The sequence below is a fragment of the Talpa occidentalis genome, unplaced genomic scaffold (genome assembly GCF_014898055.3).
Source record: "Talpa occidentalis isolate TD23 unplaced genomic scaffold, MPIMG_talOcc4v2.1 talOcc4.14, whole genome shotgun sequence".
NCBI classification, from domain to species: Eukaryota; Metazoa; Chordata; class Mammalia; order Eulipotyphla; family Talpidae; genus Talpa; species Talpa occidentalis.
In genome coordinates this window covers 24,588,482-24,660,570 of record NW_023601433.1, presented here as the reverse complement: position 1 = coordinate 24,660,570, position 72,089 = coordinate 24,588,482, and the positions used below count along the sequence as shown (strand labels likewise).

General features: G+C 41.8%; 1 protein-coding gene and 1 pseudogene across 1 annotated transcript; both read right to left on the bottom strand.

Annotated features, from left to right (window-relative positions):
• Nucleotides 1-38,100: 38,100 nt before the first annotated feature.
• Nucleotides 38,101-71,188, bottom strand: LOC119244444 (ankyrin repeat domain-containing protein 26-like). The gene is made up of 10 exons (XM_037510218.2): nucleotides 71,016-71,188; nucleotides 70,307-70,459; nucleotides 69,641-69,671; nucleotides 69,217-69,349; nucleotides 63,007-63,220; nucleotides 61,356-61,476; nucleotides 56,966-57,634; nucleotides 48,087-48,289; nucleotides 46,753-47,006; nucleotides 38,101-38,139 (listed from the first exon to the last, which is right to left on the bottom strand). Exons 2-9 carry the CDS (start codon nucleotides 70,411-70,413, stop codon nucleotides 46,784-46,786), a joined length of 1,701 nt encoding a protein of 566 aa, XP_037366115.2. The 5' UTR covers nucleotides 70,414-70,459; nucleotides 71,016-71,188; the 3' UTR covers nucleotides 38,101-38,139; nucleotides 46,753-46,783.
• On the bottom strand, nucleotides 40,385-41,357 carry LOC119244445 (Fanconi anemia core complex-associated protein 24-like; annotated as a pseudogene).
• Nucleotides 71,189-72,089: the final 901 nt, after the last annotated feature.

The following is a 72,089-nucleotide window of genomic DNA, read 5'->3' as shown; positions in this document are numbered from 1 at the left end:
CGACCCTCCCCCTCGGAGACCAGCAATGAGGCGTCGCTGGTCCCCCGCGCCGGCCGCGCCGCCTCTCCCCCTGGTGAGACGGGGCAGGAGTCCCGGGGCCAGGAGCAAAGCTGCGTCCTCCTCCACCCGCCCTTCCGGCGGGGCTTCCCAGCGGCCCGCCCCAGCGCGCTCCTCGCCTGTGCCCTGGCCTGGGCCTCCAGCCGCAGAAGGCTCCAGAACCTTCTCCGCAGGCCCCGCGGCCCCTGAACCCTGCGCCCAGGAACCACAGCGCACATGCGCAGAAGGCCTGAGCAGCTCCGGAGTTGGCACCAAAATGCTCACGGGACGTTTCCCATAAGCCCGCGCGCCTCTCCCGGAATAGGGTCTTCAAGCCTTTTTTTTTTTTTTTAATTTTGACAGAAGAAAAATTAAATCATCCTTAGTCCTACCGCAGAAATATAAACATTGTTAAGACTTTTTTCTTCTTCCTATGCACAAACATTTCTAAATATACGAATATTTTGCACTTTGCTTTCCTCATTCACATTTCCAACATCATTCAGAAGCAATACATATGTGCCTATATATCATTTTGAATTACTATAGCATATTGCATTGCATGGATTAACATAATTAAATGGTGCTGGGAAAACTGGGTCGCTACATGCAAAAGAATGAAGCTTGACCACTACCTCACACCATGCACAAAAACCAACTCAAAATGGATGAAAGAACTAGACATAAGGCCTGAAACCATAAAATATATAGAAGGAAATACAGGCAAAACACTACACGACATGCACCTCAAAGACATCTTTACAGACACAGCACCCAAAGCCGTGATAGTGAAGGCAAAGATAAACAGCTGGGGCTACATCAAAGCCTGGGAGCTTGAGCAATTCAAAAGAGACCAGAGCGGGGAGCAGAGCAGCAGACCGACGAAGTACACTGCTGACACAACAGTGGGATAAAGGACTGATCATAAAAATCTACAAAGAGCTGATGAGACTCAACAAAAACAAAAAAAAATAATCCAGTAAAAAAAATGGGCAGAAGAGCTAAAAAGAAACTTCTCCAAACAGGAAATGCAAATGGCCAACAGGCATATGCAAAAATGTTCAACATCACTTGTCATCAGGGAAATGCAAATCAAAACTACCATGAGATACCATCTTACAAGTGAGAATGGCACATATTAAAAAAAAACTACCAACAACAAATGTTGGTGAGGGTGTGGAGAGAACTCTCCTGCACTTGGTGGGACTGCAAACGGTCCAACACAATGGAGAGCAAGTGGAAAATTTCACCTACTAAAGGTAGAGTATTGCCAGCAATTCCACTCCTATGTACAATCCTTAGCTACATGGAATTAAGTCCTCCACCCCTAGTTTATAGCAACTATGTACAATGGTAAGCTATGGAAAAAAACTGCCCAAAAATGACTGGTCAAGAAGACTGTTGAAACTGGAGGGGATCTACCTCTATCCAAATAACCAATTAGTACAACAAAAAACTGGAATCTAATTCAATCCAGGATTTAGAAAACATAGTGGATAGGACAGAATAATCAAGCAGAATTTCTAAAGTTCTCTTGGACCTTTCCATAACTTGCATTGAGCTCTCAACACTCAGCCTGCGCTGGTTTTGGGAGCAAGGCCTCAGGGTGGTGTCATCAGACCTTTAGGGAGATTTCGTCTTCTCTAGGCTCCCAAGGCTTTTCTCTCTGGGATCTCCAGGACTTCCAGTGGACGTAAGTTTCCCTCCTCTACTGGGTGGCCTCTGGAACCCTGGCAGCAGGAGCTTTTCTTTTTGGCTCTGCTCAATCTCAACATCCAGAAGATCACACTGTGACATTCTAATCAAAATCTAGATAATTTAGTCATACTTCCAGTTCTCACATATACACATGTTCCAAACCAAGCTATTAAATTCCAAATCAGTTTTCTTAACCACAGATTATCCACGAACCACACTACCTGGAAGCACCTAAACCAGTTCCCACTGTATTTTTGAGCTCATAATTAATATAGGCACCGTCTTGATATCCTCTGGAGGCCAGAACAATTAGACTCGACTGGAAAGACTGCAGGCATGTACATACGGACACAGCTCCCTTAGGTTTTTATCTAACCCAAATGAAATGTCTTGTGTAACTGCATTTTTGCTCTTGACAGTCATGAGACACAGAGCTTTCCTCTCTGAATCCTTATAGAGGAACAAACACATAGTTTTCTAAAGTTAGATTCTTTTCACCACTGCCTGCCTGATGGAAAGGCATTTTTATTCTCATTGAAATAGTCTGTTCGCCAAATCTACCTGCAAAAGCATAGAGACAAAAGATTCACTTAAATTGAATATTAAAGCCAAAATAAAAAATGTCCCCCCATGGAATCAAAACCAAATTCCAAATTGGGGAGAGTTGTGAGCAGAGGAAATGTGGTTTCAGATGCTATCCTGGACACCCTTACCTAGACTTTGGAAGGAGAAAAAGAGTTTGGTTGCAGCAATTACCAAGAAAAGTTCATAACTGTGTGCGTTGTCTCAGGGTCCAATGTTCACCACAAAGTTAATCTTGGGGTGCCATAGAAGCTGAAATTTTAAAATACAATTTCTGTCTTTTTCTTAAGTATCTAGATCTTCAGTGGGCTCACAAGACTGGGGTTTCTTCATCCTAGAGTGATGTTCCCAGGTTTTTATGACCACAAGTATTAAGGAAATGTGAGTAGCTAGCAAAACTTCATAAGGGCCATACTATTTATCTGAAACATCTCCATTCTACCAGGTCTTGAGTAAGTCCTGATCACGAGATCTGAAAGGAGGCCATGGTTCACTGGGAGGCATAGACATCCTAGTGTGTATAGAGTGACGAGTTCCAGCTGAAACCTCCTGGGTTATGTGTTACACGTTGTTTGATGCTATATACTTGCTATGTGTCTGGCACAATCTTCAAAATTGAAGTTTGGAATGGTGCTCCAAAGGACAATTGCAAAGGGGCTTAACCCCAGCCCACTTCTGGGAGCCACTCTTACCCAAAGAGGGCTCTGCACAATACCTAACCCTGACACAAATGTGTTCCTGCATGGATTTTTCCAAAGGTCTTTTTCAAGGTTTGGTTCATGGTGGATTTTGCCATATTCTGCTCTCCACTGGGTCCCCAAACTTCCTAAAAGTTTTCAATACGCACACAGTTGGGTTCTGTTATTATGATTAATTTTCCCATAAGCGTTGGCAATGCCCTAGTGTGATATAGTCGCCACCATGAGGCAAGGCCTCAGGAGCCTCGCGGGCAGCAGCATTGGGAGCAGAGCGAGACGGGGGAAAGACAACTCAAAGTCCAAGTAGAGAGAGAGAGAGAGAGACCTAGAGGGCGCACACCCGGAGCAGAGCAGGCCTGGAGGGACAGCCCCTCATGACGTGCTGCGCCTTGTACAGTGCAGTCTCACCCTTATCGAGGAGCAGGCTCATGGAAGGCGGGTGAGTATGTGGTGGGGTGTCCTGGTGGACATGTGCATTTGGGGATGCATCATTGTCTGGCACAAGCTCAGGGGGAGAGAATAGGAGCTGTGCCAGGGGACTCCATTTTTTTCCCCATGATCAAAGCATCCGAACTCTAGTTTCTGTTCTCATTTACCTTCCTGTCAAGGTTGGTGTAGCAGGTTCTGCTAATCTGGCCATGAAGTCTGCGGCTGTTTTCAGCAGATACTGGATTCCCAGGAGAGAGTCATGGAAAGTCTGAGTGTTGCTGCTACTCTAGCCATAACACCTGTTGCTGTCTCTGCACTTGCTGTTTTCAGCATGTTTAGATCCTCCCACCAGGACTTTTGCCCTGAGAGGTTCCCTATCTCAAACTTTCCCTGTTTCTGCACACTGAGAGGCACAGACTAGTGAAAGCAAAGAAATATCTAGGCAAAGACACAGCATAGTCGAGGCACACAATAATACACGCTCCACAGTGCCTGAAGCTGGAGGAACATCAGCTGGACAGGGAACCGAGCTGCTGCCTGACCCATGTCCCTGCCCACACCCCGGTGTCCATGGCACATGACCCAATCTGAACGAATGATGAGGCGCTAACTAATCAACTAATGATGACTCACTATTCAGTGAAACAGCCATCATTGTTATCTCCTATGAGACCCAGATTCTCCCAACTATGCAATTACACCCAGGTCCAAGGAGACTTGCCCTGTGTTACCCAAACCAGAGAGTCCCCTCCTGGCTTGCAGGACAGTTTTAGTAGAGATGAGGAGAGTGATGGGGTTCACTCATCCTGAAAGCATGGGTTCAGTATCAGGGACCCCTCACTGTGGAGGGTTGTTGTGTGGGTGTGATGTCTGGGAGCCAGACACAAATGATCCTCTCTGGGAAGTCAGCCTGACACACCAATTTGCTTGTTTGTCCTGTATGTCCCCTCAGACAGCGTCAGCCCCCTGAGCCTGGGCAAGGGCCCCTCTTGTCCACACTGTGTGTTGAGCCCCTAGACCAAATCTGGCACATGCTGGGTGTTCAGTACGTGTGTGGAGGCACCCCACCTGGGAGTCAGCTCCCCCATGTCACAGGTGGACTCTGTGTCCCTGGTGCTGCCCGATGCCTTTGATATCAATGACTGTGTCCCCTCAGTGTGGACTGTGGATCCCTGAACCCTAGTATCACTGCATTTGCGACGAGGCATGGAAGGAGGTGATTCAGATAAAGATGGTCATGAGGGTGATGCCCTCATCGAGAAGAGCAGGTGACTTTATAAGAAGAGAAGAGAACCAGGGGTGAGCCCCACAGAAAAGCCCATGTGGGGGCACCATGAGACACAGCCATTGAAATCCAGAAGAGAGATTGCAGGAGAATCCAAACCTGCCGACTCCTGATTTTGGGCCTCCAGACTCCAGCAGCGGGAGCATGAACTCCAGTTTGCTTGTTGGCTAAACCTTGGTTGTAAGGGGCTCCAGCCAACCAACTCACCCCTCACCCCTGGAACTGTCCCCAGGTCACCCATCCCCATGAAGAATTTGTGCTCAAAACTGGCGCAACCACTATGGAAAGCTGTGTGGAGATTCCTCAACCTGCTAAAGATGCAGCTTCCATATGATCCAGCAATTCCAGTCCCAGGTATTTACCCAGAGGACACAGAATCATTAATTCAAAAGGGCACCTGCACCCTATGTTTACAGCAGCACTGTTTACAATAGCTAAGCTTTGGAAACAACCCAAATGCCCAAAAACAGACGACTGGATCAGGAAGATGTGGTACATATACACCATGGAATATTACTCAGCATTCAAAAAGATAAACACATGCAATTTGCAGCAACATGGATGGCGCTGGAAGGGATCATGCTCAGTGAAATAAGCCAGAAAGACCAGATGGTCTCACTCATAGCGGGAATTTAGGAAACCTAAATAAGAGACCAGGAAAAAGACTAATTATAATAAAATCAAAATCAATAAGCAACTATAAACCAGAAACACACCACGGGGGGGGGGGCGGGGAGGAAGAGGAGGAGGATTAGGATCAAAATAAGAGGGGTGGGAATTGTATGGGGAATATAACCAAGATGAAAAGGTATATATTGTACAAAATTGAAAAATGATGTAAAAAGGCATAAAATTAAAAAAAATAAATATAAAATAAAAAAAAACTAATCTGTGCTCAATTTGAACAATCAGACAATTTGTTATCACCAAAGACAAGCTGTCTGGTCAGCTTTTGTGAGGATGAGGACTTGATTTTACCAAATTCACTGGGTCTCACACTGCAATTTTTTTTTTTTTAAAGATTTATTTATTTATTTATACAAGCACTGGGTACAGTCAGAAGCACGGGAGGGTGAGAGAATTCTCCAGAGCCAGTGGGGAGCAGAGCAGGCAGAAGGACCGAAGTACACTGCTGAGGGGGCAGCGGGCAGCAGGAGAGGTCTGTGCACCATGTGGGACCCTCCTCCGGTGGCCGGGGAGCAGAAGGGGATCGAACCGGCACTGCAGAGGCTGCGGGCAGCTTCGCAACCCAGCGCTCAACTGCTGCGCCACTGGGGAGGCCCTCACACTGCAATTTTTGACCAAACAAACAGGGAGCAGCTGTACTGTTAGAGGGAGTACAGAATGAATCCCCTCCGAGGGGTTCCTGCCTCACTTCCCCACAGGCCTGGAGCACAGTGTGCCACCCCACCTGCTGCTTTGTGACTGGCAGTGGTACTCAGCCTCGTCCTCAGGCTGTAGCCCAGTGATGGTCAGCGAGCCCGAGGTGCCAGATTTGGAGCCTGAGAATTGATCAGGGAACCCTGAGGGCCTATTGCTGTTATCATGTATCAGGAGTTTGGGGGTTGTTCCTGGGAGCTGTTGGTACCATTGCACATTATAACCCCCGATGTTGGAGCTGCTTCCAGCACAGGTGATGACGATGCTCCGGCCCAGTGCCCCAGACACTGAAGACAGCTGAGTCATCTCAGACTGGGCCCAGGATCCTGGAAGTGGGAAAGATGCACAGAGGGTGATGCTGGGGTCTAGAGTCAGGAGGAAAAGTTAGGTCCTATGGATCCTCACCTGTGCAGTGAGAGATGATCATGAGGAGGAGAGGCATCCAGGCCACGGTGCTCACAGCCTCTGAGCCCCACAAAGGGCTGGGCTGCCCCAGGCTCCTTTTCTTCCCTACCTTCTGCCACAGGAGGGGATGTGCATGCAAATGAGTTTTCATCCAGGGACTTCCCAGCCCTCCCTGATCCCTGATGCTGCAGCCCAGCTCACAACCCTCACTTGAGGATTGTGGATGTTTCCTTCACCCCTTGGGAGAGCCTGGGAGGAAGCACCTCCTGCCACACATGGGTGGCTCAGGGACTGTGCCAGGCCAAGAGGACACAGCAGCTGATTGCACATCAGGGAACATAAGCACCAGCCCTAAGCCCACGCTGCTCTGAGTGAATCATCATCACTGAGCAGCTGTGTAGCTCAAACAGGCAGCCCCGCAGTGCCCCCTGCTGGTCGCAGGGCTCACACACACCATGGCCCAGAGCCCTGGGAGCCCAGCTATTAAATGTTTGCTGCCACCAGGTCACTGTCTCTGGCACACCCAGCTCTGCTCCAGGTGCTGGTCTCTGGTCTGGCACCCCCACTCCAGGTCTCATCCAGGGCTGACCTGAGGGTGGAGTTCCAGGACACGTGGGGCTCTCTCTCTGGTCGCGATCGCTCGCTCCTGGCTTCTCCTGGCTCCAACAGAGCGCCATTTTTCCTGATCGGTGGATGGTAGGACGCATTTAAAACTTTGTCTCCCACTTTTCTCCCAGAGCTGTACATTTCCTCATTTCCCTTTCCGTTGTAAATAAATATTAATTGTGCCTGCAGTAGAGCATTGATAAGTCCTTTTAAGCGCGCGGGTGAGGACCCACAGTCAGGCATGTATCCAAATCCACACTGTCGGTTCAGACAACACAGAATAAGGGAGAGAGAGCTGGTTGGAAGAACTTGAGAGGAAGTGCAGATAAGTGGCACAGAATAGAAATTCCCAAGAATAAACAAATGGCATAGTCAAAAGAGGACAATTCAGCAAATATTTCTAAAAATTATCTAATTTTGGGTACAGATTAGATTTTTTCTCAGTGATTGGTGACAATAAAGGCTTTGGAAGACTTCACACATGAGTGTGGATACATATCACTCTTTTAAACTTTGTGCATTAACCTTTATATTTGTAATTCTCCGGTTTCTGCGGATCTGTGTCATATATTTCTACCAGGATTCTGATTAATTCACTTATAATTTATTTGTATTTTAAATATTTCCCTTCCTTTTATTTATATACTTACTATCTTAGCTTAATAGCAAATAAACAGAAGATTTTATGTTCCCACTGTCTGGATAGTTGAATGCAGAACCCTGGCGTCCTCACCACACCCTGTTCTGCTCTGCTTTCACTTTGCGATGGTCCCCAGACTTCTAGACTCCGGGGTCTTGGGAAAATACCTGTGATCTCATATCCTCTCCTCAGTTATTCAAAGGATCCTCCTCCTTCATCTCAGGCAGGTCAGTAAATGCTCACACCCTTCAGGACCCTCACTGCTCTGGGCATGAACCCCACCCCTGGCCTTCCCTCAGGAGCCTGCAGGGTCTGCCCTGTGCCCTCACACACCTCACACCCTTCCTTGTTCTCAGACCTCCAGCCTCCCTCACACTCATGACTTCACCACCTGACCCCTTTCCCTTGCACGGTCCCCAGAGTGAAGCCTCCTCTGTGTGGGGGAGAGGAGGGCTGGCACTTGTCATCACAGTGAAGACATACAGGGTGTCAAGTCTGAGGGACATGGTTCTTCACAGCAGGATGTACCCCCATCATCACAAACAGGATTAGAGAAAACTAATTTATATTGTGGGCAACTTTGAAGTTAACAAAGTATAGAGAGTTGTCCCCTTAGTCCACATCAACAAGGATCAATGAAACTCATCTTCTTTCATCTTCTTCTTTATCCTTCTTTTTCTGAATTGAAAACAATCCTAAATACCATATCACTTCAGGGCCTCCCTGGTGATGTAGGGGTTAAAGACATAGCTACCAAGTTGTCACCAGCCACTGCAGCATGAGTTCTCTCCCTGGCCGGCAAGGGAGCTACCCACATGGTGCGATAGACATGTCCAGTCTTACCTGCTGCTCCCCTCAGCAGTGTATTTCAGTAGATCTGCTACCCACTCTCTCTGGTGAATCCTCTCAACCCTGCAACTCCAGCTTACACCCCGGTTGTTGTATGCATAAATAAATAAAGCTTGAAAAAAAACCATATCACTTCATTGGCCATATATCGCAATCTGGCATATATTTACATTTTTATTGACCTCAAACTACTGTGCATTAATGTAACATATTCCATGTGCTCTCTCATAACTTGTTTTGTTGAAATCTCCCAAGTGTGTGTCTAATTGGGTGGCGGGACAGATGGGAAATTGCAGGGAGTGCAGGGCCCATGTCTGGGGCAGGTGGTCCATGGAGGACACACTGGGGTAGAACAAGGCCCAGACCGGCACGTGTCCTCACACACCATGTGCTGGTTTCCTTCACCCACGGGCCCTGGGAGGGGTCATGTCTTCTCTGGACACAGATTTAAAACTTGTCTATCATCCTTCATGAGTTTTCCCACCAGCTCCTTTGGGCAGATTGGGTTATAGTGTTGATTATTAAAGTTCTTTGACCCTGTGGTATATTTTGAGCTGCTTACTTTGTGTGAGTGAAAATTATCTTACAGGCTCTTAGTGCAGTGGAAGGAGGGCAGAAGTTCTAGCAACAACCTCCTCATGGCAGCTGATGTGCTCACGGGTATGTCTGCTATCTAAGAATATGCTCCCACTCCTGTCTTTGGCTCCTGTCTCCTGTGGGCCAACCACACTGGTGTGCAAATTCCCTGAAGTCTACGAGACTACATGTGTTCTTATTCACTTGGTTTCACATGTGTGTAAAACACTTGCTAAGAGGACATACAAAGGTATCCATTATATTTTCATGTGATTTATTAAATATTGAAGCTCACGCATTAGCCAAAACTTGCCTCCACCTTCTGGCTGAGAGGCATATCCATGTGACAGGGTCATGATGCTCCGACCTCACTGGGGTTCTGTGTCACTGTCTGTCTAATAGAGGGGGACAGAGCACAGAGATGACACACACCCCTCTTCACAGCTGAATGTCACAAACTGAAGGCAAAGTCAAAGGGGCCTAAAGGTGTTAAAAGTGTCCTTGTGACCCAGTGGATCTCAAATGGAGTGATTCTCTGCCAGTCAGAGGATTCTGGAATGTCTTGAGCTGTTTTTATGGAGAAGGATGTACCAGCCTGTGAAGTGTGGCTTGCAGGATGGTTGAATACCTCCTCCCTGCACAGAGCAGCCCCCCACAGGCAATGACTCCACACTGTCTTGAGGAGTACAGAACTTGTTTCAGAATAAATCACCTTCATGAAGTGATCACAAAGGAAATACAGAATCATCCATCAAGACACGGGTGTCAGGGAAGAGGAAAGCTAGCAGAAGGATTCATACAGTCTCCACACAGACACTGGAGCAGGAGGCACAGGGAAGAACAACCTCCCTGGAGGGTCTGGTTGGGGGCAGACCCAGGCTGGGGAGGCTCTGGGAGTTTTGGTCTCACTTCCCTGTAAGTCTGGAGTGCTGTAGCTATAGCTACCATAAGAGAGGCAGTAGTAGTCGGCCTCGTCCTCTTGCTGCACCCCAGAGATGGTCAGGGAGGCAGCACTGGACGAGGTGTCCTTGGAACCAGGGAACCGATCAGGAATCCCTGAGGGTCTTTGGTCATCACCGTAGATCAGCATGGTGGGGGCTTTGCCTGGGTGCTTCTGGTACCAGAGAATTTATTGGCTTCCAAAGTTGCCACTGCAGACCCCGACACTGAGCCAGGTTGAGTCAGCTCAAACTGGACCCAACAACCTGCAGGAGACCAGAACACAGAGGTCAGTGAGGACAGAAATGACCTCTATCCCAGGGAGGGAGGAGAGGTCATTATCTGAGGTGACATCCAGGTGTCCTCCCAGAATTCCCTTCAGGCAGCACCTGTGCAGAGGGCAAGGAGGGTGAGGATAGGATGAGCCCATGGTGTGATGCCTCTTGGCTCTATTTGCTGAGCCTCACAGCCCCTACTGAGGCCACCAATCCTTATGTGTCACCCTATTCACAGGTGGGAGGTCTCCATGCAAATCTTCCCCTCTCAGGAACCGGATCAAGCCCCTCCTGCAAGATAGGCTTGGGCACCAAATGAGTAAAAAAGATGGTAAGACTGGGGAGGGCTAACCTCCAGGGATACACAGGAAAACGTGCAAGAGGCCACAGAGAGCAGAGCTCACAGCTCAGGAACTGGGGAGCACCTGCACCCTCTGGAGGATGCAGGCGATATGGCGCCCCTCCAAGGAGACCAGCTCAGTGTCCAGCCCTCTGGACATCTCACTGGTCACGATTTGCTTATCAGATTCGTTTCCTTACACGAAAGTATAATGGAAGCCTCCTTGTGTCTTTCTGTGGCTTTCTGGCTCCGTTTTAAAATCCCCTCATATGGGTAAAGCAGGGACATTTATTCATCACCTATTGCAGCACATTTTCACAGACATGAAGAAAGCAGCATTAAACAATTATGTGCTTATCTTGTGACACAAATACTGATTTCAGAAATACCTAGGAGTGGGATTTCAAATTTGTATCATATTAGAGTGACTTTTCCTTTGTAAGAAACTGTCATAGTGTCGTCTCAATTTGTCATGACTTTTTGCATTCCCAGCAACAAGTGAGGATTCCTGCCCCCTCCCTGCAGGGCAGGATCTAAAGACGTCATTCATTCTTTTTAAACCATTCTGACAAGTGACATTTCATTATGGACACGTGCATTTCCTCAGGAACTTACAATGTGGACTCATTCTATACTCATTCACCATTCGCTCCTCTTCCTATGTGAGGGGCCTGCTCATCTGTTCAATTGGGGGAGGGTGTTGCCCTCCACAGGGGATGCAGGTATCTAACCTCACATATCCAACCTCTGCGGTGCAGGGAGGCTGTGCAGCCCCACAAAGCTTCCTACGGGTGATATTTCAACTGTATGAAAAATAATATGAGAGAACCGGTACTGTATTTTCTACAAAGACAAAATTAGCTGCAGTGGAAATAAAGTGAGGAAATAGATTAAAAGTTCAGAGAACAAATGAAAAGTTCAATTGTAGAACTAACCCAGAGAATTGCTTACAATACAATTTCAGAGGAAATTTCAGACAAAATCAAGAGAAAAAGGGATTCCACTTCATTTGCATACTATTAGTATTATATCAGTACATATTACTACTATTCTTATTAGTATTTATTACTATGATGCCATAACATATGAAAGAGTGGAAATCTTCCTCACTCTTTTAGCAAGAACTTATGGCATGATGCATATGCAGTCAAATTACACAAGAAGAAAAATACAGACCAATAACATTACATATTAATATAGATGTTTTAAATAAAGTATTAACAAAGAGATCCCATGACCAGATGAATACATTGATGCATCCTTGCCAAATAGGATTTCATCCAATGCTATGAGTTGTGTTCCGTATTATACAATATTTTAATAGGATATTGTATTAACACATCACTAAATTTGATCATTGTCCCAAGTGAAGCTGAAAGAGCCTTTTACCCCATCTAATGTGAATTCCTAATAGAAGCCACATAAATTACAAGCCGGCAGCTACATCTCTGATGAGGTAACAGCACTCTCATGCACACTGCATGTCACGGTCCTGCCACATCTCAGTGAGTGGGGAGGTGAAGGGGCGTTCCCAGGAACAGGCCAAGGCGCCCTTTCCTCCATCACTGCTCAACATTGCCCTGCAGGTGACGGGAATGCAGTAAAGAAGTGAATTCAGTGTATTCACTTAGCACTGATGGAAAAGCCAGAAGTCAGCCGGAGATGCAAATGCCGGCGTCACCTGGGAAGGTTGGTGCTGGGGCACAGGTGACAGCAGGGATCTCCTGGGGTGAGGACTCACTGACAGTGACTACTTCTGCCAACAGTGACAGACAGAGGCCTGCTGGTGGGACAAGGGGAGCAGAGAGGATGCCTTGGCCCTGCTGCGCAGGGGGAGAGCAGTTACCTCTGGGCTGAGTCCTAATCGGCCTCCCACTTGGGCTGCACCCCAAGTAGCAAGATGTCACGTGGCCCATAGGGTGATGGTGGCCTCACGGGAGGGGAAGGTCATGCATCAGTGAGGACACAGTGTGCCACCGCCCCTGGGCCAGCTGAAGGGTTACGCACTATCTGTCCAACACCACACACTAAGAAGACACAGTGTGGACCCTGCAGCCACAGGCCACGCCCTCAGCTACTGCGAGGCCTCAGCACATGTGGGAGGCTCTTGTCTGTGGTGTTAGGGCCCAGGGAGTGGGGTGAGGGTGGCCTTTCCAGGACACCATGGGGACAATGAGGCCTCACATTGGGACTTTCATCTCCAGGGAAAACTCCCATTTATCGGAATGTCAATCTCTGTCCCCTCTGTCCCCAGGGCTCCCACCTAAAGTGTGGGAACACTATTAATAGGGTTGCAAGTTCCTACAAATATATCATTTCTTCTCTGCTTCTATGGAAGGATCTCCTTCAGTTGTGTTTCTAAACCCCAAGTCCCCCCACCCTCAGCGACATATAGCCTGAGCCTGAGGTCCCCTGGGTGAGGAAGGAGCTGACTAAGGCAGCAGCTGCCTCTGTGGCCAGAGGGCCTGATGCCGGGTGTCCCAGAGCACACGGGGAGTCACACGCAGTCACCCTTCACTGTGGAGACACCCCATTGTTCAGCACCCCTGACACCACGCAGACTGAGACCCTGTGGGAAAGGCAGCTCCCCAGGACAGGCTAGTGGACGGAGGCTCCTATCTCTTATAGCTGAGCTGAAGACAGACTCGGGGCATATGCACCCCATGACAGGCCAGCAGCTCTCAGGACACCTGCACCTCTGAGCCAGGCCTAGGCCTGGGGGATGAGGGTGGGCTCCACCTCCTGCTTCCTCCTCCTTCACCTCCCTGGTGGGAAACGCAGCCCAAGTCTAACTCGTATCTGTATAGACACGGCCAATGCGAGAAGAAATGAGCTTTTTTTAGATAACGGTAAAGAGAAGATGAGACACATCCCTGTGTCCAAGGAAATCAGACCAAAAAAAGTGACAACAGATGACACCAGACTGAGGCCTGGTACTGAGAGCAGGGGTGACTGCTCCAGGCCGGGGCAGCAATGGGAGGATTTTGTCTCACATCCCCGTGGGTCTGGAGCACTGTGAGGACTTTGAGTCTCCATGATCTGCACTACAGTAGTAGTCGGCCTCGTCCTCAGGCTGCGGCCCAGAGATGAGCAGGAGGCCTGCACTGGCCGAGGCGTCTTTGGCTCCAGAGAAGCGGCTGGGGACCCCGGGGCCCTGGTGATGATCCAAGTCTGATTTTACTTCAAAAGATACCGGGGAGGCCTCCCTGGCTTCTGCTGGTGCCAGCGGATCCTGAAATCACCGACACTGATGTCACTGCTCAGGATGCAGGTGAGTCTGGCTGTTGCTCCAGGAGGAGCTGAAAGGGAGGGCGGCTGAGTCAGACAGGCTGGGAGAGGGAAACTGTTGACAGAAACACACTTAGTCACAGCAGCAGGATCCCGGGTAGATCCTGGGATCTTAAATAGAAGTCAGAGGACAAGCAGGAGAAATATTCTTGTTTGAGGCCTGTCTTTTCCTGTGCAGTGAGAGGAGCATGAGGAGCAGACGCGTCCAAGCCATGGTGCTCACAGCCCACTGAAGTCCACATGGGCTGGGCTGCCCCAGGCCTCCTTTTCTTCCCCACCATCTGCCATAGCAGGTGCTGTGCATGCAAATGGGGTTCACCCAGGGGCTGCCCAGCCCCTCCCTGAGCCCTGGGGTTGGGGCTCATCTTACACCCCACACTGAGGATGGGGGAGGCTTGCTTCACTCCTTCGGAGAATCCTGGGACGAAACACCGGCTGGCCCCCACACAGGATTCTGCTCAGGGACCGTGCCAGGCCAGAGAGGACATGGATCCTGTGTACTCATCAAGGGGCCTGCACCCAGCTCCACAGGCAAGTTCCCCTGAGTGAATATCCCTCACTGAGCAGCTGGGCAGGGAACACAGGCTCCTACCACACCACCCCCTACCGGTAATAGGCCACACAGCACCCTGGTGGAAGGCCTGTGAGCCCAGCTGTGTCTGCTGCTACAGGTCACTGTCTCTAGTCACACACCCAGGTCAGACGCCCAGGTGCTGTGGTTCTAGGAGCACAGTGTTAGTTACTGTAGGGTCATTCTTCAGGAGGGCAAACATATACATATGGAAATATTTTGAGGGCATTTTAGGAAAAACAAAATGATGCAGGTGTGAATTAGTCAGGAGCCGCAGTTGATGGGACAGGTGAGCTGGTGTGAAGGGGTTTGGAGTTTCCTCAGGTAAATGGCACTGAATAGAAACTTTCAGGAATAAAATAATGGCATATTCAAAAGGAATCAATTCAGCAAATATTTATAAATCTTTAATTTGGGGGACAGATTAGATTTGATTTAGTGATTTGATACAATAAATGCTTTGGAAGACTTCACAGGTGGCAGTGAATACAGCAGCGTATTTCTCTAATTGTAAATGGACCTTTATAGGTTTACGCTTGTAATGTCCGTGTATCTGTGTCATGTATTTCTGTCAGTATTTTGAGTCATAATCATACATTTTTCTTGTACAAAAAATACTCGCAGGTGCCCTCCCAGATTTCCCCGCTGGCACCACCTGTGCCAAGAGCAAGGCGGGTGAGCATAAGCTGAGCCCCGGCCACGGTGGAGACATTCCAGGCGCTGCTTCCTGAGCCCAAGTGCAGGGCGGAGCCCACCCCGCCTTAGGAGTCGCCCTTACCCGCAGGGTGGGGGGTCTCCATTCCCATCTTCCCCTTCAGGAGGCTGAGCAAGCCCCTCCTTCATCTAAGCGTGGGCACCGGCTGAGGAAAACAAAGCAGGGCTGCGGAGGGTTACACAGAACACCTGCAAGAAGCTGGGGAGACGCCAGGTCAGGAACTGGGGAGACGCCCAGGTCAGGAACTGGGGAGACCAGCGCCCTCTGGTGGATGCAGGCGACATGGCTCGCCCCCGACACACACCACCACACGCCCTCACCCCTCCCACCAGCCCATGCTGCGCTGCGGTTGGTGCTCATGGCCTCACCCCCATCCCTTGCTGCTCACAACCACATTGGCTTACTGGTGCTTTCATCTTTTCACAATCACGAATAAAGCAGCAGTAAACAATTTTGTGAGAATTGTGTACGCCACACGTCGCCGATTTAGGAAATAACCAGGACTGTGATATCTGCATGGTGTAATCTAAGGGTGTGTTTAGCCGTGTAAGGAAATGCCAGAGTCTTCAACGGGGCTGTAACGTCTTACCTTCCCACCAGGGATGAGGGAGAGGCCCCACCCCTGCCGGGGGCACAGGATCTAACCATGTCATCGCATTTGGTCTCAGTCATTCTGACAGGAGACAAGGGGCATTTCTTTATTTGCATTTGCATCTTCAAAATGACGTATACATTGAACATCTTCGTATATTTATTCACTTTTTGCACATCTTTCTAGGTACGGGGTCACTTCATCTGCTCAATGGAGGATGGTGTTGCCTACACCTGACACAAGAGCTCCACAAATACCTAATCTCAGGTGGAAGAAAGAACCCCATTCCCTTTAAGGTGTCAGAGCTCAGGGAGGTCTCAGTAAAGTCCAGGCTGGTTCTAGGTGACATAATCAAGACTGGGAAGGAGTCACTGGTTCCCCAGGGCACACATGTCACATCTTCATCCTTACTGTCACTCCTGTGCGTCAATTGAAGGATTTATGAGCTTATGGTAGGGAAATAATTCATTTTGCATTGGGAGACAAATATATACAAAAGGAGATGTTTTCTTTTACACCATAAAGACAGAATGTCGAGGACATGGAGCCTACAGGACAGTAGGACAAGTGACAGCCGAGAAACCAGGAGTTGTGTTGCTCAGAGGCAGGGCAGGATAATGGGCTCCAGGAGTGGAGCAATTCTGTCCCCTGCATCCAGGCAATATGAGTCTTCCCCATCCCCACAGCACAGGAGCACGTCGGAGGGCGCTGGGCTTGTGTTCACAACTGTAACCAGGAGAGTCAGCCTCGTCTACAGCCTTGAGTCCAGGAAGGGACAGAAGCCCTTTGGCAGAGGTGTCATTGGGCCCATAGATCAGCTGGGTACCCCAAATCACAACTTAGTGTTTGAGTCTGAGTAGTACAGGAGGAAGTAGGGAGGGTCCCCTCCCTTCTGGCAGTACCAATATATACTGTTTGTCCCATCATTGGAGACACCACTCGGGGTGCAGGAGAGTCTGGCTGTTGTTCCCAGATGTGCAGAGAATAAGGGCAACTAAGTCAGCACTGACTGGGAGAGGAAACCTACAAGCATAGATATTATGGATAATGGGGCGCCGAGGTAAAAATTCTCATTGCTCTGATTCAGAGCGCTGATTAGGCTAGAGTGGTCTGTGATGTCCCCCAGGCCTGCCCCTACCTGTGCAGTGAGAGAGAAGCAGGGGGAGGAGAGGTGTCCAGGCCTTGGTGCTCACAGCCCCCGACCCTCCCATGGGGCTGGGCTGCCTCAGGCCTCCTTTTCTTCCTCACCCTCTGCCACAGGAGGGGCTGTGCATGCAAATGGGGTTCCACCCAGAGACTGCCAACCCTGCCCTCAGCCCTGGTGCTGGAGCTCAGCTCACATTCCACACTGAGGAGGAGGAAGTTTACTTCTCCCTTTGGGAGAGCCCTGCTGGGAATCACCCACTGCCACCACATACATCCCTGCTCAGGAGACTGTGCCAGCCCAAAGGGGCACAGCTGCTGAGTCCCGGTCCGAGAGCCCAGGGTCCTGCCCCAAGTCCAGGCTCTTCTCAGGGAATAGCCCTCACTGAGCTGCTGTGTTGGGAACACAGGGCAGTTCCACAGCGTCCCCTGCTGTCCTCAGTGCACACTCACCATGACCCTCATCTAGCCTAAAACAGCTCCTGTTGTATATATTGTATATCAGCTTCATTTCCGCTTCATGAAAATCTGCCTCCCCCAAGGCTGGTCTATAGCAGGTGAAGCGTCTCAGGGGTCTACTGAGGTTCTACAAAATTTCTTTTGATCAACCGAATGACAGGCTACCAAAAATTTATTTCTGTTTAGATTTTTGGGAAGCTTTGTCATAAAAATCAGAAGACAGCAGCAACAACCTTATTTAATCTCTCTGAAAGCTCCTCCCCTAAGTATAACCTTGACAGTCAAACCATAAACTTTAATTTATTTTTAAAAACCTTAATAATTTTTGACACTTGAAAGATATTATGTACCCAACATCATTAACCCAGAGAAGAGATATGATTATATCCAATATGACCTTATAACCACATGTTTTAAAACAACCCATTTGATTACAAATTAGTTACTATTAACCAAAAATTATTTCCGATCATATGTTCCCAAAACACTAAGGTAACTAATTTTTTTTATAACAAATCATGTGAGTATACAAAATTTCTTTTTTTCTTAATTCCTTTTTCAGACCTTTACCACTTATTTTTGGTTTTCTTAAAATTCCTCATTCTGACCTTCAACATTTGCTTTAACATTTCTTACTTTACTTTTAGGACCTTTAAAATATCTGTTTTTAATACATGTTTTTCTTGGCAAACACACATCCCATTTTACATTTATTTAGGATTATTACATTTTTGGTTTGCAGTAAGACATTATAATACTGTTATACTATCATTTCTTTGGGCTAGATGACTGCACTGTAAAAACACTCTGGGTAATATGACATTAAGATTTTAACTTTTTTACCATAAGGAGCAAAACGTAAACGTGAAGATTTAGTTGTAGCTTTAGTTTCTATTAGGACTGGAATTCCACTTAGCAAGGTTGTTAATGAAATAATGGCACATACCAAGGTTTTTCTAGACTGGCTAATAATCAGATAAGCATTAGGCAGATTCATAAAATCAAGAAAAATCAGAGAGACATATTAATACTATGCATATTTTCCATATACATGTGACTCAGTAGGAAAGACAAAAGTACCTTTTATACCAGTAGTTGCTTCTGAAGTCAACACACTAGACAAAGTATTGATACCCAACATGGTAACACAAACAGACACAGAGATCTCTTGATATACATTTAAAATTTTGGCCATGTCTACCAATTTTAAGAGATAGTCATTTTATCAATATTTGTGAAGACACTAAGAAACCTGTTATTGATTTAATTTCAGTCCTTTAGCAACTCCTTTCGATCAACCATGTCCTAAATTTGTATTTTAAGAGTGACTCTGGCTTTAAGGAAGTTGTGCACAGAGAATTTACATTAGTATTTTAAGACCAGAAAAAAAATGTCTTTTAAATTGTAAAAGGGGCTTCATAAAACACCTTAACCTAGTTTTTGAAATACCTTAGATTTTATTTTAAGTTTGATACTCTAATTTACCAAGTTTTTTAATACATTTTTATATGAAGAAGGTTTTCAATAAGATAGAAGCTAAACTCATTACTTGGAATAAGTGTCTAATCTTAATGGTTACTAAGGACCTACAGCTCGAGACCACAACAATTTTAAAGTCAAGCAGTTTTTACTAACTTTTTTTTACATAAGGAGTTTATATTTTTAAGAAAGGATCCTTTGGCTTTAAGCTGTTGCCCTTTTATCGCACTGAGAACAAGCATATTTTTAAGGCAAAAAAGAATACTTTTCTGAGGACAGGAGAAGAGGTACATTTTTACAGTTTACCCGTTTTTAGACATTTATCAATTTTGGGGTTCAGATTTAACTCCAAAATGTTGCATTTTCACTCTGTATTTTACCAGATTCATTAATCTTAACCAAAAAACTGAGACTTTACAGGCCCAATAAGCAAATAAAAAAGGTTTTACTCAACCAATAAGCATGTTGAAGGACAAAGAGGGAAATGTAATCTACTTTTTTATCTTTTGAACAGACTAGGATAGTATCTCGAGATGGACAAAAGGAGAGTCCAGTCCCCCACAGCATGAAGGCAGTAGAGACATGCCAATGATCTCCACATTGGAGAAAAAGTCCAGCCTGCCACAGTGGGGTGATACTGTTTTAATAAAAGTCTTTCAGTCTCATATAGTCATGTTATATCCATTTCCTAGAATCTTAATAATTGCGAATGAACTTTAAATACCATTTTTAGAAATATCATTTTTATTTTTCTTAAAAAGAACAAATGGCTAAACCCTAGTGTCGGGGACCCTGGCCTCCTCCTCAAACAATTAACAGGAAAAGCTTGAAGCAATTCTCCCTCCAATTGTTTTTCATGAAACATTTTTCTTTTTTTTTTTTTTTTTTTTTTAAATATTAAATTTTATTTTTATATTCCCCCATACAATTGCAAACGCCCAATTCTGACCCCAATCCTTCCCCTCCCACCCCCCCACCCCCCAAAAAGTGTCTCTGGTTCATAGTTTTTTTGTTGATTTTGATTTTCACTTTCTTATATTCATTTTCCTGGTCCCTTATTTAAGTTTTCTAGATTCCTGCTATGAGTGAGACCATCCGGTATTTTTCTTTTTCTTTTTGGCTTATTTCGCTGAGCATGATCCCTTCCAGTGCCATCCATGTTGCTGCAAATTGCATGTGTTTATCTTTTTTGAATGCTGAGTAATATTCCATGGTATATATGTACAACATCTTCTTGATCCAGTCATCTATTTTTGGGCATTTGGGTTGTTTCCAAAGCTTAGCTATTGTAAACAGTGCTGCTATAAACATAGGAGTGCAGGTGCTCTTTGGAATTGATGTTTCTGTGTCCTTTGGGTAAATACCTAGGAGTGGAATTGCTGGATCATATGGAAGCTCTATGTTTAGTAGGTCCAGAAATCTCCACACAGCTCTCCATAGTGGTTGGACCAGTTTGCACTCCCACCAACAGTGCACAAGAGTTCCTTTTTCTCCACATCCTCGCCAACATTTGTTGTTGCTAGTTTTTTTAATATGTGCCATTCTCACTGGTGTGAGATGGTATCTCATGGTAGTTTTGATTTGCATTTCCCTGATTACAAGTGATGTTGAACATTTTTTCATATGTCTGTTGGCCATTTGCATTTCCTCTTCAGAGAAGTTTCTTTTTAGCTCTTCTGCCCATTTTTTGACTGGATTATTTTCTTTGTTGTTGCTGAGTCTCATCAGCTCTTTGCAGATTTTTGTGATCAGTCCTTTATCATTAGTGTTGGGTGCAAAAATGTTCTCCCAGTTGGTGGGGTTTCTCTTTGTTTTTGTTATTGTCTCTTTTGCTGTGCAGAAGCTCTTTAATTTGATGTAGTCCCAGCTGTTTATCTTTCTCTTCACTATCACTGCTTTGGGTGATGTGTCTGTAAAGATGTCTTTGATGTGCAAATCCCGTAGTGTTTCGCCTATATTTCCTTCTATGTATTTTATGGTTTCAGGTCTTATGTCTAGTTCTTTAATCCATTTTGAGTTGATTTTTGTGTATGGTGTGAGGTAGTGGTCAAGCTTCATTCTTTTGCATGTAGCGACCCAGTTTTCCCAGCACCATTTATTGAACAAACTTTCTTTGCTCCAATGCATAGTCTTTGCTCCTTTGTCAAAGATTAGTTGACCATAAATCTGTGGGTTTATTTCTGGATTTTCTATTCGATTCCATTGGTCTGTATGTCTGTTCTTGTTCCAATACCATGCAGTTTTGATGATTATGGCTTTGTAGTATAGTTTGAAGTCTGGGAGTGTGATGCCTCCATTTCCTTCTTTTTTTTTCAGTAGAGCTTTGGCTATTCGGGGTTTTTGGTGATTCCATATGAATTTCATCAATAATTGTTCTATTTCTTTGAAGAATGCCATTGAGATTTTGATTGGAATAGCATTGAATCTGTATATTGCTTTTGGTAGGATGGCCATTTTAATAATGTTTATTCTTCCAATCCATGAGCAGGGGATGTCTTTCCATTTCTTTGTGTCTTCTTCTATTTCTTTTAACAGTGTTTTATAGTTTTCTTTGTATAGGTCCTTTACCTCTTTTGTTAGATTTATTCCCAAATATTTGATTTTTTTTGTTTCGATAATAAAAGGGGTGGTTTTTTTGATTTCTTCTTCTTCAGATTTATTGTTTGTGTATAGGAAGGCCACTGACTTTTGCGTGTTGATTTTGTATCCTGCCACTTTACTGAATTGATTGATGAGTTGAATTAGTTTTTCTGTGGAGATTTTGGGGTTCTCTATGTATATTATCATATCATCTGCAAATAGTGATAGTTTGACTTCTTCTTTTCCTATTTGGATTCCTTGGATGTCTTTCTCTTGTCTTATTGCTCTGGCTAGGACTTCCAGTATTATATTGAAAAGCAGTGGTGAGAGTGGACATCCTTGTCTTGTTCCAGATCTTAATGGAATTGCTTTCAGCTTTTCACCATTGAGAATGATACTGGCTGTTGGCTTGTCATAGATGGCCTTTATGATGTTGAGGTATGTTCCTTGTATCCCAAGAATTTCAAGGGTTTTTATCATGAATGGGTGTTGCACTTTGTCGAAAGCTTTCTCAGCATCTATTGATATTATCATATGGTTTTTATATTTCTTTTTGTTGATGTGTTGGATAACGTTGATTGATTTTCGGATGTTAAACCATCCTTGTGCCCCTGGAATGAATCCAACTTGGTCGTGGTGAATTATCTTATGGATACATTGTTGGATTCTGATAGCTAAAATTTTATTGAGGATTTTTGCATCAGTGTTCATTAGGGAGATTGGCCTATAGTTTTCCTTTTTTGTGTTGTCCTTATTCGGTTTTGGTATTAGTGTAATATTGGCTTCATAGAACGTGTTTGGTATTGTCCCTTCCTTCTCAATTTTTTGGAAGAGTTTGTGAAGGATAGGCACTAATTCGTCTCTGAATGTTTGGTAGAATTCATTTGTAAATCCATCAGGTCCTGGGCTTTTGTTTTTGGGGAGGTTTTTAATTACCATTTCAATTTCGCTGCTTGTAATTGGTCTGTTTAGGTGTTCTATTTCTTCTTTATCTAGCTTTGGGTGATTGTAGAGTTGTAGGAATTTGTCCATCTCCTCTAGATTGTTGAACTTGTTTCCATATAACTGTTCATAGTAGTTACTGATTATTCTTTTGATTTCTGCTGTGTCCGTTGTGATTTCTCCTCTTTCATTTATGATTCTGTGTATTTGTGCTTTCTCCCTTTTTTCCTTTGTGAGCCTGGCTAGGGGTTTGTCTATTTTATTTATTTTTTCAAAGAACCAGCTCTTGGTTTCATTGATCTTTTGGATTGTTTTTTTAGTTTCAATTTCATTTATTTCTGCTTTGGTTTTTATTATTTCTTTTCTTCTACTGGTTCTGGGGTTTTTTTGTTGTTCTTTTTCTAGATCTTTGAGCTTCGAGATTAGGTTGTTTCTTTGAGTTCTTTCTTGTTTTTTGATGTGAGCTTCTATTGCTATATATTTTCCTCTTATTACTGCTTTTGCTGCATCCCATACATTTAGGATATTGGTGTCCTCCTTGTCATTCAATTCAAAGAATTTTTTAATTTCTTCTTTGATCTCCTCGTTAGTCCAGTGGTCTTCCAGTAGTGTGGCTTTTAATCTCCATGAGGTAGGATAGTTCCTTGCCTTCTTTTTATGGTTTATTTCTAGTTTGATGCCTTCGTGGTCAGAAAAGATGGTTGGTATGATTTCAATCTTGGTGTATCTGTTGATGTTTGTCTTGTGCCCCAGTATGTGATCGATCCTGGAGAATGATCCGTGTGCGCTTGAGAAAAATGTGTGCTCCGTTTTTTTTGGGTTTAGTGTTCTATAGATGTCTGTTAAGCCCAAATGCTCTAGGTCCTTATTTAGAGCTTTAGTTTCTTTACTTATTTTTTGTCTTGTTGATCTATCCATTGTTGATAGTGGTGTGTTGAAGTCTCCCACTACATATGTGTTTTCTCTGATGTCTGTTTTCAGAGAGGACAACAGTTGTCTGATATATTTTGGTGCTCTTTCGTTTGGTGAGTATATGTTAATGAGTGTTATTTCTTCTTGAAGTATTGTCCCCTTAATCATAATGTAGTGACCATTGGGGTCTCTTTTTATTTTTTTGAGTTTGAAGTCTGTTTTATCTGATATAAGTATAGCTGTTCCTGCTTTCTTTTTTGGCCCATTTGCTTGTAGGATTGTTTTCCATCCTTTGACTTTGAGCCTATTTTTATCTTTTGTAGCTAAATGTGTTTCCTGGAGACAGCAAAAGGTTGGGTTTTGTTTCTTAATCCAGGCTGCAACTCTGTGTCTTTTTATTGAAGAGTTTAGTCCATTTACATTTAGAGTTAATATTGATATGTTAGCATCTGTATTTGCCATTATGTTTGTCTTTCCTTTGATTTTATTTATTTATTCTTTAATAACTTTTTTTTTTTTTGGTCTTCTTTCGTTGTTATTCGTCCCTCTGAGGTTCTGGCTTTAGGATTCCTTGTAGTATTTTTTGGAGTGGGGGTTTAGTCGCAATGAAATTCCGGAGTTTCTCTTTGTCTGGGAAGGTCCATATTCTTTCTTCATGGAGGAAAGAGAGCTTTGCGGGATAGAGTATTCTTGGTTGGCATCTGTTTTCTTGGAGTCTGTTGACTATGTCCCTCCACTCTCTCCTTGCCCGTAGTGTTTCTTCAGAGAAGTCTGATGTCAGCCTGATTGGTTTTCCTTTGAATGTTATCTGTTTCTTCCCTCTTGTCAGCTTCATTATTTTTTCCTTGTCCTGGATTCTTGGGAGCTTTACTATTATGTGTCTTGCTGTGTTTTTCCTTTCGTCGTGGAAGTTTGGTGTTCTTCTTGCTTCTTGTATATCAATTTTCAGCTCCTTCTTCTCATTTGGGAAGTTCTCTTCAATTATATCCATGAATATTTTCTCTGTTCCTACATCTCTCTCCTCTCCTTCTGGAATTCCTATAACTCTTATATTTCCTTTCCTCATAGAGTCAGATAGTTCCCGAAGTCTTTCTTCATTCTTTTTCCTTCGTACTTCTCTTTCCTTTTCTGTTTTGGTTCTTTTTATTTCTGTGTCTTCAAGATTACTTATTCGTTCTTCCATTTCATCTATTCTGCTTTCATTGCTTTTCCCAGAGTTCTTTAGTTCCTCCATTAATTCTTTGATCTCCTGCATTTCTCTTACTTCCCTCTTTAGAGACTCAATTTCCTTCTTCTGATCTATCACTTTTTTAATCATGGCAATTTTAAATTCTCTTTCTGGAAGGCTCAGAAGTTCTTCCAAGTTGCTGTCGTCATGAAACATTTTTCAATGAGTGCCTCAAGATCTCCTGGAGACAGAGTTCTTGCTTTTGGGTCTGGGCCGCACCCATACTGCCGCTGTGGCGCAGGAGGACAAGCGCTGGCTGTGTTCTGGCCTGGCTCTCTGCACTCATGAAAACGTGTTCACCCTCAATAGACTCCAAGGAGGACTCCCCATCTCCCGGCAAAGAGATCAGATTCCATAATGACCAAACTGATAGCAGAATAGCCTCCTCTTGATGGTGAGCAACTCTCAAACATATACCCATTTCCTTCCATGGTTTCACTTCTACTGTCCCCTCCACGGGAAGAAGAACAAGTTGCTTCTGCAAAGCAAAAGAGTTCCTGAAAGGACGACGCATGCCCTCTCCACCCAAACCTGTCAGCAAAGTTTTAAGAAGCTTCACGGACTCAGATTTTTTACTTCTATTTTGTTCCATGGTTCCCCTGTGAATTCCGAAGCTTATTTTACTCCCAGAAAGGCTTACCTTTGGGTGTTCAGTCGCCTGCATTTCTTTTTTCATTTCCCCATGTGTTTCCCCCACTCAAGTGGGCAGATCTTATCCTCCCTCAGGTCCTATTTCGGGCACCTGTTGCTGGAGTCCAGCTCTGTGAACAGGGTTGAGAGAGGAATCTGAAAGAAGTGAGGAATAAAGAAATGACAGGCATAAAATAGAGTTTAAGGGGGGGACCCAGGGCACGCCAGGCCTCCCATTCCATGCTCCAGCGTCCGAGTGCCTGGAGCAACTCATATTTATTGGGATAGACTGCCCCCTACTTCCTACAAGACAATGGATTATTCTTTTATTTCTTAGTATCCAGCATTATTCTGGCACGCATGTACCACCAAGGTTCTGCGTGACCAGGTTATTCGGTTCTTTCTTCTAATCTAGATTGTCTCCCAGGCAGTTCTGCTGACACAAGAAAGAGCATCCTGATGGTCCTCGGGCCAGTCTTCCCACCTGGGGTTATGAGTCTTTTAGCCACAGCCATGACCTTGTTAGTTTCCTTGTCTCAGCACTTTGTGCCTTAGGGGTCTCCAACATATCATGACCTCATGTTTCAAGTGGATCACACACACACACACGCTGAGTGTCTTCCTGGGCTGGATCTGTGGTGATGGATGGACCCATTCCCTGGGATCCTCCCGGAAATTGTCACCAATGATTTGTCCCTCTCCAGGCCTAGGTAGCTCTTTCCAAAGGAGAAGGATTCTTTCTATTGACAAGGAAAGCTTCGAATTCCCAACAACCTGGTCCCTACAGAAGGGCGGTAGGAGTTGACGTGTTGATGTGGCGTGGGGAGAGCAAGAGTCCAGGGTTCTTCTTGGCCTCCACTTGCCCTTTCACTCCCTTCAGCAGTTTTCTTCAAGGTTTTAGACACACATGTTGGCCTCCCCTTCCTGCTCCCTGCTCCCCACAACCTGCTCCTCATTATTTGCCACCATAGTGGAATCTCTGCCACCATCATCATGATCTGAGTTCTAGCAGGAGACAGAAAAAGACAGCATGCCATCTGTCAGGACACAGGGGCACAGGGGATGACTACCAATGTGGGCAAGTTGGTCTGGAACACAAGAATTTTCATTCTATTCTGTCCATCCTTTTTTTTTTTTTTTTTTTGGAATGGTTTATTTTTTTTATGCTTACAAGAACTGGGGTACAAGCCAGCAGTGTGGGGTGTGAAAGGATTCATCAGAGAGAGAGTGGGGACTAGAACACACTGCTGAGGGAAGCAGCCCGCCAGTCAGGGGTGGTGTGTTCCGCCCTGTGTGTCAGCTCCCTCTGGGTGGATCCAATGCATGTAGTGGATAACTTCAGAGCTGCCTCTTAACCCCTTCCCCACCAGGGAAGCCCTATTTTGTCCTAGTCTTTTTTGTGGTTTGTTTTTTGGTAAAGGCGATGAACCAGGCAGAGGGAGGCTCTCTCAGCTATTTCAAATGTTGTTTTATGAAAAGTCATGGCTCCATTCATCATTTGGTCTTTTTCATTCCATAGGTATGAACAGCTTTCAGAACTCTTGTATTAGAAAGCTGGAAGGGTCTGGAATGTGAATGCTTGTCTTAATTTCCATTTTTATTTTTCTAAATCAAAGCATATAAAGCTGTGGGGTAAAAAGACTACATTGATAATTTAAAAACAAATTCAAAAGGCAAAATGTGCTTCTTTGGATTTACAAGTGAGCAGGAGCCTAGGTTCAGGGCAGAAACCCAAACCCACTCACTACCATCAATGAGATGACCTTGACATTCACTCAGGTGAAACTGCTCTGCCCACGACTGCCTGACTGGCAGGAGGGCCGTTGATTCACCCTTAAAAGTAGTTTGTTATGACCGCAATGGAATGATTCACTTCGCAAATAATTTTCCCAGCTCCTTTTCCCCTGCCCAAGATCGGGGATGGAAGTTCACTGGTGAGCTTTTCATTAGCTTGGGTCAAGAGACCTGTGTAAATTCTAGGAAATTTCCACCATAGAATAAAATAAAATGACTTACGGTCAACAATGATTTTTCATCCAAAGAGAAACACTTTTATGAGTTAGCTTGGTGATTTCCATTATTTTAATTGTAAATTAGAACACCTGTGTGCAAGGGCAGCTCATATCCATGTAGAGTTTCAGAATCACAACATTTTACAACGAGAAAAAAAATAAGGCAATTAAAAAAAGATTTTGAATAGGAGAGGGTGCTAGAAGAAATGAATAAATATCCCCCAAATGGTGAAAGATCGTGTACTTATTCTTGATTTACATACACATAGGTCAAATAATGTATCAATTTTGAGAATAAAGAAATTTTTCAGCAAATTTCCAAAAGTTCTGCTCTAATGATCTCTTTCATCAGATGAGGAAGCCTGCAAATCTCAGTATCTAGATCTTGGAAAAGGCAAATATGGGATCCTGAATACAGAACATTTGACAAAGGACAATGTTAAGGAGTATTTGGATAATGAGATGACAAGAAAAATTAGATATAGGGGCATCTTTGGATACATAGTGATTCTGATTTAAGAAAGAAAACAAGAAACTGTGAAGGGGGATTGAATATAGTGAACATATTAATGGGCAGGAATTTTCCTTTATAAAACTGCATTGAGAAGCCATGTGAGTCTAATGGACAGTGTGAAGAGTAACAATAGGTCCACAGAGAAATAAATATAATAAGAGAAACTGATTAAAGGGAAAATGGAAAAGCTTTGGATTATTTGACTTAAAGTAAAGGATACTTGTGTGGTCGTGATTTTGTCAGTATTGATTTAACCAAACAACGGGACACAGCTGTATTGGTTAGAAGCAGGAAGAGAAATAGAGAGACCTGACAGTATATATGAACTGCCTAAGCCATCACAGCAAGCCAAGAGATTATGCTGAGCAATGGTAAGTAAAATAGCAAGATCATCATTGCAGTAAAAAGAAGAATTATGCCAGATGAAAGAGATAGCATAATAAAAGGGAAAATAATGGAATCATCAGGATTTGAGTAGAGGAGGATAATTCAGTCATTAGGATTTTTAAAATTTTTTGAATTTTTTACATCATTGTTCATTTTTAAAAAAATATTTGCTTTCCCCCACCACCTCAGGTGTAGTCCCCATAGAATTTTCTTCACCAACGTACCCATGCACCATCAGCTCAGTCTCCTGTGATCCTCGCTCCCTCCCTCTGATCCTTCTCCAACCTCTTTCATATAGAATATCTCTGATTTATAATTGCCTGTTTTTGCCCTTTGTGTTTTTTATTGTTATTATTTTTTTACACTGAAGTTTTATTTGGTTCCCCTATATACCTGCTATAAGCAAAATCATCCAATATTTTTCTTTGACCTTCTGGCTTATTTCATTGAGAATAATTTCTCCTAGCTCCATACACATTTCTGCGAATGGCATGATTTTATCTTTTTCATTGCTCAATAGTATTCCATTGTGTATGTAGGCCACATCTTCTTGATGCAGACACCAGTTTGGGGGCATTTGGGTTGTTTCCAGGTTTTACCTATTGTAAATAGTGCTGCAATGAACATAGGGTTCATTAGGATTTTTTACTTTTAGAATTTGGTCTTGTTTTAGTTTAAAAAATTAAACTTAAGGGCCTCCCCTGTGGCGCAGCGGTTGAGCGCTGGGTTGCGAAGCTGCCCGCGGCCTCTGTGGCGCCGGTTCGACCCTGGCTGCTCCCCGGCCACCGGAGGAGGGTCCCACATGGCGTGCAGACCTCTCCTGCCGCCCGCTGCTCCCCTCAGCAGTGTACTTCGTCCTTCTACCTGCTCTGCTCCCCGCTCTGGCTCTGGTGAATTCTCTCACCCTCCCGCGCTTCTGACTGTACCCAGTGCATGTATAAACAAAACAAACAAACAAACCAGCAAACAAATAAATAAAGCATGCCTCTATAAAAAAAAATAAAAAAAAATTAAACTTAAACTTAATTTTACTTTCTCCTTCATAGCTGACTTAAATAAGAGCAGACCTTCCATTACAGCAGACTTAAATAAGAGCAGACCTTCCATTAAATAAGAGCAGTACCTTCCAGTACTGCTCAGTACTCCCAAGCAGAGGACTGTCAAACTTACTTTCTACTCTGGGACTTAGTTACTAATCCCCTCTGTGGGATATGGAATAAGTGAATACCAGCAGATTCTCCAAAAGTGGCCAAGAAACCATGCGGGAGCCATTGCCTTGACAGGAAGGTTAAAGAATGGAGGCAAAGCATTTCCAAGTTGTCAGGGACTTGAAAGAGTCCCTGATTTTTAAATATGAGCCAAGGGAATTTGTGAATTTTCAGCCTGGGATTGAGAGATCAGAGTGACTGGTTCCCACTTATTTCCATCAGTGTTTTTGTGCTTATCGCCAGAGGCAAGGAGAAAGATTGAACACTTGATGATATTTTCTGAAATATGTTTTCTAGTTTATATCCTATAGCAGAGGTCAGGAAACGAGCTTGTCAGCCAGATCCCATATGGTTCCTATTTGTGTGTGGATGGTCATTTACATTTCCACAAGGTGGAATAAGAAATCACAAGAAGAATCTTTTTGTGACATATGAAGATTATAAGATATTCAACCTTCAGAGTGCACACGGCCATGTTCAATCCTGGCTGCTTTGGCACGCAACAGCATGAGGAAGCAGTTGCCAAGTTGTCTACAGGCATGCTTCCCTTAAAACTCTATGTGACCCATTACAAAAAAAGGTTGTCATCCACCCTCTGTATGGACAGTGTGAAGAGCCTATTTCATTAGGATAGCCTATTTCATTAGGCTATTTCATTAGGATATGTAACTTTTGAAAAGAATATGTCTATTCATTTTCCATGAGAGGAATTTTGATCAACAATTTTGATAAGCAATGAAATCACAGGATCCGTTTTGGAAATTAGTGGCCACAAGTCTTTTTTTAAATAGTTTTATTTTCTTACATCACTATTAAATTTGGACTGTATTTAATTTCTCCCTTCAAGTGTAGTTTCCACCACCACAGCACCCATGATCCATCACCACAGTCCCTTGTGCTCTTCCCTCCTCTGTTTTGACTCCTCTTGCTCCTTCCCTGCTGTTTGTCTCAAGTTATATGGTCAGCTTGCAAAGTGTGTCTTTTTTCTGACCCTTTATTCAGTTTCTCTATTTTCCATATATAAGTGGAATCATCCAATATTTATCTTTTTCCTTCTGACTTACCTAGCTTAGCATCATCCCTTCCAGCTTCATCTTAGTCTAAGCTCTGCTGTTATTGGAGAAGTCTAATGAATAAGTACAGAAAAACTCACCCACAACAAGATATCAAGGTAGATTTTGGCAGGATATAAACTTCATTATTTCTGAATCAAATCATTGACCCAGGACCTGGGGATTTGTATGTCCGAGCAAGTTTCGGGGGTCTTGTGGACAATAGGAAAGTTTTCTAGGACGTGAAGAGGAGCCATTTGCACAGAATGTTATCGGTGTGGATATCCTACGCCATTGTTCATTATTCAATACATTGATATTCATTTCTTCCAAATGTAGAAAGTGACTTTTCAGATGGATCTAAAAAATGCCACTGAAATTTAATTGAAGAAAAATCTCCTGAAATAGCAAAAGAGGAGGGGACTCCCTGGTGATGCAAGGGGTTAAGATGCAACCTATAAAGCTCACCACAGCCACTACAGCACAAGATCGATCCCCAGCCAGGGAGGTGACTCACATGGCACAGCAGACCTCTCCTGACTTGCCCGCTGCTCCCCTCAGCGGTATGTTTCGCTCAATCTGCCTGTTCTGTTCTCAACTCTGTCTCTGGTGAATCCTCTCACCCCCCAAAACTCTGGCCTGTGCTCCAGTTATTGTATGTAGAAATAAATACATTTAAAAAAAAAAAAAGAAAAAGAAAAAGAGGAAACAAACCGTGATGTGGGTTTTTGAAACTAAACTCCCGGTTGCTTTCACCAGCCCTTTAAAAGATCACAAGGGCGTCAGATGATCCCAACTGAGGCAATATGATGACCAAGTTCTCTTCCAGAGGGCAAGGAGAGGATGAAATAACATATTCAGAATAGAGATAAAATATACCAGTCACAAATATCATCACCTGCAGGATTCTCCTAACAGAGACGAGAGAGTAATAATGTTCTTCCCAGACAAACAAAAGCTGAAGAAGTGGTTCGCTAACACTTGATCTTCCCTGAAAGAAATGTTTAAAAGAGATCCCCTGTAGGGCCTCCCCGGTGGCGCAGCGGTTGAGCGCTGGGTTGCGAAGCTGCCCGCAGTCTCTGCAGCGCCGGTTTGATCCCCGGCCACTGGGCGAGGGTCCCACATGGCGCGCAGACCTCTCCTGCCGCCCGCTGCTACCCTCAGCAGTGTACTTCGTCACTCTGCCTGTTCTACTCTCTGCTCTGGCTCTGGTGAATTCTCTCACCCTCCCGTGCCTCTGACTGTACCCAGTGCTTGTATAAATAAATAAATCTTAAAAAAAAAAAAAAAGAGATCCCCTGTATAATTCAAAGAGAAGAAAATTCATAAAAAAAAAAAAATGCTGAGCAGGGAAATAGGACTAGAAAACTAAAGTCAAAGAGGCAGTAGAAAATCCTCTATTCTCATTTAATCAATAATTACCCTAAAAAAACAGAAATCAACTGAGCTCACCAATCCAAGAGCAGAGAGAGGCCAGCCTCGGTTCAGAAAACAAAACCCAAGTTTATGCATTCCCCAGGAGACCCATCTGAGCCCCAAAGATGAGCACAGGCTCATGGCTCAAGGTTGAATGTTACAAAGGGCATGGGCGTCTACGTTTCCTTATGTTCAGTGATTGTGCAGGTCCTGGGAAAAATCCCTTATATTATCACAAGCTTCCAGTAGAGTCACATTGCATTCTTTTTCTCCCCAAAATTTTGGAGCTACTTTTAAGTCTAGCCAGATCCCCTTCTTCTAGACATGAGTGACAACTAAGGTGATGATGCAGCTGGATAACTCCTTAGTCTGTGGAAAGTAGATGTAGACAAAATAGAAATGAACATACGAAAGGATGGTTGCTTAGTGATTGTTGCTGGAAGCCTGAAAAAACACTCTCTGTAAGCTGCCCCCTCTGATGATTGTTGGATGTTTCACAACTAAATTGTCCCTCATTGAAATAAAGGTAGAAATAATGGAGTATGTTTTTCCTGAAATAAATCTGCAGCTAGCATCACTTTCAGCAATACAGCACACAGATCTCTGCACTTGGCCTCGACACCACATTCAGTAATTATAGTGAGAACACACATCTTAGAAAACAAAGGAAAAAATAAAACTTCATAATGTAAATACATGGTGTTTGAATGGCAGACAAATGAGCACACATGCATACATAAAATGGTCTGGTCACACAGCCAACAAATGTGCAACATGATATTATAATGGAAACATAAAGGGACATTTACTAGGTACTGCTATAATTAAAGAAGTTTTAGTGGCACAGATGATGAACAGGGTCTGATATCTCTTATGTGGTGGACTGAGCTTTCTCTCTCTTTTTTTTTTTAAAGATTTATTAATTTATTTATACAAGCACTGGGTACAGTCAGAAGCGCGGGAGGGTGAGAGAATTCACCAGAGCCAGAGCGGGGAGCAGAGCAGGCAGAAGGACCGAAGCACACTGCTGAGGGGAGCAGCGGGCGGCAGGAGAGGTCTGCACGCCATGTGGGACCCTCCTCCGGTGGCCGGGGAGCAGCCGGGGATCAAACCGGCGGCGCAGAGGCCGTGGGCAGTTTCGCAACCCAGCGCTCAACCGCTGCGCCACCAGGGAGGCCCGATTTTCTTAATCTTGACTTTCAACATCCTTTAGTTTTTGCTGTGTGCTATGTATTCAACTCATGTGTACGCTCTCCTCAAATGTATCTTTTTTCTCTTAAAAGTTTATCATATACAATATATATGTGTTTGTTTGGCATCTTACTTTCGTATTTTGTTTTTCCAGAATACGTTCTGTATACTCTTAGGTGTGTCCAATGGTACTAAAAATTATGTTTGCCTGTTTTCTAATGGAAAATTGATCTATAATTATGAGTCATATATATATATATATATATATATATATATGTTCACTACCCATGCCTTGAAAGAAACATTAAAATGGAATTCTTAAAAGAAGCAGGAAAAGGTGTCCCATAGTCTTCTAACTCTTTTCCATCTCCAAACCCATCTAAATCTTGCTTGGTTTCTTTTTTTTTTTTTTTTTAGCAAAGTCTTTGGCTTTACTTTTAGCCCATAATGTTAGTTGAATCATTATTTTTTAGTAAAAATTCAGTTTTGAAAGCAAAACATTGTACATTATTTAAATATTGCTCTATTTCTAAATTTATTGTACTTTAAATTGCTTCACCATTTCCATTTCATTACCGAGATGTACCAATCTTTAGATAATCTTAAATTTACAGTTAATTTCTGAAATTTTACTCTTTTCCTCTTTTTTTCAGTCTTAAATAATAACTTGCTTTAATATAATCAACCTAAATCTTTCCCTCTTCAGAAATCTAAGAACCTGTCCCTTTCAATTCTGCATCTAATATTTCCAAGAATGTGTGACTTTATGTATTTCTTTACAAGTTAACAGAATTCTCTTAGTGATCTCTGGAAATTTAGAAGATTCTTTCCTAAACTTGAAGTTTAGAAACATCATCAAATTCATCTATCTATTTCTCTACTCTCTGTTTATCAAACAACCTATGATCGAGCGATAGATCCATCCATCCATCCATCCATTCATCCATCCATCCATCCATTCATCATCAATCATGTATGTAGTGATTTCTCTTTGCTATTTGTTTTTCTTCTCTTTTACAGTTGCAACAACAATTTTTATGTTGATTTTCCATTGGTTATGCTCCCTGAAATAAATGAGAAAGAGCAGGCAAGTAACATACAAAGAAAATGACAGTTGTAATACTAATACATTTATTTGATGTTCATCATGAGTAAACTGCATCATCAAAGTTGCCAGAAAGGCCCCCGAACTCTGGTGGGAGCCCTGTGTCACCTTTGCATTTTGTCTCAGTTATCCTCAGGGCCCCAGGGTCCAAACCAATTCTTTCCTGGTCGGGGAGTCTGGGTGGCAATCAGGAGGTAGGGGTGACTTGAGGATTGGAAAGTTGCAAATGACAGAACCAGGGCCCAGGAGGCCATCCCAAGGCAGGAAGGAACAGAGAACTGCTCCCCCTGGTGGCTCTGGGTGAGTCTGCCTGACCCAGGGATGTGCTTTCTTTGGGCTGTGCTTTTTCCATCTGAAGGTCCAGGCTGATGCCTGTCCCCCTGCTCAGGCTCCAGAATCCAGGAGTTACACAGCATGGCACCCAAAAAATGTATCCTTTTCTCCTACAGCGTGTCAAAATGCCACTGCTGAGAGCACTGAAGTTCTTTCCTGAACGGACCTATGTCTGACATATGCCTCACTTACACTACTGATTGCTCTCCCTCAAAATCCATATTCTCCATTTGAGACTTCTCAAATGCCTGAGCCTCAACCCAAATCCTCCTTGGAGGCCAAGATAGATCCTTCTTGCTATAACACGGTCTCTACAATAAAGTGAGGCATTTTTACACTTATAATGACAAATGATATTGTCCTTTAATGTTCAAATATGACACAGTTCTTGTGAGACTGGATGTCCTGTTTTTTCTACAATCAGTAAATTAGTTTGCACTAATTTACTAAAGACATAAAAGATGGCCTCTTTTTTATGTCTTTGGAATAGCTCCTTGCATATTTAGGAAAACTCTGTCATGATGCCTCTGGCTTAGAAGAGTATTAGAGAAGATGGTGCTCACTCATCTCTCTCTCTCTCTCACACACACACACACACAGACTTTGTGCAAGACAACAGGTCTAGCACAGCCTGGCCCAGGACCCTAGAATTAAGGGGAGAAGGTGACAGAAAGAACAGATGGCCCACTGCTTGTGCAGGGTGCCAGGATGAAAGGCAGTGGACATGTCACCCCCATCACATCCTTTCACACCCCACCACAGCGAATCCTGTAGTGAAATGAATGCCTTTGGTTATGATGGGAGGGGCCTGTGTCCTGGCAGGGAAGCCCCAGAGCTCTGCTTGTGGAGGTCTTGTTGTTGGAATTGAGACTCTTGCATCTCCAAGTATCTGCTGTGCTGTGTCCAGACAGCCTCACCCATCACAGTTCGTGAACATTTATCCCTGCGGTGTGATGGTCCATCATCCTTTTCTGCAAAATAAGCTTGGGCAACGACTCCAAGATGGGAGGAGATGAAGTAGGAGGCAGGGATAGTCAGTGCTGAGTGCCCATGTGGCTCAGGGCAGGGCGGGCACTGCTGTCCCAATTATGCAAGAGTCAGTGATGCATTTTCTGAGCCTACCTATCCAGGTCCCCTGAGCTCTCAGCACCAGTCCACAGCACCCCCTATTAGGCTCAGAATACAGCACATCTTCTAATGCTTTTCACACTCCCAGCTCTCCTGGTGGGTGCTGATGTTCTCACGTCATTGGCTGTCACTAGTTGAGGCAGTAGAAAGAGTAGGTCGCTTCAGGGGACTCCTCAGTTGCACAGCGGTTGAGTGCTGGGCTGCAAAGCTTCCTGCAGCCTCTGCAGCACTGGGGTTCGATCCAAGGCCCCCGGGTGAGGGTCCCACATGAGCGTGCAGACCTCTCCTGCCGCCCACTGCTACCCTCAGAAGTGTACTTCGTCAGTCAGCCTGCTCTGCTCCCCGCTCTGGCTCTGGTGAATTCTCTCACCCTCCCACACTTCTGACTGTACCCAGTGCTTGTATAAATAAATCAATCTTAAAAAAAAAAAAAAAAAGTGTAGGTCGCTTCCAAGGTGTGCGCATCTGAGACATTGTTTTTTCAGGTCACTGAGGACCAATAGGTAGCAAAATGTGACATTTATGTCACCAAATAGTTTAAGATCACCTGGCCACTGGGTTTGCTGCTACATTGTCCCTGGTTCATAACCAAAACATCATGAACTGGAGCCAAGGTCCAGGCTTACGATCCCCAGAGCACGTGTTGGTAACAGTGGTAATCATTCTATCTGGTGAGCTCTAGGTTTAGAGAAGTGATATATATCCAATATCATTCCTAATGAGGGAAAGGAATTAGGAATAAGGGGTGAAGTGATATAGTGAGTGTCAGGTCTGAGAGACCTGTCCCAGTGGGGAGGGGTCTCCTGGTGACCAGAGAGCAGGAGCAGCTCAGGAGAGCAGTCTGCAGGGCAAGAGAGAAGCCCAGCGTCCTTACACGGTCAGGGTTATGGGGGGAGAAGAAGGCCTGGACCCGGAGTGGGGACATGCAGGTGCTGGGAGAGGACACCTGGGTCTCCCAGGTCCCAGAGGTGGGACGTCTGTTTTCTTTGCCAACCATAAATGGGATTTTGTATCTGGGAGCAACTGCAGGCGTCTGCACTGGGAGAACAGTAAGAAAAGAAACGTTGTCACTTCCCTTGTGAAGTCAGAGCAAGGGAAGGGGGTGGACCTGCCGGAGCTCACAGCTACCGTGCCAGCAGGGCCCAAACTGAGCCGTTGGGTCTGCAACAAGGACATGGCCTTCATAACAGAGGTGGTGTGGACACCAGGAGCCAGAGGATGAGTTTGAATCTAGGGGTCAGTAACATCTGTCTTGGGTCACTCAGCAGGGAGTATGCCTTTGAGGCTTAGGTAACATTGCCATGGGGACCCCCAATGTTTCTTCTGCTCCCTGGGCAGGAGAATGTCACCTGGATTCTGGACTCATGAAAGGCTTCACCAGAGGAGGCTCACAGACCATTATTGGGGAGCTCCTGCTCTTGATGCTCACAGCCCACCCCACACGCTGCGCTGTTGGACAGGAGAGGGGCACACCACTCACGGAAGTCCCCAGGGGTCCGGTGTGGTGTCAGCTCTAAGAGCATCTCTATTTCACCCCTTTCCTTGGAGTAGACTCAGCTGGTTCACATTGTGGAGAATCGTTGTTACCCTTTCATGTCCCACAACGGGGTTTGCTGTCCTCACGTCCTGAGTCATCAACTCCCTATGCCTGACCCCCGTCCCGACTCCACAACTGAAGGCTGAGGTGCCCGTGAGGGCGCAGGGCAGCTCTGTCTGAAATTCCCGCTGGGCCTGATCCTCACACGGCATCTCACCTCTTCGTGCCTGTTTCTTAGGACACAATCTCGTGGGCCCTTCCTTCCCCCACTTCCTGGGAGGGAAGTGTCTCTGGGGAGCAGAGTCCCCGCTGTGAGGACTGTGCACCTGCGGGGGGTGGGTCTCTGGACACTGAGAATGAGAGTGGGGAAGTCTCCTCTTCCTTATCTGGGTAAGAGAAAAAGGGCAGCTTCACGATTAATCACATTAATAACTTGGCAGCCTTCCAGAGTCATTCGTTAGTTTATTCTTAATGTTAGTTATTTTTCCTGAGGTTTTAGAAACACTGAATGTTTAATTGTAGCAGATCCATTATGAACTCAGAGGTATTTCAACGTATAGTGTGCATATGCACAATTATTTAAAAATGGCCACATAACAAGACTGTGAGCAGGCTGAGGTTCCTGTCCCATGTCCCCTTCTGTGTGTGTCACTGTGAGAATCACCGCCATGGGAGACCACGCAGCAGTAGTCGGCCTCGTCCTCAGGCTGCGGCCCCGAGACGAGCAGGAGCCCCGCGTTGGCCGAGGTGTCCTTGGCTCCAGAGAAGCGGCTGGGGACCCCGGGGCCCTGGCCCTTATCTGAGTCTGTGTGGTAGTTCAGGAGATAGCAGGGAGGGCTCCCTGGCTTCTGCTGGAACCAGAATATCTTTTTGCTCTGGACACTGACGTCATTGCTCAGGGTGCAGGTGAGTCTGGCTGTTGCTCCAGGAGACGCAGAGAGGGAGGGCTGCTGAGTCAGCACAGGCTGGGAGAGGAAACCTGCAAGTACAGACACTCATGGGTGAAGGGACAAGGACCAGATACAATTTTATGAATTACTGTGTGAGACAGACTGAAAAAAGCTTGCAGTGACCCCTGGTCCTTGAGGCCTGTGCCCCCCCACCTGTGCAGTGAGAGAGGATCACGAGGAGGAGAGGCGTCCAGGCCATGGTGCTCACAGCCCCTGAGCCCCACATGGGGCTGGGCTCCCCAGGCCTCCTTTTCTTCCCCACCCTCTGCCACAGGAGGGGCTGTGCATGCAAATGGGCTTCCATCCAGGGACTTCTCAGCCCTCCCTGAGCCTTAGTGCTGCAGCTCAGCTCACACCCCACACTGAGAAAGACGAGGGTTTGCTTCACCCCTTGGGAGAGCCCTGGGAGGAAGCACCTGTTGACACCACACACAGGGCCCTGCTCAGAGGGCTGTGCCGGACCAGGGAGGACACAACAGTTCAATCTCCATCAGGTAGCCAAGCACTCAGCCCCCAGGCCCTGGCTCCTCTGAGTGAATTGCCCAGGGGCCATCCCACAGTGCCCCCTGCTGGTCACGGGGCACACATTCACCAGGGCCCAAAGCCCTGAGACCCCCAGCTCATGTGGTCACTGTCTCTATTCCCACATTCACAGCCTGATTACCAGAGATTGCTATGCTGACATGCTGTGCTAGACTCCTGTAAAGTTTTCATTTCCAGAAGGACTCCTGGTCCATGCAGGTGCCTACAGCATGTGTGCATGTAGTCATATGTATGTATAAATAGTCAAGCACATTTAATGTTATAACCCTTTCTCCTATAGTACATTCTAGAAAAGTCACATCATCCACAAGTGTGTAAAAGCAGCATAGGTGACGACGGACAGTTGAGGTGGTTGGACTATGTCCTATGGAGGGAAAGGGTTTAGAATGGGACTTTTCCATTCTACATGGAATGTCAATGCACATTTGAACATGAAAATTCAGCAAACAGTTCAAAAGTCATGGAATGCTTTTAGACTTTTGATAATGATTAGATTGATTTATAAAAAACTAATGGTTTGCTAGGCATACCGCTTACTCAGCACTTACAAGTAATGATGTAACACATTTCTTCATTCATGAACATAATAGATGGCTGGGTACAAGGAGCAATCAGATCCACCTGACTCGGGCACATTGGCATTGTCCAGGTGTTTCCAGAAGTGAGATTGATACGAAGCCTACGGAATTCTTACTTGATCTTTTTTTTTGAACACATCATTAATTGTATTTACTTTTCTGAACAAGCGGCTGCATCCCTGGTCCCTGGCTCTCCTCTCTGCATTCAGCTGCCCCATGTAGATCTTCCCATTGCTGGGATATACATTAACAAACATTCTTTTCCTCCCTCACACACACTCGCTTTTTATCTTTATTTTTTTATTTTTTTAATAAAGATTATTTACACATACAAGGGCTGGGATACAGGCCAGAGATGCCGGGGGCAGTGAGAGGATTCACCAGAGACAGAGTGGGGAGCAGAACAGGCAGACTGACTGAAACACACTGCTGAGGAGGGCAGCAGGTGAGACAGGAGAGGTCTGCCTCACCATGTGGGTTTCTCCCTGGCCGGCGGGGGATGGAACTCATGCTGCAGGGGCTGCAGATCGCTTCATAGCGTGGTGCTTAACTCCCTTGTGCCACCAGGGACACCCGAGGCTTTTTATCTTTAAATAGGAACTCCAGGCTCCGGCTTTCTGTGTTCGGAAGATGTGCCTCATGTTATAAACAAACTGTGCAGCCACCAGGGTGGGAGGGAGGAAGGGAGGAAGAAAAAAGGCAGTCCCACTGTTTATTTACACTGGCAGTAGTTTTCAAAGCACAGACCTGGAGAACAGCAGCTCTGCCACCAGGAACAGGGGCTTATGGTCCACAGTTCTTCATTATTTGTTTCTTACAGATAGTCTTATCTATCACCTGAAACTTGATAAGCCTTTTTCATGATACATACAGATCAAGGTCACATAAAAATCTTCCCAAGCTGGATTCTTGCTGAGTCTGAGCATCTCTAATTAAATGGACTCTGGGAAGAGCCCCACCGGCCCTCTTCAGGCCAGCAGGAGGAGGGCAGTGCCCCCAGGGACGCACTAGCTGAAATATCTGGACCCAGAGAGTAGGGCAGGACAACAGGCAGGCTCCAATCTGGACTCTTCCACTAGTTGCTGGAGAGGAATTCTTTTGTTGTGGCTTTGAAATATGAAAAGAAAACAGGATCCTGTCCCTTGTGGTCTAAAAGAACACTGCAGAACGAAGGCGGCAAGTGTCACCTGGACTGAGTGAAGAAGGAGTGAATTTGCTGTGCTGCTGCTGGTCTGACCACTGGCTCCAGTTGTTGGATGGAAGTTTTACCGAGTTGCTGGAGGCTTGGAAACTTCTGAAGCAGTAGGGGAGCTTTAGTTTTTCCAATCCCTGGGATCTGTTGCACGGTTCTAAGAAGGTGGGGCTCAGAAATCTGAGCCTGTTTCTTCATGAGAAAAGGGTTTTTACTGGGATCTTTGGTTTGCTCTTGAACTAACTTCATAATGAGGCAGGATGCCTCCCTCTGGCTGGCCACTGGAAGCAAGACCATCCCTAGGTCCAACACAGTAAACTTCTGTATGGCTGGGAAGTACTGTTCACTCATTTGAATTTTTTCAACTACTACAATCCCTTGAAGAGTATTAGAATTTCTAGCCCGAACAAGCCTCTTTCTGTAGCCATTCCCTGCCACCAAATCAGCGTCGGTGATACAAAGAATACAGGATCTGCAGGATAGGTAAAAATCTACCAGTGTCAAGCCATCCTCAAACACGAGTTTAACTTTCCCTTGCATCTCCTGTACCTGCTGGCACCCGTGCCATTTCTCATTAGCCACATGTGACCAAAAGGCAGGTGCATGGTGCCTGCACCATTAGGAGGACTCCTTTCCATTGGTGGCCTCAATCGAAGGAGGGAACCACAAGAAAGTGTTGGAGCAGATTGACCTGCACATGGTCCCACATTCCACTCCCAGCCGGGGACTCTTTGGTAGGAGCCCATCTGCAGTGTTGTTCTTTAAAGGATTGAATCATCTGCCAATGTCTAAGACGCAGGAGATTGGAGTGCTGGTTGCCAAGTCCCTCATTTATGCCGCCTGCCTGGTCCCTGTCACTCCGGCTCAATCCTCAGTCCACCTGGATCCATCACTATTTGTTTGTTTGGTTTTTTTTTTTTTTACAGAGTTCTTACTTGACAAGTTATAGGTCAAGTGAACAAAGTGTCACTTGAATCATAAACATAAATTATCATGGCCCCTAAATCCATTCCAAGAAGTGAGTCAGTTTATGATACCACAGTTCTTTGAATGAAGACAGCCAGGTCAACTTGATTAAAACCCCTGATAACTGCCAAAAATGATCCTATGATCTGTCTTCCTGTCATCCCCAAAAGGACCTTTAATCCTTGATTAGGTGAATGTGCAATGTGGAAATGGAAATAACCAGAAACCTTGGGAACACAGGACATTAATTCTGAGTTAACATTGACTCCAGGGAACCACAATGTAACTGTTGTCTACCAGAGCACACATTTATGGAGACTGGGTGCTAAATGTGTGGTTTTAGTACATAAATGTCCCAGAGGGTCCCCAAACCCACCCTACATTTTTCTTCCAAGTTCCATTCATCATGATCAGGATACGTTATAACTCAAAGCTGATAGATTCCCAACAAAGGTTACTGGCTGATACTGACTGACCTCTGGAGAGAAGACTATTATGGCAAATTGGAAGTTTCTAGACTGGTGCCTATCTAGACATAAGCAATATCACATTTTTAGAGGAAATGCAAGCTTTAGTATCACCATGAAGAACTCGAAAAATGCCGAGTTGGTGATTCCAACCACATGCTTGATGTCGTGTTGCACAGAAGATATTCTTGGACAGTGACGATGGATTATCATATGGTTAACGAGGTGGTGACTCCCAATGCAGCGGCTGTCGCAGATGTGGTTACAATTCTTGGACAAATGAACACATCCTCTGCTACCTGGTGTGCAGCTATGGATTGATCACATGCATTTTTCTTGCTAGTTCTTCACAATGTGCAGGTATGATCATAATGCACAAGGCTACCTCACTGCGGTTTCTCTCTGAGACACCTGTAGCACATTTTTAAAGAAAATCCCTCCCAGTGAGCTGAACTTTGAGAAGACGACCTGGCTGGTTACTTTATTCAAAAAAAAAAAAAAAAAAGCACAAATAAATAAGAGGCCAGATGTGAAAGCACACAGGTTTGTGGGATGAAGCCAATGGTTTACTTGGGTGACCTAGTCTTGGAAGGAACATGACTGAAAAATCATGTTTGGAAAAACACTACACAGAATTATAATCTTGAATGCATAAATAAATGATTCTTAAATAAATACTTTGTCGATGACTAAGATAACTTGTTAAAAAGAAAATAGAGCAGAGCCCTTCATCAGTATTCAAATGAAACGTTATTTATGTGCCACTACATTCCAAAATAGAAGACAGCAAACGTAATTTGTCCATTGCACATTGAATCAATTGTTATTGTGGCTAAGGATCAGCGCTTCCGATTTTCTCATTTCTCATTTATTCAGCAAGCATGTGCTAAGGTACTGTGACAACCACTGGAATGACAATACAGAGATGGCACGGTCCGCTCCTCAGTGATCATGTATGCAGTATGACAGGTATGAACAGGGAGCTACTGGAACACGGAAGGAACTTCACGGTTTTGTGTCACTATTTTCCAGCTTTTTGGTGGAGGTGATATATGAACTGATACCTGAAGGGCAAGGCAAGGATATGCCAGACAGAGAAGAGATGCGGAGCCAAAGAGCTGTAGAGAAGGTAATGCACTGTGGCTTTATACAGTCTCGGTCGGTCAGATGCTAAAGCAAAGGGACAGCAAAGGAAGTAGTGGGAGATAAGGATATGTAAGTTGGCAGGATCCAAATTTATTTGGCTGCTTTTATTCCATGCTGAGGATACTGGAACTTCCCTTGGGGGCAAAAGATAAACCCATGACAAACTAAATGAGTGTAGATTTAAAAGTCACCTATCAAGTGATAGCTATTGCTGGACCGAGGACTAGTTGATGAGTATAGGTTTTTGTTTTGTTTTGGACCTTATTACTAGAAACACAAGAAGCTGATGAAGCCCATCTTTTCTGAGAAAAGTTTCTGTGTGCAGGTTGCTATTTCCACAAGGATGAAAGAAGTGAAGGAAGGGTAGAGCCAGAAATAAATAGAGCTAAAGCAATCCTGAGGTAAGAGCAAACATGGAGGCACGTTACCTGATTTTAAACACTATGATTTAGTAATTAACACAATAGTGTATAGGAATAAAAGCAGACACAAAGCTTTGGAACGGAATCAGAGGCATGGCAATCCAGCTGCACATATATCAATTCCCAATTTATGACAAAAACGCCACAACCATGCAATGGAGAAAAGGACATCTCTTTAACAAGTGGGGCAGGAAAATCAGACAGACATGTGGGGAAGAAAGACCTTAGACCCACTCTCTAACTCCAAGTACAATGATAAGTTCATAAAGGATGAACAATAAAATACATAGAGGTGAGCATTGTTGATAGGTTTCAAGGCATCACTGACATAGATGTCTTTGGAGTCTATACTCTTAAGGCAAGGGAAACAAAACCCAAATAAACAGATGAGATGACATCAAAATAAAAACCTTTCACACAGCAAAAGAACATATTAGCAGATGAAAAAGACATCTCACAGAATGGATAAAATATCCACACAGCATGCAACTGACAAGGGATTGATATTCAGGTATACAAAGAACTCTTCCAAAGTAACTCTTAGACAACTTTTTTGAGGCATTTGAAGTCATTATGGAGACATGTCTTTCTGTATCTTGATAGAGTAGTGATTTTTGATCCTTCTTACTAAGACTAGCATAATAAACCAGTGCCCCACAAGAGGACCACGGACTTGGAACCACAACATTAAACTTAAACTGCTTTTTCACTTATCTAAAAACATTAAAAACAAACAACTTTTTCCCCCAAAACAGGCAAAGAAATTTCCTCAAAAATCTTCTCTAACATTGCTTCTGTATGTATATTCTACCTTATAAAATGATACATTATCTGATTTTTTAAAATTTTCGTGAGAAAAAGAATATTTAACAATTTAAAGCCATATTTGACTTTCATTTTCTTTCTCTATCAAATAATCCAATTTCACAACTTTGAAGTATCCACACCCATTTAGCTGCAAAGCTGAGTAAGAATTCTTAGCTTTACTGTTCCATGATTTATTATGACAAGAACCCAAATGCAAAAAATCATGTGAGACTTCTTTTAAAATGAGCTGTTGTTGCTTTTATGTTCATTAAGAAGAACATGAAGACTACATCAAATTAAAGAGCTTCTGCACAGCAAAAGAGACAATAACAAAAACAAAGAGAAACCCCACCGACTGGGAGAACATTTTTGCACACAACACTAATGATAAAGGACTGATCACAAAAATCTGCAAAGAGCTGATGAGACTCAACAACAACAAAGAAAATAATCCAGTCAAAAAATGGGCAGAAGAGCTAAAAAGGAACTTCTCTGAAGAGGAAATGCAAATGGCCAACAGGCATATGAAAAAATGTTCAACATCACTTGTCATCAGGGAAATGCAAATCAAAACTACCATGAGATACCATCTTACACCAGTGAGAATGGCACATATTAAAAAAACTAGCAACAACAAATGTTGGCGAGGGTGTGGAGAAAAAGGAACTCTTCTGCACTGTTGGTGGGAGTGCAAACGGGTCCAACCACTGTGGAAAGCTGTATGGAGATTTCTGGACCTACTAAACATAGAGCTTCCATATGATCCAGCAATTCCACTCCTAGGTATTTACCCAAAGGACACAGAAACATCAATTCCAAAGAGCACCTGCACCCCTATGTTTATAGCAGCACTATTTACAATAGCTAAGCTTTGGAAACAGCCCAAATGCCCAAAAATAGATGACTGGATCAAGAAGATGTGGTACATATATACCATGGAATATTATTCAGCATTCAAAAAAGATAAACACATGCAATTTGCAGCAACATGGATGGTGCTGGAAGGGATCATGCTCAGCGAAATAAGCCAAAAAGAAAAAGAAAAATACCGGATGGTCTCACTCATAGCAGGAATCTAGAAAACTTAAATAAGGGACCAGGAAAATGAATAACGATAAGAAAGTGAAAATCAAAATCAACAAAAAACTATGAACCAGAGACACTTTTTGGGGTGGGGGGCGGGAGGGGAGGGACTGGGGTCAGAATGGGGGGGTTGCAATTGTATGGGGAATATAAAAATAAAATTTATTATTAAAAAAAAAAAAAGGGAAGGGAGACTTTCAAGACTTTCAGAAACCACTCATGGACACTTTCCATGTATATTACAGCTATTGTCCCCTCCCCCTGCACTGTATTGAGGGAAAAAAAAAATATTAAGTATGAAAAAAAAATAAATAAAAACTTTTTTAATTTGCAAAAAAAAAAAAAAGCAGAACATGAAAACACCATCAAAACAGTAAGTTAATGTGCATTGATTGAAGTAGAAATTTTAATAAAAATGATAGCCAATAAAGCTAGCTGGTATTAAAAGATTCCTTTACATTGTTCTTGTAGTGGTCATTCAGTGATTGCAAGTTTAAGAAACATAAGTTAACTCGATTTTAAAAATTCAAATATTGGCCTCCCCGGTGGCGCAGCGGGTTGAACACAGGGCTGTGAAGCTGTCCAGCCTCTGCAGCGTGGGTTAGATTCCCGGCCAGCCAGGGAGATTTCCACATGGAGCAGCAGACCTCTCCTGTCCTGCCCAGTGCTCCCCTCAGCAGTGCTTTCGGTCAGTCTGCCTGCTCTGCTCCCCACTGTCTCTGGTGAATCCTCTCAGCCTCCCGCACCTCTGGCCTATACCCCAGCTATTATATAAATAAATAAATCTTTAAAATAAAATAAAAATTCAAATAGTTGTTTGATTTGACTATTTGGGAAGTGGTCCATATTTTATAAAAAAGAGATAAAAATGTTAAAAGATAAAATTGTGCTTAAGGATGTATTCTTATGTAAGATAGTGACAACAGAAATTAATTTTTAATAATTAATTTATGCTTAATTCATAAAAAGGAGTTACTGTAAATGATAACATCTGTTTAGATGTCAGTCATAAAGTTATTGCATGGTGGAAAAATGAGACAGGTAATGTACAGAGAAACTTTAAAATTCTGATGAACCACAGTCCAACTGAAATCAATCATAAAGTAAGCCAAAGTATCTCAAAGTATACTGCCAGTTATCAAGCATTAATATTTAATTTCTAAGATCTAATTAAACACAGATTTTCAAGAAATTTTAAATGTGTTGATTTAGCTACATCTAATTCAATAATGTCAGTGATTTTGAAAATGAGAGCACCAGGGACTTGTAATTTTAAATTTTATATCTACTTTATGAGCACAAGTAACTGACATTTACTTCGCGTGTATAAATAAGTCAGTTGAACAACTAAGAATTTTGTCTAAGTACAAATGAATATTGCATCAGAAATTTGAAATCCAAGGGAATATAAAATTTGTCAAAAGGTAATATAACTAACCTTGTCATAGTTAAGTGTGTGTGCTTTCTTTTTAAGGCCATGGGCTGAAGGTAGGAAAAGTTGTTGAATTTCCTCTTGTTGTAAGATAACTATCAAGCATGAAACGATTATTAAGACTATTAATAGAACGTGTAGCAGAAGATAGCAGTAGGTCTAGCCTTGGAGGAGGCGCGTTGAATACATATTCGTGATGTGTTTCCTTCACAAGAGGTTCAGTATTGACTTCTGTTAGCTTCTTGATGGCCCCGTGAAGACTGAAAAACCCAAATCCTTATATTTCATTTTTGCCTAAACAATTTGCACTTTAAAAACAAATGTAGCCATAACATGAATTTCCCATAAAACAATGTTTTAACACTCAAAACGTGTTGGTGCATACCTACTATTTACAATTAGGGGTTTAAAATTGTGGTAAAGAAGCCCATGTTTCTGGGAGGGTTCCTAATAAGTAATTCAAAGCAGGGAGGGTGGGCAGTGATGGAGGCGGCTTCAGGGATAATGTCAAGCATTTCCTTTCACTATCCTTACACATTTCACTCAGTACCTCTGAGAGTTAAACCTTTGGCACTGAAGATTCACTTAGAACAACAACTTCTATGGGAGAACAGGAGAGCTGCCTGGTGGCTGACTAAAGAGAACTAAACAGCTCCAAGGAAAACAAAGCCCCTAATACTGTTACAAAGGCACTGGTGTTGAGATCTACCCATTTGGGCTTCCACACACCTCCTCAAGCAGAAGCAGAACCCAATATTTATTTGTAGTCAGTCTGTAAATGATACTATCCTTCACCTCCTGCAGCTTTCCTCATTTCACTTGTATGCCTTTCTGGAGAGCAGAAAATCTAAAACTGTGAAGGATAATTTGTCTCAGGGTGCCCTCCAGCAATAGTGTCAAAGATCACATTAAGAAAATTAATTCACCAGTAGCCAAACTGTGCTAAGTGTAGTGATACTTGAAGACCACTTGAATTAAAATTGTAATCTTCAAAAAAATAAACTCATTAATATTTCTACTGGGAGAATTATGACAAGCAATTTTATAACAATAACACTATTTAAATTATAAAGTTTCAAATATCCTTATCTTAAAGTCTATTAGATCAGGTTAACTAGATGAAATTATTTAGGGCTAAAAATTAAATCATGTAAAATCAACAAAAGAGGAGATTCAAACAGTCCTGCAGTAACATTTTAAAGATAAGTTCACTTATTAACATTATTTTCCAAATAATAACTTCTTAGTAATTACATGAACCTGGATCTATAACAATTATGCTTTAGAGGTAAATAAGTGAACTAAGTTTCTTTCCTATAATTCCTGTTTTTACAACTTACGTGTTTACGGTAATTTGCAATGATTTTCTAGAGTTTGATTCTTCTAAATAGAGTTGCATGTATTTTTCCAATTTTATTCTCTGTGAGTCTAATTCAGTTTTCAGTCTGCAATTTTCAGTTTCCAAATTTGTATTTTTGACTTCCATTTGACTTATTGAAGTAGTCTGAGTATCTCCAAACAGTTCTTGGGGTTTTATTTGTGCCTAAAGAAAATTAAAAAACATTTTAAATGCTTATAATCTGGTTAATTATACAAGTTTCTTTCTGAGTCAGTGATTCAGAGAGCAATTTCAAACATGAAGGGCCTCCCTGGTGGCCTAGGGGTTAAGTATCTGTTCTATCACTGTGACCTGAGTTTGATCCCCGGCCAGGAAGCTAACCCACACATGGTGCAACAGACCTTTCCTATCTCACCTGTTGTTCCCCTTAGCAGTGTATTTCAGTAAATCCACCTGTTCTGCTCCCAATTCTGTGTCTGGTGAATCTCTAAAATCATCACCCCTGCCAACTGTACCTCTGGCCTACACTCCAGTTCTTCTAAGCAAAAATAAATTTTAAAAAATTGAAAAATTTTCAAAAATTTTTCAAATTTGAAAAAGTTAGTTTAAAAATACCAATATCAACTGAATTTATTGTGAATTATAGAAATGAAATTGAATCATGCCCATAGTTGTACTCATGTAATCTGATAATCCAAAGAATAATAGAATCAATTTTAAAAGATGGTAATTTAACAATATAAATTAAGAATAGTCTAACAGCGTGGTACTACTTTTAAATCATGATATTTTCTCACAGCTACCTAAATAAGATATTTCTGTTCCTGATTTTATATCAATATGACTTTATTATGTTAATAATATACAATGCTAACATGTGTACTTTGAAAAATATCATCCATTGACCTTCTTTATCATACAACTTCTTGTTTAAGTAAGTTAAGTTCAAGTAAGAGAAGTTGGTATCCTCTTGCCTAAACTGCTATGTAGCTTAGACAACAGATTCAAACCCCTAACCATTCTTCCCTGACCAATTTGCAAAACTTGACAACCCACTGAAAGTCTCAAAGGGAAGTGGAGATGGAGGCGAGACTAGTGGTGGCAAATTTCACACTGGGGAACATTTTCCCGCTTTTGTATTAGATCTTTACATTAACTTCAATTCTCGGCTTAAATCCTTCTGTCTCAGAATAAAAGTGAAGACATTCCAATGGCCTTCAAGACCCTTAGGACACTGCCTCCACCTACCTTCCTGACCTCAACCCCTACGAATTTTCCCTCCTCAATCCCTGCCCACTAAACATGCATACTGCCACCCCTCATTTGTCTGAAAATGGGGGTCTGGGGCCAAAGTAACATATCACAGAATTATACAATTCTCTTAGTGTTGGATAATCTAGGTCCAAATGATAATAATTGAGCCTTAAAATGAGAATTATGAGAAAATTATTTATAAAAATGTTCAAAGTATAAATCACAGTGAGAAGATTAAATCAGAATTTTGCCAACATTTGTCTCAAATTATAATTTCATGAAAAATAGATGCCTTTAAAGTGCTGAGCAGGTCTTTAGAACACATAATTTGAGACTAAAATATTTTCAAATTCAATTCAAACTGACATGAGTAAAAATAAAGCTATATCATCTGTTATCTAAAATAACCAAAAAAAAAAAAAATAGTAAAGTCTTCTGAAAGAAAAGTTCTATGAGATGCAGGCTCTACATCTCAGTTCATCTGAAAAATCTGGAAAACCTTGACTGTCAAGGTAATACACTTACTTGACTATTAATTCCAAAATATTCATTTTAGGTATGAGCACTTTTACCTACCTGCCTCATCATAGTACAAAACTGGGGTTACAAAGATTCATATTTTTATTTTAGCAGTATGACTAAGTTATTAATATCAGTCTGTACCTATTGACAACTTATTATTTGGCCTTTTAAAATTTCATAGGTGAGATTAGAGAAAACAAAAACTCTGAGGAGACCTACAAATAGTCCAAGGTCAGCTGGTAAGCTTGTGCGGAAAAGCGGTGCACTTGAAAAGCATACACGGAACGCGACTGCTCAGGTCCCCGAGCCTGCGACCTAGGCTTGGGGGAAGATGTGCAGGAGCCCTCATGGAGGTGAATCTCCCTCACTGAGTAGTCAGGCACATGGACATGGGAGCAGGGTGCAAAAGGCACCATTTCTGCAGATACTGAACTGGGCTACAGACTGCATCCTGGACCTGAGGGCTTTGGAACTGAGACCCAGGGCATGAAATTTGGGGCGTGGGAACCTCACAATGGTGGGGCACAAGGCAGACGCAGACCCGCATGCTGTTGAGGCACTCCACGTCACTCCCACTCTGTTCCCCCAGACACAAGGGGTAAAAAAAACAGTTCCCTAGGGTCACTAGGAAAGAGCTCTGGGGCCAACAAGCGACCAGAAAAAAATCACCAACACCCTATAGTTGGAAACCCTCTCTCAGGCACTGAGAGCGTGTGGGCCATGCAAACAGGGATAAGGAGGGAAATAAGGCATGGAGCAAGACCCCATCGTGGAACTGAGAGCTAGGCACAGGATCCAGGGCGTGGGACGTGCCATAGCAGTGGGCACTGCACAGGGTGACAGCCAGTGTTTTGGATCTGATAGCCCAGGAACTGAGACCTAGAGTGCAAAATTCAGGGTGTGGGATTCATAAAGCAGTGGGCACAACACCGGGTGAACACAGGGCAGACACAGCAACCGGCTTGAATAAGAGCCCGTGTTGTGATGCTCCCCTCCGCACCCCCTCTGCTACTCAGAGAACCACTCGGAAAAAGCACGGGTCAGCAAGTACGGACCTCTGGTGCCACCTCGTTACCAGAACTAAATCACTAACTAGCTAATTCCCTGTTGGAACTGAGTAAATATAGAGGGAGGGAATGTAAGGGACAGAGCCCAGCAACACAGCATCAACACTGGGTGGAGTTTTGGCCTACCAGTGCTGGTCTCAGTCTGGTAAACAGTTTCCGACACCCTTAAAGGAGCACTCCAAAGAGATGCCCACCAACACCAGTGGCACAGTGTCCCAACGCATAGAACTAATTAGAGAGCAAACAACAGGGAGAAGAAAAAGCATAAATAACCAAGCAAGCCCGCAGGAGGATACACCACAAAAAGAAATACAGTCACCAGAAATCAACAATGACATGGAAGAACTTCTCAGCCTATCAGATAGAGAATTAATAATCATGCTGATTAAAAAGCAGAAAGAAAATGAAAAGGAAAAAAAATGATTTGAGACAAATAATCACTGAACTGAAGAATGAAACTGAGACCTTAAGAAAGGAAAGAAAAGAAATGCAGGAGATAAAATGATTACTAGAGGAGATAAAGAACTCTGGGAAAAGCAATGAAAACAGAATCGATGAAATGGAAAAACAGATTAGTACTATCAATGATACAGAAATAAAAAGAGCAAAAAGAGAAAAGGAGAGAGAAGTGCAAATGAAACAGTATATGGAGACTCTTAGACAATTATCAGACTCCATGAAGAGAGGAAATGTAAGAGTTATAGGCATTCCAGAAGGTGAGGAGAGAGACAAAGGAACTGAGAAATTATTCAAGGAGATAATTGAAGAAAACTTCCCAAGCATGAAAATGGAAATGAATATAGACATACAAGAAGTGAGAAGAACTCCCAGGTACCATAATGAAAAGAAAATCACAGCAAGATACCTAATAATAAAGCTTGCAAGTGTCCAAGACAAGGAAAAATTAATGAAACTGGCAAGGAGGAAGAAAAGATAAATTATATGGGAAACCCAATCAGGTTAACTTCTGACTTCTTCGAAGAAACATTACGGGCAAGAAGAAAATGGAGTAACATATTCAGCAAACTTCAACACAGCAAACATCAACCAGAATACTTTACCCTGAAAAACTCTCCTTCCTCTATGAAGAAAAAATATGAACCTTCTCAGACAAACAGAAACTCCAGAAATTCATTACAACTAAACCCCCACTGCAAAAAATTCTACAAGAAGTCCTAAAGCCAAACCAACAGAGGAATGAACAAGAAGAACAGAATAAAGCAAGGAATAAAATCACAAAAAAGCCAAACAAAATGGCATACACAGAAGCCAACATATCAATATTAACTCTAAATGTAAATGGATTAAACTCATCAATAAAAAGACACAGAGTAGCAGGCTGGATTAAAAAACAAAATCCAACCTTCTACTGTCTCCAGGAAACACATTTAACCACAAAAGATAAATACAGACTGAAAGTAAAAGGTTGGAAAACAATCCTACAAGCAAATGGACCAAAAAAGAAGGCAGGAACAGCCATACTTATATCAGATGAAATAGACTTCAAATTAAAAAAAGTAAAAAGAGACATAGATGGACACTACATTATGATCAAGGGGACAATACATCAGGAATATATAACACTCATCAACATATACTCACCTAATGAAGGGGCACCAAAATATATTAGACAATTATTATCAGCTCTGAAAACAGATATTAAAGAAAATACATATATAATGGGAGACTTCAACACCCCACTCTCACCAACGGACAGATCAACAAGACAAAAAATAAACAAAGACACTACAGACCTAAATAAAGACATAGAACTCATGGTCTTAACAGACATCTATAGGACACTGCACCCAAAAAAATCCAAGTACACATTTTTCTCAAGTGTGCATGGATCATTCTCCAGAATCGATCACATACTGGGCCACAAACAAATATCAACAGATACATGAAGATCAAAATCATTCCAACTATCTTCTCCAATCATATAGGCATCAAGCTAGAAATAAATCATGAAAAGAAAACAAGGAACCCTCTCACTTCATGGAGATTGAAATCCACACTACTGGAAGACGACTGGACCAATGAGGAGATCAAAGAAGAAATTAAAAAATACTTTGAGTTGAATGACAGGAGGACACCACTTACCAGAATGTATGGGATGCAGCAAAAGCAGTAATAAGAGGAAAATATATAGCAATACAGGCTCACATCAACAAACAAGAAAGAACTCAAAGAAACAACCTAATCTCACATCTCAAAGAACTAGAAAAAGAACAACCAAAAAACCCTAAAGCCAGTAGAAGAAAGGAAATAATAAAACTCAAAGCAGAAATAAATGAAATGGATATTTAAAAAAACAACCAAAAGATCAATGAAAGCAAAAGTTCGTTCTTTGAAAGAATATAAACAAAATAGACAAACCTCTAGCAAGGCTCACAAAGAAAAAACGGGAGAAAACTCATATAAATAGGATTATAAATGAAAGAGGAGAAATCACAACAGACTCAGTAGAAATCAAAAGAATAATCAGAGATTACAATGAAAACTTATACGCAAACAAATTCAACAACCTGGAAGAGATGGACAAATTCCTAGAACGATATAATCATCCAAAGCTGGACAAAGAAGAAATAGAACAACTAAACAGACCAATTACAAGCAGCGAAATTGAAGCAGTAATCAAAGCACTCCCCAAAAACAAAAGCCCAGGCTCAGACGGCTTCACAAATGAATTCTACCAAATGTTCAGCAGTGAATTAGTGCCTATCCTGCACAAACCCTTTCAAAAAATTTAAAAAGAAGGAATACTACCAAATGCATTCTACGAAGCCAACATTACACTAATAACAAAACCCAACAAAGACAGCACAAAAAAAGAAAATTACAGGCCGTTCTCCCTAATGAACATTGATGCAAAAATCCTCAACAAAATCCTTGCCAACAGAATCCAACAATGCATCCATAATATAATTCACCAAGTAGGATTTATTCCAGGGACACAAGCATAGTTCAACATCCAAAAATCAATCAACGTAATCCAACACATCAACAAAAAGAAATATAAAAACCACATGATAATATCCATAGATGCTGAGAAAGCATTTGACAAAGTACAACACCCATTCATGATAAAGGCCCTTGAAATTCTCGGGATACAAGGAACATACCTCAACATCATAAAGGCCATCAATGACAAGCCAACAGCCAATATCATTCTCAATGGTGAAAAGCTGAAAGCATTCCCATTAAGATCTGGAACAAGACAAGGATGTCCACTCTCACCACTGCTTTTCAACATAATACTGGAAGTCCCAGCCAGAGCAGTAAGACAAGAGAAAGACATACAAGGAATCCAAATAGGCAAGGAAGAAGTTAAACTATCACTATTTGTGGACAATATGATAATATACATAGAGAACCCCAAAACTCCACAGAAAAACTAATTAAACTAGGGCCTCCCCCGTGGCGCAGCAGTTGAGCGCTGGGTTTTGAAGCTGCCTGCAGCCTCTGCAGCGCCAGTTCGATCCCTGGCTGCTCCCAGGCCCTGGAGGAGGGTCCCACAAGGCGCACAGACCTCTCCTGCCATGCCAGCTGCTCCCCTCAGCAGTGTACTTCAGTCCTTCTGCCTGCTCTGCTGCCTGCTCTGGCTCTGGTGAATTCTCTCACCCTCCCACGCTTCTCACTGTACCCAGTGCTTGTATAAATAAAAAAAAAAATCTTTAAAAAAACCCCAAAACTAATTAAACTAATCAATCAGTTTAGTAAAGTGGCATGATACAAAATCAATGCACAAAAATCAGTAGCCTTCCTACACACAAACAATAAATCTGAAGAAGAAGAATTCAAGAAAACCATACCTTTTATTACTGAAACAAAAAAAAATCAAATACTTGGGAATAAACCTAACAAAAGAGGTAAAGGACCTATACAAAAAAAAAAAAAAACTATAAAAGGCTATTAAAAGAAATAGAAGTAGACACAAAGAAATAGAAAGACATCCCCTGCTCATGGATCGGAAGGATTAACATTACCAAAATGACCATTGTACCAAAAGCAATCTACAGATTCAATGCTATTCCAATTAAAATTTCAATGTCATTCTTCAAAGATATAGAAAAAATATTGATGAAATTCATATGGAGCCACTGAAAACACCAAATATCCAAAACCCTCCTTAAAAAAACAAGAAGGGAATGGAGGCATCACACTCCCAGACTTCAAACTATACTACAAAGCAATAATAATCAAAACTGCATGGTATTGGAACCAGAACAGACACACAGACCAATGGAACCAAAAAGAAAACCCAGAAATAAACCCACAGATTTATGGTCAACTAATCTTTGACAAAGGAGCAGGAATATGCACTGGAGCAAAGAAAGTTTGTTCAATAAATGGTGCTGGGATCACTGGGTCACTACATGCAAATGAATGAAACTTGCCTACTACCTCACACCATGCACAAAAACCAACTCAAAATGGATTAAAGAACTAGACATAAGACCTGAAACCATAAAATATACAGAAGGAAATATAGGCGAACCACTACATGACATGCACCTCAAAGACATCTTTACAGACACATGGCCCAAAGCAGTGATAGTGAAGGCAAAGATAAACAGCTCGGACTACATCAAATTAGAGAGCTTCCGCACAGTGAAAGAGACAATAACCAAAACAAAGAGAAACCCAATGGACTGGGAGAAAATTTTTACACACAACACTAATGATAAAGGACTGATCTCAAAAATTTACAGAGCTGATGAGACTCAACAAAAATAAAGAAAATAAACCAGTCAAAAAATGGACAGAAGAGCTAAAAAGAAACTTCTCCAAAAAAGAAATACAAATGGCCAACAGGCATATGAAAAAATGTTCAACATCACTTGTAATCAGGGAAATGCAAATCAAAACTACCATGAGATACCATCTCACACCAGAATGGCACATATTAAAAAAACTAGCAACAACAAATGTTGGTGAGGATGTGGAGAAAAAGGAACTCTCCTGCACTCTTGGTGGGAGTGCAAACTGGTCCAAACACTATGGAAAGGTGTGTGGAGATTCCTCGACCTACTAAAGATAGAGCTTCCATATGATCCAGCAATTCCACTCCTAGGTATTTACCCAAAGGACACAGAAACATTAATTCCAAAGAGCACCTGCACCCCTATGTTTATAGCAGCACTGTTTACAATAGCTAAGCTTTGGAAACAACCCAAATGCCCAAAAATAGATGACTGGATCAAGAAGATGTGGTACATATACACCATGGAATATTAATCCGCATTCAAAAAAGATAAACACATGCAATTTGCAGCAACATGGGTGGAGCTAGAAGGGATCATGCTCAGCGAAATAAGCCAGAAAAAAAAGAAAAATACTGGATGGTCTCACTCATAGCAGGAATCTAGAAAACTAAATAAGGGACCAGGAAAAAGAAAAACTATAAGAAAGAAAAAATCAAAATCAACAAACAACTATGAACCAGAGACACACTATGGGGGGAGGGGTGGGGAAAGGAGGGGCTGGGTCAAAATAAGGGAGTTGCAATTGTATAGGGAACATAAAAATTAAAAAAAAAATTGAGGACAAAAAGGGTGATTAGATACGCAAATTGTAGTAAATCTCTCCAATGCAATACTACTCAGTAATAATTTTAAAAATACATGTTGATATAAAAAAGTCTTTTAAAATTATTGAGGCACAGCAGTATATTTCAGTCATCTGCCTATTCTGCTCCCCATTTTGTCTTTGGTGAATCCTCTCACCCTCCCACACCTTGACCTGTACGCCAGCTCTTGTATAAAAATAAATCTTTAAAAAAATAATAAAATAAAATAAAATAAAATAAAATTTCATAGGTGACTCTATGCCTTTATATTGTGTAAAGCACCTCTCAGGTCTAATTGTTATTTACTGGACACAATAGATGGTTGTAAGCTGACAAAGCAAATATGATTATAGAGTCTATATATTTCTCACATTCACTAGATTCAATCTTTAGCCTTAACCAATTACTTCTTTTGAGTTTTCCTTCAGAAAGTTTGAAAAATATCATTCTTAATGGAATACTTACTTCTCTTGCTGCTTTTTCCTCTTCATACTTATATGTTCTTATTTTCAAACGATTACATTCATCAATTAACTTGTCATTTGTTTCTTTTTGCTTCTCATTTTCAGTTTGAAGCCTTCTTATAGTGTCCTGAAGCTGGCCTTGAATATTCACTAATATCTCCTCTTTATTGTCAGTTTTGTTGTAAGCCTCATTCAGTTGCTGTTGAAGCAACATGTTTTCCCTTTGTTTGTGAGATAATCTCTCCTCTAAATGTAGCTTCTCCTCTCTTGTGCCTTGGAAATGACATTCTAGGTCTCTCTCGGACTTGTGACTTTGACCACGATCTTGTACAGCAGCATCCTGTCTACGATGGCAGGATTCAACTTCTGATTTCAGTGTTTCTGTTTTTAGTTTTTCATTTTCCAATTGAGTGCTTAGCAAGTTATTTTCACACTTTAGAACAAGAAGTTGTTCACAATGTTGAGATACCGTTTTTGTAAGTCTTTCCTCACTCAGTTGTATTGTTTCTCGCAGAAAATCATTCATTTCTTCTAAAATTTCAATGGTCTTTTCTTTTTCCTGGTTTTTATTTTTCATTGTATTTATTTCCAGTTTTAGCATACTGATTTCATCCTGCAAAGTGTGGCTTTTATGTACTGGATCTTTCTCTCTTTCATTACTCTCAGAAGCCTAAGTAAAATATAGATTTTGTTAGCAGTCAACAAGATTACAATTTCTCTGAAATTAAAAGCAAATGATATGCTTATAAATGTAAAGATGGCAATAAAGGCTTTACAACTAAAACAAAATCAGTTGGACATCAAAATTTACATAAGTATAACTGCCCCAAAGTTCAGGAATTTAACTGAAGACTGAGTCCATGACGATAAAAAAAGGAAAAATGAGAAAACTAAGAATCTCAGAATTGGAAAGAGACTAGCTATGAATTACAACAAATGCAGAAGGCATAAAAGATTAGTGTATATCTTCAGACTGATTCAATTTCCTAAAAGTTTTCTTTTCCCTGAGATTCCATTTATATTGTACTTTTTCAGCATTTTTAAGGTCAGTTATAAGGATTCAATCTATTGTTAACTGGTAAACCCAGGCATGGTAGTATGCCTGAATTTCTAAGCTACACATATGAATGAACTCATTTAGATGTCAATTCAGGAAGGGAGAAGTTAAAAATACAAGCAAACTACAGGATTTCCCCAGGTCCTCTGACTCTACTAGCGCTAGTGTACCAAACCGCATCTGCTTCCTTGGAGTAAATATATTGATACAAAAGAAGTCTTCTGTTTCAAAGCACTAAAGGTAAATAAGGTGAAATTTATATGCTCTCTTTAAAAATCATGAGATTATTCCCTGGTGCAGTTAGTTTTATTTCTTCTTCAAAATGTTTAAAATAGTAATAAATGTGAAATAGAAGACCACTGCAGAATTTGTGGTAATAAAATAATTATTGATAAATTGTCACTAAGTATATATTATGGCATATCATTTCTAAAACTCCTTATATGGACATAGTTGCTATTTAAGAGGAAAAAAAAAGTTACTTTCTCAAAACTAGAAAAGTTACATCCAAAGTATTATCTCTGACAATACTTCTGACGAACATAGATGCAAAAATTCCCAACAAAAATCTTAGCAAACTGGATTAAAAGGACTGAAAACAAGAGCCCCATGGCACCTAAAGGCCGTAAGGCATGGTGATTTGGGGGCTCTCTGGCTTGGCATGCAGCCACATGGGGGCCGCCCTTCCCCCACTCCATACCTCATCCATGTTCCCTCAACCCCCAGCCTGGCAGGCTCCAACTGCAGTGGCGGTGGTGGGTTCCTTGCTCTACCCCTCACCAGCTAGTCCTGGGGCTCTGGCAGTGAGACTTGTCCAGGCCCAGAGTGAGCTGGGGGAAAGAGTCCTACAGGCTGTGCACATGGCCATCATGGCAGGCTCTGAGCAGTGGTGCTATAGGAGTCCTTGCTGCACCAGCCAGATAGGACACTGGCAAGCAGCTAAGAAAACGGCCTCACACAGTGGGGCCGAAGCTCAAAGAGCCTCACAACGTGGGGCTGAAGAAAAAGGGCCTCATCATGGGGCTGAAGACTTTTGAAGAGCCTCACACCATGGGGCTGAAGAGTCCTTGTGCCTCACACCGTGGGGCTGAAGATTAAATATCCCTCTGGTTTTTGTTCTTGGTCATAAGAAGAAAGAACTTCTCAGTAAATACATTGGGCAATAAATTATACATATAAAAATACTGTAAATACATGGCATGGAGAATTACCTACTTAAAAATTAAACACTCAATAATTTGGCCCACTTGACAATGGGAAATTATTATTGTGCAAGGGCATGCCTGATAAGTAACCCAGAGCTGGCCGCAATTTTCCTTATATGGAAGTTCCATAAAGAAGCTTCCCAATGATTCATAAAGTTGATTACGCTAGGAGTTTCTAGGTAGAAAAAAGTTCTAATAACTGATAACTGGGAAGCAACTGGTCTCTAGCTGCAGGCCATATAGATAGAGGAGTCTCCTGATACTGTAGCCTTGGCGGATAGGGAGGTGCCAAGGACTATTAGCTGTCTTAGGTAGTTGTTTAAGCTGAAATAATGAGTATAAGTTTTAATTATCTATTAACTTTAAGGTCACCTCTTTTCTCAAAACACGTGGGCACCAAAGGTCCATGGGAAAGGAATGTACTGATTGTTTCTGTTTTGTGTCTATGGATGCAATGATGTAATCCCACCGCTTGCCTTAATGTATAAAGACCCGCTGAGACCCTCAGCAGGAGATACTTGCGCCAGAGAGAGTGTCTGTGTCTGCCTCACTCCCTTTCCCCTCAGCCCTCAAGTTTCACCAACACTGTCTCATCCTTTCAGGGACACCTGACCTGACATTTTGCTGGAGCTGGTCTTCGGCACAGTGGCCTGCTCTCCAACAGCTCAGACTCATCAAACAGCTCTTCTGCATAGCCATATGCACGACCACACCTTGCCCCACTGAAGCATGCCAGCTCTTCAAGCCTCCAGCCCCACTAAAGCTGGTTCTGCAGGCCCACCATCAATGAGCTTGCTTGTCAGGACTGGACAAGCAGCCACAGTTGCACTTTTTGAATATGACACTGGGATTGAAGTGGACCAATCATGTTTAAGCTCTCAATGGACCAATCTGACTGGTTCCATTCCAGGATTTTTTGAGCCCATTGAGGATTCTAAATTAGCCAATAAGGTGGTGTTTGAAAGGTGGGAACCCTGATGAGGATAAAAGCCCGCACAACAACTGACTTGATGCATTGAGCAGATCCTTTCATCAGACCCTTCACAGACAAATTTAACGGGACAGCAAGATTTCCACAGATCTTCACAGAGAACCCCACAGCTCTCTGTAGAATTTTGTAGGGACCACTGACACTTCCATAGTCTTCAACACTTCCAAGACCGCTGCAGACTGTGAGACCACCACAGATCTTTGCTTCTATCTGCAGTCTTGTAACTGGATCCTTGCAGCCTCCAGAGGTTACGAAGCAAGGTGACTGTGTTGGGGTAAATTGTGCTGGCCTCAGCCCACTGCCTGTGGATGGTCCCCGCCCCAGACCCCAGTTAGGCTAGCTCTGGCCACACCTCTCTGGAACCAACAAGCCCTGACCTGAGTGCAGATCAGATTGGACGCTTCCCCCTTTAATATCAGGCTCTAGGAGTCAAAACTGAACCAATCAGGTTTGAGCAAAATGGACCAATCAGGAGGGAGTTAAGACAACCAATCAAGTTCCAGTCTACTTCATTAATTATTCAGATTGAAAAATGGAAAATGAGCTATTAGTGCTAAATGGTCCAATCAGATGCTTAGGATTGAAAATGGCCTGTTCAGGCTTATTCAGTGGGGGCCCCTGAAGGGGATACAAGGCAGAACAAGAGCCAGCCTGAGGCAGATGCAGCAGTGGTTTCTGTGGAGGTCTATTGACGTGTGGAAGTTTAAAGTCTACAAGGTTTACATTCTACAGAGGTCTGGTGAGTCCCATGGGGGTGGACTGCTTGATGCATCTCTCTTCAGAGTCCAGAAGCAGAACCTTTCTTCTTTGAAAATGGTTTGATGAAAGCTTTCTCTTCAAACAGCAATATGACTCCTTCTTTCTTCTGAAGCTTGGAGCAGAATGCTTCTTCAGAGGTGGTTCAATGAATCCTTCACTCTTCAGAGGATGGCTGCACACTGACTCAAGCTGGCTTTTGCTCTGCCTGGTATCTCCTTCAAGGCACCCCCTTCTACAAGCCTGACTGGACCATTGTAAATCCTAAGCATCTGATTGGAATGTTTGAAACCTCAACAATAGACATCAAATTAACATGATACTATAACTAGTTTAGATTATAGCGTTAGAAATATTAAAAGTTTGCCAGGGAGGAACTTGCCTTCATTAAATCGCTTCTTAGAGCTCTCAGTTCCATAACTACTACTGACAGTGTGGACTCCAGCTGCTGCTTCACTTGAGCACCACTCCTGTAGTGCTCTTCTTCTCTTTGCAGCCGATCCCTAAGTGTTCCAATAAAAAGTCAGTATATGAAAGGTACATATGACTCTAGGAAGTATTGCAGAGAGAAAAATTTTGAAATGATACTGTACAGTTAGGGTTAAAGTTAACCTTTTTGCTCCACATAGTTATTGGTACTGTCTTTGCATAGTTTAGTTACAAATTTAAAAGGGAAGTTTTTTTTTTTTTTTAAACAAGCTTACAAATACACTAGGAAAAAAAGTTCAACTTCACAAAATATTACAGTTACTACTAAAAATGATTCACAGTGTAGACAGCATCTGCAGATTTCTTTCACACAACATCCATCTGTAGATCACTATAATCCAACACTAGGTGAGGGAATCTGTTAGCTGTTGCCCTACTCTTTTTATGTTTCTACTTTTGCAACACTTTCCACTGAGCTTGTTGGTTACTAGGTATTTTAGAAATCATTTTTATACTCCTTTTGGAACAAGACAACCCATATTCACTAAGTATAATAAAAAGTAATATGTGCTTTTAGCACAGACCTAGAAATAATTTGATATAGTAGGAGAGAATTGTTGAATACATTATTCAGTAATCACTTTCCACTTTTCTTTTTATTCCATGCATAGGTTAAGAATAAGACTACATAATTTTTTGTTTGCAGTAATTTTATTATTTATTAAACTTTTTATTTTTTAACATGATTATTTATCTTTATACAACATTTGATTTCCCTGCTCATATGTAGTCCCCATAAATTTCCCACCACCACATCACCCATGGACTATACATTTTTAAAAACATCTTCTGTCTTCAGAAAAGTGGCCATTTCATGTGTGTTGTTGGAAATGGAAATTCATATAAACTCTCGTGAGAACAATTTAGAAATATAGATCAGAGACATTTCAGCATTGCTGCACTTCAGCCAAATACTATACTGAAGATTTTTTTTCTTCAGTATACAGATTAATACAAAAGGAAATCCTTGCAGCAATAGTTATAACACAGTATTCCATATGGTATACTTCTATATGGTCATTAAAAGCATGATTTGGAAGACTACACAGTAAATTATTAGCAAAAGTATTCACTATCAAAAACTTGCTATACTATTTCCAAGAATTTCATATTCCACAGCACTAAATAAAGGTTTCTACTCTGTAAAATCCTAGAAGACAAGTTGGCAATTACAAACTTCTCTCTTGGGCCTCCCCTGGTGGTGCCGGCAGTTGAGCGCTGCACTATGAAGCTGTTCGCAGCCTCTGCAGCACTGGTTTGATCCCGACCAGTGAGGGTCCCACATGGCACAGCAGATATATCCTGTCTTACCCGCTGCTCCCCTCAGGAGTGTATTTCGTTAGTTTGCCTGTCCTGTTCCCTGCTCTGTCTCTGGTGAATTCTCTCACCCTCCCATGCATCTGGCCTGTACCCCAGTTCTTGTATAAATAAATAAATCTGAAAAAAAAACCTTGTAAAAAAATTAAAAAAAACTTCTCTCTTATGTATTTGTAGTATTAAACGAAATAGTTGAAATATGTCTTTAAAACCAAAATGCTCAATACCTCAAATTGCAGCAGCAGTATTCTTGTTTCAAATTTTGCTGCTTAAGCTGTGAGCTTATGTCTTTTGTTGCTAATAGCTCCGTTTTTAGTGCACAATTCTCATCTTTCATTTTTCTATATTTTTTCTTAAGTAGTTCACAGTGATTATCTTTAATTTCACATAATCTTTTATGTGGACAAATTAAATCCTGGCATTTTGAAAAGTTAATAAAATCTGAATCAGGGAGAAAACACAAAGAGAAAAACAAAATATATAAGTACTCTTTTTTTTGCATATAAATGGCAGTACATTTTCTCAATCACTCATCCATACCTTAAACAGATACATACATATTGAGTACCTACAAAGTGGAAAAAATTATATTAAACTCTGCAGACAGAACAGATGGGAACAATGGCTCTTATTTAGCTTAAGGGACAGATAAAGTTTAGCGTAAAGTCTAAATTCCTACAGATACTACAAGAAAACAAAATTCTATGCTCACATGACAGCACTTGATCTAGAGTAGGCCCAGGGAAGAGGTCCCTGAGGAACAGACTGTTGCCCTGAGGAATGAAGGAGAAGCAGAAAGCAAAGGAGAAAGAAAGCCACTCTAGGTAGGGGACAACATGTGCTGAAGTTTTATTACAATCTGCTTCTAGCCAAGAGGAAGTAACAGGTACTAATTTACCCTCCTACCTGAAACAAGCAAAAACAAAACAGAAAAAAAAATACAATAAAAAAATAATGATTTTCAAGACAAAGGACTTCAGGTAATGAAAGACAATGCCCCAGCAGATCACTAGCTTAAGATAATTTCCAGATCATGACACAGGGAGAAGGTATTAAGGTGACATCTACCAGATACTTTTAGGTGAGGTGATGAAATTGAGGGTCTGGTGAAACCAAGAAGATAGAGATCACAGGTCAGATCACTGAAGAGAAAAGGGAAGAATCAAGAAAGAGCTCTGAAGATCTACAGAGGGGCCTTCTGGAGTATTCAACAGAGTAATAGGCAGTGAATTCATATGAAGAAGCCACCTGAGACAAAGGAGAAAAAATATCTGAAAAGAATAAACTGCACCAGGAATAGTGGTGCTTCCTTTAGCTATCTTGGAAAAATTCATAATTAACAGGACAATGAATAGAGCAGTGAGAAAGGTCTTGCCTTGGTATTGGAAAATAATTAGCCTGAGGGCATTACTCTGGATTCACCCAACAGATGAAAAGAGCAAGACCATGAAGGATCAAACTGTTTATAAGTAACTTAACTGGAAAAAAAGAAAAGAAGAAGAGTAAAGTCATGGAAGCTATTTTTTTCCCAAATAAGTAGCAGATTATATGAAAAATATAATGAGATTATATGAGATTATATGAAAAATATAATCTCAGAGATGACAAATGTTCTGGTTGGGAATAAACATATATTATAGTATATGTGCTGCCGAAGCGAGCACATGGAAATAAACATATATTATAATCACACACACACACACAAGACTAGTAAGGATGACCTTGGTGAACTGTGAGAAAAATTTTAAATGGCCATGATACAATTCTCCAAAGAGTTAGGGGAAAGAAAAAAAAAAAGTATTTTGAAAAAATGACCACAAACTTTCTAAACTTCATGAGAACTGTAGTTCCACAGGCCGAGGTAGTATCTGTGTAAGACAGGAGAAACAAAAGTAAACTGCTGTAATTTTGTCATACTGCATATGATATGGTATAGTAGTACTTGAATGTGGACAGTGATAAGTTAGTCTTACACTATAAACGCTACAACCACCACTAAAAGAGTGAAACAAAAGAGTTATAGCTAATTATCTAATATAAGGAAATAAACTAAGTCATACAAATCACTTGATATTCTAGAAGGAAACAAAAGAAGGGGAACAAAGAGCTGGTGAGGCAAACAGAAATCAATCAGCATGATAACAGATTAAACCTAACTGTATATATATATATATAGAAATTACATTAAAAGAAAATCATATGAAAACTTCAATGTAAAGGCATATGATCAAACTGAATCAAATAGCAAGTCCAACTAAATGCCACCAACAAGAAATGCAAGTTGAAAATAAAGGCACACATTTGTTAAAAGCATGGAAAAAGATATATACACTAATACCTGACAAAAAAGGAAGGTGAGCTGGTGTGGCTATGCTAATACCAGACAAAGTAGTTGTCAGAGCACAGACTATAATCAGCAATAAACCAGACAATTTCACAATAGAAGGGTCAATCTATAGGAAGGATAATAATCCTCTACGTTTATGAACTTAACACTAGCTATAGAATGCATGAAGCAAGTATCCATTTATGATAGTAACTCTAACCAAAATGGTGATGGAAGGAATCTACCTTAATATAATAAAGGCTATATACCACAAACTAACAACCACATTATATTCAATGGTGAAAAACTGATAACTTTCCCCTTACGATTGGGAACAAAGCAAGATGCCCATTGTTACCCCTTCTTTTTAACTTAGTACTAGAGGTTTTGGTCAGAACAATCCGACAAAATCAAGAAACAAAGGGAATACAAGTCGGAAAGAAGTGAAACTATCACTACTTACAGATGATATATTATATTTAGAAAAATCCCAAAGACTCTATCAAAAAACAATAAATGAATATAGAAACAAAAAATGAATATAGCAAAGTAGGAGGTTCAAAATCAATATATAAAAATGATAGTAATTTAATAAGCAGTCATTATCAAAATGGCCATCCTACCAAAAGCAATTTACAGATTTAATGCTATTCCAATAAAAATTTCAATGACATTCTTCAAAGAAATACAACAAATATTGATGAAATTCATATGGAGCCACCAAAAATCCAGAATAGCCAAAGCTCTCCTGAAAAAAAAAAAAAAAGAAGGGAATGGAGGTATCACATTCCCAGACTTCAAGTTACAAAGCCATAATAATCAAAACTGCATGGTATTAGAACAAGAACAGACACACGGACCAATGGAACGAAATAGAAAATTCAAAATAAACCCAGATTTATGGGCAACTAATCTTTGACAAGGGAGCAAAGAATATGCAATGGAGCAAGCAAAGTTTGTTCAATAAATAGTGCTGGGAATACTGGGTCACCACATGCAAAAGAATGAAGCTTGACTGGTGCCTCACACCATGCACAAAAGCCAACTCAAAATGGATTAAAGAACTAGACATAAGACCTGAAACTATAAAATAAATAGAAGGAAATATAGGTAAAACACTACATGACATACACCTCAGTAATAACTTGAAAGACACATCACCCAAAGCAGTGATAGTGAAGGAACAGATAAACAGCTATGGCTACATCAAATTAAAAAGCTTCTGTACCGCAAAAGAGACAGTAACCAAAACAAAGAGACACCCCACCAACTGGGAGAAAATTTTTGCACACAACGCGAATAATAAAGGACTGATCACAAAAATCTACAAAGAGCTGCGGAGACTCAACAAAGACAAAGTAAACAACCCAGTCAAAACATGGGCAGAAGAGCTAAAAACAAATTTCTCCAAAGAGGAAATGCAAATGGCCAACAGGCATATGAAAAATTGTTCAACATCACTTGTAATCAGGGAAACGCAAATCAAAACTACAATGAGATACCATCTTACACCAGTGAGAATGGCACATATTAAAAAAACTAGCAACAACACATGTTGGGGAGGATGTGGAGAAAAAGGAACCCTCCACTGCTGGTGGGAATGCAAACTGTTCCAACCACTATGGAGAGCTGTGTGGATATTTCTCAATCTGCTAAAGATGGAGTTTCCATATGATCCAGCAATTCCACTCCTAAGGTATTTACCCAAAGGACACAGAAACATTAATTCAAAAGGGCGCCTGCACCCCTAGATTTATAGCAGTACTATTTACAATAGGTAAGCTATGGAAATAATCATAATGCCCCAAAATAATTGACTGGATCAAGAAGCTGTGGTACATATACACAATGGAATATTACTCAGCAATCAAAAAAGATAAATACATGCAATTTGCAGCAACATGGATGGAAATGGAAGGGATCATGCTCAGTGAAATAAGCCAGAAAGAAAAGAAAAATACCCGATGGTCTCACTCATAGCAGGAATTAAGAAAACCTAAATAAGGGATGAGGAAAAAGACTAATTATAATAAAGTAAAAATCAAAATCAACAAGCAACTATAGGCCCTCCCCTGGTGGCGCAGGCAGTTGAGTGCCACACTGTGAAGCTGTCTGCAGCCTCTGGAGTGCCAATTCAATCCCCATATCCAACGAGGGTCCCACATGGTGCGGCAGAGCTCTCCTGTCTTGCCAGCTGCTCCCCTCAGCAGTGTATCTCATCAGTCTGCCTATTCTGTTCCTAGCTCTGTCTCTGGTGAATATCTCACCCTCCCATGCATCTAGCCTATACCCTGGTTCTTGATTCTTGTATAAATAAATAAATAAAAAATCATTAAAAAAAGAAAAAAACAAGCAAGCAATATAAACCAGACACACAATACAGGGAGGGGGAGAAAGGAGTAGGATCAAAACACCAGGGATGGGAATTGTCTGGGGACTATAACCAAGATGAGAATGCATACATTGTACAAAAATGAAAATGATGTAAAAAATATACAAAACTGAAAAAACAAAAATAAAAATAAATAAATATAAAAAGAAAGAAATAAATAAATGATTCATTTCTCTAATTTATCTTTCTCTTTTCTCTGACTACCCTTTTTTCCCTTCTTCCTTGCTTCCTTATTTTTCTTTGTTGTTCTTTCTCTAGTCTTTTTGAAGTTTCCTTTTATCATTTGTTACTATCACAAATAGCTATGTCTTGGACTTAAAGTCTGTTTGTTGTTGACTTATTAAAAGTGTTATATTATTCAATATACTATAGATTATAAAAAAAGACAATTTAAGAAAATTAAAAGGCAATTCACAGACTGGGAGAAAATTCTTGTAAAAACAAAGCTGATCAAGAAACTGTATTTTCAAAATGTCAGAACTCTCAAAACTCAACTAATAAGAAAACAACATAATTTTTAAATGATAAAAGATTTAGACACAGTTCAAAGAAGATAAACAGATGGCAAATAAGCTAACAGAAAGATACTCAATAGTATTGGTTATTTGGGAAATGCATACTAAAACCATAATAAAATACACATTTGAACACCTATCAGAATGGTAACATTAAAAAACTGGCAACAGGGCCTCCCCAGTGCTTGAGCACCCTGCTGTCCACAGCCTCTGCAGTGCGGGTTCAGTTCCTGGCCAGTTGGGGAGAAACCCACATGGCGAGGCAGACCTCTCTTGCCTCACCCGCTGCTCCCCTCAACAGTGTCTTCAGTCAGTCTGCCTGTTCTGCTCCCTGCTCTGTCTCTGGTAAATTCACTCACCCTCCTGTGCCTCTGACTGTACCCCGGTTCTTGCATAAATAAATAAATCTTTAAAAAAAACTGACAACAGTGAGCGTTGATGAAGATATGGAAGAACTAGAAATCTCATAAGCTTTGGGTGGGAATGGAAAATGGCACAAGCCCTTTAGAAAACAATTTGGTAGTTTCTTAAGAAGGAAATATAAAGGGGCTTGAGGAGACTTTGAGGGGTGATAGATGAGTTAACTATCTGGATTGTGAGGATGGTTTCATCTTTGTATACATATGTCAAAACTATCAAATTATACAATTTCTATAGGTGTGGTTTACCTAACAAAAGCTGTTGAAAACAAAAAGTCTTATTGTAGGAAAGACTACGCAGTCACTGAGACACAGATGAGAAAAGGACATGGAATAACACAAAATGCAACTAGTGGATGGTGGCCTTTAACCTAGAGCATTGAGAGATACTAGCTGGATTTTAAGGAAAGGGCAACATTATGAGATCTGAAGTTAAAACAATATATATGGCAATTATGTGTGCAGTACAGAAGAAGGTTTCCAGAGGTAAAATGTCAGGGGAAACATATCTGAGGATATTTCAGTATTCTAGGAGGGAAATAATGGGAATCTGACTTCGAGGAAAGGCCTAGGAGAGAGCAGAGTCAACAAAAAGTATCATGGGGATTCTCACAGCTCTTTGGCTGGAAGTAATCAATAGTTCTCATTTCATCTCAATATAAAACATATTTCTGAGATGAATAACATGAGAACAGATCTGTGCTCTATAGTGAAGTACTAGACAAAGTGTGCATGTGACACTACAGTATATGTGTTAAGACTTTATAATTAAACAATGCTCCTACCTTTACAATTCATGCAAAGTTGTTCCATTAACAACGTACAATTCTCATGTTCCGAGTAAAACGAGTCACAACCCATTGAGGCTGTTTCAGATGTCTGAGTTATGTCATCAGAGTCATCTGTAGGATTGATTTCCTGTTTGACATACAAATAAAAATATTTCAAAATGCTCAGTAACTATCAATAAATATGCTAAGTGTACAGAGGTGATAAATATTCACCTTTTTATAATAGCAAAAACACAGGTACTCCTTAAAGGAACTGACTTTCATGAAAAGGATACCTTTATATATGATTATTATTTATAAATTATTTTTAAAGTAAACATTTTTATAATGATTTAAGACTTTCAAGTTTTTCCTTATATCTTTTAAAATGTATTTTTACCACAGAATAATTTTTGTCCTTATTTATTGTTTACTATACCTTCTTCTCATTAGATGTTTTCTTTACAGGCCTATAAAAAGAAAAGATTTATTTTCAGGCAAATAGTAAATAGCCAAATACAAAGAATATCAAAACCTATTGTTATTATATAAAATCTTCTAACCCATACTTTCCTAAAAAGGGATTTAACACCAAGTTAAAAGAGTAATAACATTAAGGACCAAAGATGTACTGTAATATTAACAAATTATTAAATTTCTTCAAATTAACAATCAAAAGACAAAAAGGAAAATCAATGTTATTTACATGATTTCATAGGAAACATATTCTCAGGTTTTTTGTGGTGGTCATTTTCAATAAAAACAAGCTTTTACTGGTACTAAAACCTAACTGAGAAGTATTGTTCAAGTCCTTATATGAAAAGAAACCTTTTTAAATCATCATGGTGGTGGTATGTATGGTAACATACATCTGAGGAGATATGAACCTATCACCTAAAATATAGACAGGGTTGTAAATGAGATGCTACAATAAAAAAGAAAATAATTACTCATCCTCATCTATCGCATTTCAGGAGTATCTTTCCGATAAAGTTCATTTTCTCTTGCCTCAGTAAGTATGCCAGATTATGCTGTTTTATTTTCAGTAAAAAGTAATCACTGCTAATATTCCTTTATCAAGACAGGAAGAATTTATAGATTTTACCTTCTAACATACTGATTGTTTTCATGTCTCCTGCTGTCACCTTGCTCCGGAAATACTACACCAGCTGTCTCATGTGTTACTGTCCGAGCTTCTGTTGGCATATTCATTTCATAGGTGCTTTTCTTTCCTTTTTTTCTAGTCAAGCCAGGAACTCTAGTTAAAAATCCATAAGAAACTAATGTTTTAGAGGAAATCTATTGTAAACATTTAAAAAAAATGAAAAGTTCCAAAACTTATCTAGCCTATTTCATTTATTAACTCGGAAAGCTATGATGAAGTAACAACCATAAGCAAGGAAACATACTCCTTGCATCACTAACAAAAGACCCTGACCAAGGAACTGGCTAACTAACAAAACAACCCTAGAAATTTGACTACAGAATTGAGGCTAAAAGAGGGGAAGGAGAGGAAAAGGTGACAAAGTAACAGGGATGAGAATCCAGCGGTCTAGGATAAAGCACTCTGGGTGCTTTGGCGGTGAGGATCGTGTGGTAATATCCACCTGATGAGGTAGGAACCTGTCCCCTAAAACATGCACAGGCTTGTCAACCAATGTTCCTTCGATGAAGTCACCCAAAACTGACTGGTCCTCATTGTTACCTCTCAGCAGTATTTGTCTGACAAGTGTAAGATTTTTCTTGTGTTAGCCTATAAGCTACATCATACAGTCTGAGTTCCAGAAGAGTAATCACTGCTAATATTCCTTTACCTATACAGGAAGAAATTATAGACATTGCTGCCATTATTCTGTCTTGATTCATGTCTTCTGCTGTCACCAGTCACTGAATGCAAAGCACCAGTCTTCCTGCTTACTTTAGGCACAGATACTGCTGAATTACATGTTTCATTTTTGCTCTTCCTTACTCCACTTTTATGCAAGCCAGGAATATTACTTCCAAAAAGAAACCAAATGAAGCTAATGTTTTTAAAATATACTTATAATGATTTAAAACACAACTTTTGTAAAATAAAAATAAAATGGGAAGGGTTGAAGAGAAACAGGAAAAACAAAAACGAAGAACAATCAGGTTACAAAATGTAAAATACTGGAACAGAAGTCACCACAGTAATTTTGAAAACTACTAAATGCTAAATTTAAAACCCAGAGTTCACTGACTCAGAGTTATGACACACACAGTTGTGGAAATACTAATTAGCCATATATGATGCTTATCAATTTCTTTTTAAATATAATAACATATAAATGGAAAAACAGTATTAGATACATACAATATGAATGAGGAAATCCAGGAAATATGCTGGGGCTGGGGTGAAAATGCCTATATGTTGGTTTGACTTCAGTTCATGACTAAATAAGTCACAATTCATCAGTCCCTCTTCCGAGAACAACAATTTGGTGTCACCCATGGACAAAACATAATGCCTTTCTTTTTTTTTTAAAGATTCATTAATTTATTCATACAGGCACTGGGTACAGTCAGAAGCGCAGGAGGGTGAGAGAATTCACCAGAACCAGAGCAGGGAACAAAACAGGCAGACTGGGCCTCCCCAGTAGCGCAGTGGTTGAGCGCTGGGTTGCGAAGCTGCCACGGGCCTCTGCGGCGCCGGTTCGATCCCCGGCTGCTCCCGGCCCACCGGAGGAGGGTTCCACATGGCGCGCAGACCTCTCCTGCCGCCCGCTGCTCCCCTCAGCAGTGTACTTCGGTCCTTCTGCCTGCTCTGCTCCCCGCTCTGGCTCTGGTGAATTCTCTCACCCCCCCCCCCTGCGCTTCTGACTGTACCCAGTGCATGTATAAACAAAAACAAACAAAGGAACAAATAA

What these genes read in the sequence shown, in the direction of transcription:
- LOC119244444 (XM_037510218.2), bottom strand. Translation starts at nt 70,413, where the DNA reads ATGAATATGCCAACAGAAGCTCGGACAGTAACACATGAGACAGCTGGT. An exon ending in ACTTTGCATGAATTGTAAAG is followed by an intron (nt 63,221 to 69,216) that starts GTAGGAGCATTG and finishes TCCCTGATTCAG; the next exon opens with ATTTTATTAACTTTTCAAAA. An exon ending in TACTGCTGCTGCAATTTGAG is followed by an intron (nt 61,477 to 63,006) that starts GTATTGAGCATT and finishes TGGAACACTTAG; the next exon opens with GGATCGGCTGCAAAGAGAAG.